We start from the raw sequence: 72,089 nt of genomic DNA on the forward strand, positions 1-72,089 counted from the left end.
TTGGTAGACGAGAGCCTGTACCTCTACGCCACCGGGCACCTTTTTAAAATTCCCCATTAAAATTAAATACACGACTCAAAATAAATATCGCATATTGGACAAAAATCATTATTACATACTTCAAAATTAAGTATGTTTATTCATATTTTTTAGAGTAAAGATGTCTTCTTCGGCATACCCGAAAGTAAAGCTATTTAGAAAAAATGCAGTATGCCGTTTTGCTTATGTTTGCAACTGTTTCTAATTGTTGTTTGCAATACCTTCCTTCATTGAAAGTTACAGATTATTTTGTGCATATCGACTTTCTGTTTATTGCACAATTTTGTAAATAAAACGATAATTAGATCTTTTCAGAAGATGAATTATGAAAACATTTTTTACGTTTTACGAGACATTTGACGTGTGATGATGGAGGACGTGTATACGGCATTCTGCCAGGTACCTTGAAAGCTGCCTTGCAAGAGCGGTAAAAATGTTAAATGCCGAACGCTTGTTTTGCTACTTTTTCAGACTAGTGAAATGGACTCTTAAATACAAGAGACAATCGGTATAAAAAAATGAAGCAAAAAAGAAACTGCGGACAATCTAATAAGAGACATGAAAATGATGAGTATTTTAATAGAGAAAATTGCCATCCATTATTTGATGATGCGACTGCATGCATCTCCGCTCCTTACGTCCGTCAAACAAAGCCCGAAATCTCTTAAACGTCGCCGAGCACGTAACAGCTGTGCGACCGAATCGGGGGGCTCCACGAAACGGCGGCACCACCCAGCAGCCGACGACTCTATTTAGGGGCCCTCGAATCGGTCGCGTTATGATTAATGTAGGGCCGGCGCGCACTGTGTATGTTTAAGGTGGCGAACCCTTCGCAGCGGCACGCATCGCTGCCTCCGTATCAAAACTTCCTCGGCGGGAGAGCGGAGTCGCGCAAGCGAGAGAACGCCAACGGAAAGTTCGCCTCGTCGGTTTTGGTCGCTGCGCGGTTTGACGCGATGGTCGGCATTTGGTCTCTGGATCTGCCTAGTTGAGGGTTGTTGCTATTAACAACCCTCAGTCTGTCTCCAACAATCTTATCAGACACACATTAACAGATGAAAACATGACGAAAAAACCGTTTTTTCTTCTTCTACAACAGTATGTCCTCGGATTGTCTTTACAAGAGGAAAAACTTTTATCTACGTCAGTGAGTTAAGAAGCTATTAACTCACGCATTTTGAGTGAGTTAAGAGTTTCTCAACTCACGCATTTTCATTACCGCACTCCTTGTTTAGATGACTACCAAAGAGAAAAAAATATTTTGTATATAAAACATTTATTTTGCACTAAATACCTACTAAATACAAATAAACTGTTCTATTTATAATAATTATAAAAACATGAAAACTTATTTATTATAAATGTTAATGATACAGTTGACTGTTTTGAATCTTTCAAGTAAATGCCTGATGAAGCATATATGTATATTCATTTTAATAGATATCATAGTACGTATCATTGAATAGAAAGCCCAAAGAGACGAAGGCTTATAAATCGCGGATAAATTTGAAAAATATGTTATGAGTACCTTTCCATTTCCATAATTGTGTACTTTTTTTTGGTCCACCATTTTTCATACTTAGAGTATGTATATTCATACTTCTGTTTCGATCTTGCTGGAAGCAATCCAGAAATGGCTCTGAATGCCTCTTCTTCAATGTCAGAGGGAATACTTTCCGAATCGCTCATTTTTTAAACTAGTGACATCAATATTATTTACTGTCATATTGACATTGCCATGGATGGTGTTATTTGAACAAAGGTATTAAGGTAATAATTGATTTTTAGGATAAGTATACAGGGTTGTTCACCACATACGACACGGAGTATTGTAGCTAAACGATTAGATTTTTACAAATTGTAAGTTTTGGGTTCGTTGAAGGACCATTAGAGCTACAATTTAAAAATATTTTTACAAGATACTGAGTGTCCCAAATAAATAAAAAATATCAAAGTTGCGTTTTTTTAAATAGAACACCCTGTATATTATTGCATTTTTAGTTTCTACGATTAAAATAAAGGTAAATTTGATTAAGGTTTATTATACTTAAACCTTACCGTTTTTGAAATATTTTCAATTTTGCTAAATTGCAGTATACATTTTAAGGCTTCGTTTCTCCGAGGATATCAAAGTTTTTAATACTAAATATTTACTGAAGTTTATTTATTGATGAGTTATTGTGTTGCAATAATAAAAATTATGCTACCTTATACAGAGTGTCTAAAAATTTATTTTAAATAATTACTAGCTTTAAACGGCAATAACCTATTTAATTTAAATAGAACACCCTGTATATTTTATGAGAATCAGATGCACAATTTAATTGTCTATCAAATTGTACTATACCATTTCTTACCTATTCCTTCAAGTTTTCGTAGAAAATGCATTTTCTTATAATTTAGACCTCATTTATCAATATACCTATGGAATATTGACATTTTAGATTGTTTTTAAACAACAAATGTACAAAATGTACAGGCTAGTAATATTATCGTTTTTAGTAAAACGATAATATTACTAGCACATTTGTATGCGAAAAGAAAACTATTTAAATCTTTATAAAAGAGTATACCGTTAATTAAATATAACACTAGTATTTCCGCCCAAATACTAATTTACTACATACTTAATTGTGTTCGTTAATAAATTATTTTAAATAAATGTGGATTTGAATCAGAAATCAATATAATAATAAGTTATGAAAATGAACGTGTCTGTTGTTATAAATAAGCATTTGTCAACAAATTAAATATCATTGTTAAGGTGTTACTTTTTACCACACTGTCTAATACACATACATAATTCAGTTTTTTAGTATTTGTAGCAATTATTACTAATCAACGCAAACAGTCAATTAATATATTTTGAATACTGGAATCATATTAATTGGTCCTCTTTAACAAATATTTAAACAGTTTTTTTTTATTTTTTAATGAAATAAACGAACTATATCGACAATATTAGTATCTGTACTCTTTAAAAATTTAGTACATCTTTAAAAATAATCTAAAATGTCAGTATTCCATGGGTATATTGATAAATGAGTTCTAAATTACAAGAAAATGCATTTTCTACGGAAACTTGAAGAGATAGGTAAAAAATTGTATAATACAATTTAATACACAATTAAATTGTGCATCTGATTCTTATAAAATATACAGGGTGTTATATTTAAATTCAACAAGTTATTGCCGTTTAAAGCTAGTAATTATTTAAAATAAATTTTTAGACACTCTGTATAAGGTAGTAAAGTTTTTATTATTGCAACAAAATAACTGATCAATAAATAAGCTTCAGTAAATATTTAGTATTAAAAACATTGATACCCTCGGAAAAATGAAGCTTTAAAATTCATACTGCAATTTCACAAAATTGAAAATATTTCAAAAACAGTAAGGTTTAAGTGTAATAAACCTTAATAAAATTTACCTTTATTTTAATAGCAGAAACTAAAAATGTAATAATATATAGGGTGTTTCATTTAAAGAAATACAACTTTGATATTTTTTATTTATTTGAGACACTCTGTATCTTGTAAAAATATTTTTAAATTGTAGCTCTAATAGTCCTTCAACGAACCCAAAACTTACAATTTGTAAAAATCTAATCGTTTAGCTACAATACTCCGTGTCGTATGTGGTGAACAACCCTGTATAGTTAAGTACAATAATTTTTAAAATTCATTTTGTGTTTTTATAGTTAGACGTAGATAAAATATTGTACAATACATGCGAGTTAACTTCATTAAGATACTTCTGTAGTTACACAACTCGTGCTACGCACTCGTTGTGCAACTTTCGCACACATATCTTAATGACTGTTAACTCACTTGTATGGTAAATATCTATTTTATTACTGACATTTTGAGAGAATGCATTCTTCATAAAACCCATTTTGCTTGTTCTAGAATGATTAATCCCTTTTATACTTTTTCAAATTTCCATACCGTTTTAGAGAAAATAGAAAAAAACATGAAAATATAGTTAAATTTTCTCGTTATAGAAAAAGTGTTAAAAATCAAAATGAGGGGGTTTCTATGGTAATAAGTATAATTTCGTTTTCACCCTTTGATACATCGTTATTGATAGAATTTTAATTAATGTCATATTTTTTGCAATTTTAAAATGTTAAAGAAGCACAGAATTTATTTAGTTCAATGCTACGGAAAGGGTGATAATAGTTATCGGAAAAGTTGATACTTTAAGCTTCAGTCAGAACCTAGCAACTAGTGGAATAAATTAGTTGGTTCAATTGCACTTTATACTTTTTGGTTTACGATCATTCACAATGTTTAAAAAACACAATTAAAATTCATAGAATATTCTAGCAGCTTGCGTTAGTCAATTGTATCCATAGAGAAAACCTAATATTCAGCTTATAAAACAATCAACTTTTGATTTCTAACCACAATTTCTCTTAACGAAAGATAATCAAAGACCAAAATGACATTTCTCGCAAATTTTGAAATATAATTAGTGGACAAGTTAAAAGTTTGACAACTTTTTCTACTAATTGAAAATGTATAGGTACCACTAACTTTAACGTTCTGCATGCTTACATTGAAATTAAAGGAACAAACTTCTATGCTAATTGAAACCACTAATTTATTCCACTGAAGCTTTAACATAACGAATGAAGCTTTAAAATAAGTAAAAAATATGCAATGACGTTAATCAAAATTAATAATAACCACGAAAAGAACGAAATCTAAATTATATTACCATAGAAACGACTTTTAATTCTCAGTACTTCAAACAATAGAAATTCAACCATATTTTCATGTTTTTTTTTTTATTTTTCCCTAAAACGGTATGGAAATTTGGAAAAGTATAAACGGGATTAACCAATTTAGAACAAGCAAAAAATTTTATGAAGAATGCATTTTTCTCAACCCCGTTTTTTTCGATCATATTGTATAATTCATTATTGATTTGTATACTATAAAAGAAGGTAAAGGTGGGGTCGTGTTGCCACTGGATACCCTCCACTGCAACACCAAGGGGCTATTGTCATTATATTGTAGGTGTCCGCTGTTCTCTCAGGTCTTCTAATAATCCAGAGAAAAGAGACATTCCAGTTTGCACTAATTCCCAACAAGCTGGATTTTTGTATAGGTCTTAAATACGTCATTACAAATGTTATGTGAGAAGTCTCGATTAATCCTGCTTGTGCGTTGGTTTTTTATCCGAAGTCGGTCACAAATTTTCGTTGTTTGCGTATACAGGGCCCGGCAATAGTGCGTCGGGTATCTGTAGCTCCTACTCGTATAATAAAAAAGTTAGAAATTTTGTTTAAGTGCAAACCTAAAGTATGCAGTAGGATATATTTCAGGAAGTATAATAACCGCTACAGGATGGCAAAGTGTGAGTGAATCGAGATGATTTTCTTTTACTGTAGAAGCACCGTGCCGTTTTTTTTCCTACCTACTAAAAGTACCTACTCTAAAAATTAAGCAAACAGCCAGTCTAAGCAAATAGACGTATTACCATCACTATTCAAAATGCTGATTATGGATTTACAAGGATTTTAATTCAATCATCAACATGGTCCATCTCAGTATGAATCAAAGTTTTTTTTTAGAATTTGTTTTTAATATTAACCCGCCACAAAGGTTTAGACATATAATTGACTAGATACTTCGTTGCACCTAAATTTGTAAAATTTTGTACAATTAAAAATATTTGCAGGAAATTCTTGTGAATATTTAAGTGGAGCTCATACAAATGTTAAGAACTGCAAACCCCTCACCACGCTCCGCTGTCGCTACCTACCTTTTCCTTTCACAATATATAAAAGCTGTTCTTATATAATTACCGAGACCATTGCAGGAGCAGCACCGGACATGTTGGCTTTTTGATTTATATATGAGTTTGCCTTTGTGTTTAAACACTAGGATTATGCGGTCGAGCTAGCAGCGGTTTGCTTTTTTATACATTATAGTTATGGTTTGCATCTGTTTATTTTATATTATTTTTGATTGATATGATAATAAATATTATAAATATACCGTGGTGTTCGAAAAAAACGGGGCCCAATTGGCTGGGAAATGACGATCGATGACATTTCCCATATAAAATGACAGCAATCTCCATTTCATAGCCGTCACTGACGCCTTTTTTTTCGATCAAATCACTCGGGAATAAACGGTTTATCACATGCGGAAATGTGTTGTGCACGGACGGATCCAAGAACAAAAAAGGAATTTACTGCAGCAGTCCAAAAGACTGATATCTACCACAGTCCTGGAAAACACACCACAATTTTCCAAAGCTATATGCTATTGAAACATGTGTGGTAGTATGCAACTGCTGGTCGAACACAGCAATACACAATACACCGGGACAACAATAAGCATATTTTCGGATAGTCAAGCCGCGTTGAAAGCGCTTGAGGCAACGAAAAGCATACAAGCAATTAATCGTCTGTATACAGGGTGGTATGTTTTGTCACCATTATTATTCAACTTGTATTTGGAGAACATTTTTAACGAGGCTTTATCCGGCAAAATAGAAGGCGTTAAAGTTGTAGGAGAGATCATAAATAACGTAAGATACGCAGACGACACCGCCATTGTCGCAGAAAGCATGGGAGACTTGCAAACGTTGCTAGATAGGGTACATGAAGTTAGTTGCAAATGGGGTATTAATATAAATATCAAGAAGACGAAATGGATGTTTGTGGGTAAAATACAAATTAATCCAATCCCGATAAAAATCAGCGGACACAATATTGAACAACTACCGCATTTTAGATATTTAGGAAGCTGGTTAAATAGTGAAAATACATGTGACGAAGAAGTAAAAGCAATAATTGAAATGGCTTGTAGAACATTCAAAAAATGGAATAACACGCTCACTAATAGAAACCTGTCACTGAAAACCCGATTGCGAACACTACGTTGTTTTATATGGTCCACTCTTCTTTACGGATGCGAGACATGGACGCTAAAAGTCGAGAATATAAATAAAATAGAAGCCTTTGAAATGTGGTGCTACCGGAGAATCGTTAAGATTACTTGGACCGAACATACAAGCAACGAGGAAGTTCTTAGACAGCTGAACAAAGATCGGAAACTGTTAACAACCATCAAGGCCAGAAAGGTTAGCTACTTCGGACACTTAATGCGTGGCACGAAATATTATATTCCTCGTTTGATTATTCAAAAAAATTCGAAGGAAAAGTCGAAGGTTTCGAAAGAAACTGTCATGGCTCAGAAATATACGGAACTGGACCGGTCTGGGGGTGGAGAGGCTGTTTCATGCAGTAGAATATAGAGAACTCTTCCACGAAATAGTCACGGAGATCGTCAACGCCTGAAGACAGGCACGGCAAGAAGAAGATACAGGGTGGCCCATTAGTGCGAGGAAGTCCAATATTTTTGTGGTTAAAAAAGGTATGAAAAACAGTTTTATATAAGCGTTCTATAGTTTATAAAGATAAATATCCTAAAAATATTCAGTTAAGTTTTATTGAAAATGGTTTGTTTTATTTTAACAAGTTTTGAGTATAAATATTTTTAAGAAAGACAATCAATCTCATACTGTTGGAATAAATTTTTCATAAACTGGACATTTGAGCCAGGTTTCAAAAAATGTTTTGCCTGTGCCTCTTTTTTACCCTCTCGTCCTCTATTTTTTGTTTTGAAAGTTGGCAACCCTAACTTTAAGACCAAGACTGGACCCTGCAAGATCAAGGGAGTATTGCCCTTCCATTTGCTCACCGTTTCTCGTCAGTATACTATCACACTTTTGAGATGTTTACTGTGCTGTTAATGAGGTTTGATTCCCTTGTTGATATTACTTAAACAATTTGTACATAACTTTTACTTGGTGATCGAAAAAAAAACAGCTTCAGCGATGGAATGAAAATTGCTGTATTTTATATGTAAAATTATATCGGCAATGTCATCGATGGTTCCAAGCCAACTAGACGCCGTCTTTTTTTGATCATACGATAGAATCACCATCCGGCTGTAGATAATGAACCTATGTATCTGTTATGGACTCAAAGATTAAGTAGTTTTTGGAAATTGTTTGTTTTTACCTCGTTGAATGTCTATTGGAGCAACTATTGCTAGTGTAATTGATATTGTACAGGGTGGACCATTTTCGTTGTTTCTATAGGGTATCTAGGAAACCGTGAGAAATATTCAAATTTTGATACTGCAGTCTCGGGTTCTTGTTTTGAAAAAAATACAATAGCGCAAACGGATCGTCGCTATCTTGATCGGTTTCGAAGCTACAGGGAGATTCTCAGATTTTGTACTTTTTGAAGATGTTCGATAGTTTGTTTATTTCAGCAGCCACGGAAAAATAAATTATACATTCTAAAGGCGCTTTTCTGTGTAGAATGCAGTGGCGTAGTCAGACTTTTTTCAAAAAAATATTTTTTGAGATATTAACTATACTTATGTTTTTTTTAAATAATACCTCCTGTATATTTTTAAAATTTCTTATTCAGCTAGGCATGGGCTTCTCGAACATATATAACACTCTAAATTTATTTTCACTACTAACCTCAACATTTCAAATTTTTCTTAAAATATCCACTTAGTAGATAGTAGGCCGCGCCGAGTAACAAAGTAAACGGTTGTTATGGTGACCGAAACATACTTTTGATGAATGCGGGACATTTCATTTCAACACATTGAAGTGGTATTGTAGTATTGATTATACACACGTGTGTATTTTAAATAATAAAAAAATTAGTAAATTTGAAAATTTTGAGAAATATAATATGTTAGAATGTTATATACTCAATATAACAAACATAAGCAAATGGCAGCTGATTTATATTTTGAGAAGGTATCCAGAGCGCGAGCAACCAAACCCAGCCATTTTTAAAAGGTTAGAAGATAGTTTAATCAATTTTGGATCTTTTCAAAAACCGCCTCCGAAAAATTATCAGAAAGAAGATTAAGAAAATCAATATATTAATGTCCTCGGAGCCGAATACATGAATTAGCAATTAAATAAAATCAAACAATACGAAGCAAATAAAAAATAAGTGTGACAGAAACAAAAGAACATATTTTAATATAAACTGAAGAGGTTACTTCAATCGGCTTCTCAGTTAATATAAAAAAAATAAAAACACAAAGACTACATCAAATTTTCAAACTGCTTCGCTGCCCATTTCTAGACAGAGTTGGTACCGTCTCCGCACGCCGCCGCTAACAGCATTTCAATAGCTTTACTTGTTGTTGGATCTAGTGTTACGGCTCCGAGGACATTAATATATTGATTTTACTCATCTTCTTTCTGATAATTTTTTGGACGCGGTTTTTGAAAAGATCCAAAATTGATTAAACTATCTTCTAACCTTTTAAAATGGCTGGGTTTGGTTGCTCGCGCTCTGGATACCGTTCAAAATATAAATCAACTGTTTGTTAAACTTAATATAACATTCTAACATATTATATTTCTCAAAATTTTCAAATTTGGTCATTTTTTTATTATTTAAAGTACACACACCTCAATCTGTTGAAATGAAATGTCCCGCATCCATCAAAGGTATGTTCCGATCACCATGACAACCGTTTACTTTGTTACTCGGCGCGGCCTACTATTTACTAAGTGGATATTTTAAGAAAAAATTGAAATGTTGAGGTTAATAGTGAAAATAAATATAGAGTGTTATATATTTTCGAGAAGCCCATGCCAAGCCGAATAAGAAAATTTAAAAATATACAGGGGGTTCTATTTAAAAAAAAAAACATAAGTATAGTTGTTAATATCTCAAAAAATATTTTTTTGAAAAAAGTCTGACTACGCCACTGCATTCTACACAGAAAAGTGCCTTTAGAATATATAATTTATTTTTCCGTGGCTGCTGAAATAAACAAATTATCGAACATCTTCAAAAAGTACAAAATCTGAGAATCCCCCTGAAGCTTCGAAACCGATCAAAATAGCCACGATCCGTTTGCGCTATTGTATTTTTTTCAAAAAAAGAACACAGTGCAGTATCAAAATTTGAATATTTCTCACGGTTTCCTAGATACCCTATAAAAACAACCAAAATGGTCCACCCTGTACAATTTAAATGTACTTCCAATATCCAAGTACTGAGTGTCCTAAATGATTGAAAAAAAATATTTAATTTGTGAGATTTTTAAAATGTACCGAGGTGCATCGTCGTTGGAAACATAAGGAATCCCATGCAATTTTTGAAGTGTTCAAATATTGGTTCCCCTATTGATTTTATAGCAAACTGTAAATAGATTTTTTAAAGGTCTACGTTTGGTAAACAAACATGCCAAATTTGAACAATTTTGGACCAGCCGATTTGAGTAATTTAAGAAAAATTGCATCTATCTTTATATTAAAACCAAACAGGTAACAATCAAACACCAGTCAAAAACCGGCATACCTTAGGTTTACAAACTATGATTTTGTCATTGCCAAAAGTAATTTTATTTTAATAAAATTTTAATATTCAGGGGAAATTAACCGAAACCCTAGATCATATATACTTACGTGGATAAGTAAATCACTATGGAAACTCTCCCAAACATATCAACGACCATTTATCTTCTTTTTTTACTGCACACGCGGTGCTTCTACCTTATCTATCCTTGTCGAAGACCTATCGCCCACGCGCCAAATTTGAACATTAATTTTAAGAATTTAATTCATAAAATGCATATTGCATATTGAACAATAAATTGAATGTTTAGTCACAAAAATTAAATTATATAAAAAATACATCTAGCCACTCTATACGAATATCAATATTCTTAGGAAATCTAACCAGAAAGTATGCATGTGGTTTAATATACATAAAAGAACAACTGAATACTTTACTTGCCTGTGAAAAGATAATTCGGGGACATTTATATTATAATTTCCACACACCAAACACTTACTTGTCATTTTTACGAGTATTTACCCAAAAATTAAAACCCAACGAATAAAAAATAGAAATATAATTGCACAAACTTAAAATTAACTTCTCACTGAACACACTTGCCTCCTTGGCTATATAAAAGCGGTCGATAAAAGAGTAATTAATACAATGTTTAAAATAAAAAACGCAAAAAACAAGCGTCGGTTACACAATGGAAACATAGATAAATGAAACAAGTTTAGATTGGAAAGTGCCCATAAGGACAATGTAAACACTATTTGGCGCTATTCTTGCAACGGTCGCGACCCAAAGCTTTTGAAAATTTTGGAGCGGTTCGGCTTTTTCCGGAATTATATCGCAAAATATTGTTTATTCACATTTATTATTATTTTCGTTTAATTTTATAAATAAAAGACATTGTATTGCATGCAAGAAACTTTATTTTATATAAGGACGCATGTATGAAATACCTATGAAACATTGGAAACCGACGTTATGCCACGATCCACGATGGTTTTTGCAGTTCACAGTTCACAGCACAGCTTTTTAAGTTTTTAATGCCACTTTTTCACAATTATCACCGGTTGGAGTAAATAAAACTTGAATTAAACTCACAAGATAGCAATTATTACTTTGAAAATAGACGCTATAAACTCTTTTCCGAATTTCTTTAATGAGAGCGGTTTAGATTTTGAAAGATTATTATGATTTTTGAAGATTCTGACTTTGACAAGAGAAAATTATTTCTGTTTTTGTTTGCCGTTGTTCTTAGCGACCGCTATAGCAGCGCCAGATCGCGTATAACGGTCGCGACACAAAATAATTTCGCGACCCAAAATTTTTACTGGCTTTCCAATCTAAACTTGTTACATTTATCTATGAATGGAAATAACATTATGACATATGATTATGACAATATGATAACAATGAAAAGTTGGTTTCCATAACAATGTATAATTTGTACTTTCTAAACCGGATAAAATTGTAATTATTTTGGAAATACGTGCCACTTTTAATGCGCATGCGTAAAGTCAGGTTCTCGAGAAAGATAAACCTATTGAACGTTTCATAAGTGCAATAAAGAAGGTTTGAAAATGGCATGTCGTAATGTTGGGGACATATTTTTTAATGCTAAACTTATGGCGTTGATTTATCCACGTAAGTATATATGATCTAGCACCGAAACCTGTCAGATACACTGTCTAAGCTATTTTCCGCGTAGTACCATTTTATGATGCTCACTTTTTCACACATTGTGTATAACAGTAAATTTCTACTAGTACTGAATATTCAATTTTTTTTTAAAATTAAGGTACGTTTAAAAATGACGTTGGCAACTTAAAGTATATCGGTTTTTGATACTGCGTGTACTGGTGTTTGATTGTTGCCTGTTCAGTTTTAATTTAAAAATAGATGCAGTTTTTCTCAAATTACTCAAAATCGGCTTGTCTAGAATTATTCAAATTTGGCATGTTTCTTTACCAAACATAGACCTTTAAAAAAAATATTTACAGTTTGCTATAAAATCAGTAGGGGAACCAATATTTGAACACTTCAAAATTTGCATGGGATTCCCTATGTTTCCAACGACGATGCCACCACCCGGTATATTATTTCAGTTTTAGTTTCTAGGAGTAATATAATATACAAAAGATTGTACAGAAAATATTTCTCTGTATCAACGGAAAAGGGTACTCGACATAAATATTAATTATTTAAAATGGCGTCACCCAATTTTGCAAATAATTATTGATGGTATTTTATATGCAAAAATATGGTACGCCAGTTTGTGCGATCTTACGGAATGTTATGGTTAATATTTCAGTTTTAACTATTAATCAAAATACAATAATAATATTCCTTAGTAAGTAGAATTAAAAGAAATAAAGATATATTTGAATAAAATATAACATATACTAAAAAAATTAAGCAATTCCTATCAAAAATTATATCATTACCTGACCCAATAAAATGCTGTCTGGAATTAAAACAAATCAATTTTGTAACATGATAGGATTCCAGAAAATGGAAATATAATTGGCACGCTATAGCAGCAGCCAATTTAATTTGACATCTCTCATCGTATTGCAGTCGAAAATAGCATTAACTCTACAGCAGTAACAAAAATTTATATAAAGCGAAAAAGGTTTATTTACTCGAATGCTGTTATTCAATCAATTTTTACGTAACACGTTTAAAAAAATATAAAATGTGTTAAAAGTTTGTACCTAATAGTAAAATAGGTATACAGGGTTTTTCAAAAAACATGGGCCATCTCCCGTGGGGAGATTCCTCAAGTACAAATAAGATTTATTTTTCATATCAACATAGGCCCGATTCTGCTTCGTTTCGTAGCTACAGGGTGTTAAAGTCTTAATAATCTTTCGGTTTATTATGTTTTTCTTCCAAGTACTTTTAGTGATTGGAACGAAATTTTGATAGTAAGAGTTACTATAAGTGCTACATATTTTAGTGCTAAAAAAGTGTCGATAAATTCATCAGGGACTTGCATATGGGTTATCACTGGAATATTTAAAAAAAAAACATGTGACCCAAAACCAAACCTAATACCCTGTACAGTAATACAGGGGGTTAAAATCTTAATTTTTTTTTTCGATTTATTATAATTTCTTTCCAAGTGTTTTTAGCGATCCCAATGAAATTTTGAGGGTAAAAGTTACTATAAGTACGACATATTCTAATGCTAAAAAAGCGAATATTTCTATAGTTTCTGTATTATTCACATATTGAATAATACTGACATATTCACCAAGAACGTGCATACCGGATGCGTCTCAAAAGTGGCTCACCCCTAAAACATTTTATTTTTTCAGTTAGAAAAACGAGATTTGGTGAGTTAATATATGATATAAACTAGCGTGTACCAGCGACTTCGTTCGCGTCGAATTAATCATTTGTAATGGTGATGATAAAGCAAAGCAAGAATTTCCATTAACATAAAAACTGGATAAAATTTTCTCACATTTATGTCAGCATGACAAAAAACAATATGGCGATATTATATAACTTGGTAATATTTGAGGGGTATTTTCATCTCGTTGGAATTTGACTTTCGAAAAATCCGTTTGCAAAAATAAGCTTTTTACGTCAAGCAGTTTAATCAGAATCGTGGTTAAAAAATTACCCAACTTTTTGGAACACCCTGTACGATTTTTTAAAAAAATTCAAAATATGTAAAAAAAACAAATAAATTATGTTCGTCCAAGCGTTTTCCAGAAAGACTAACCGTTTTTTAAATAACAAATATTGTAATATTTGAGGGGCGTTTTCACCCACTTGGAATTTGAGATTCGAGAAACCCCTCCTTATGGAACCTCTACACCCCACAGTCAATCCGTTTGCCAAAAATCAGCTTTAAACGTCAAGCAGTTTAAGCAGAATCGTGATTACTCACTGGTCATATTTTATGAAACACCCTGTATAAATTTGTAAAAAATCTTAAAATATGTAAAACAACAAAATAAAATATACGTGTTTAAGAGTTTTTCCGAAAAACTCACCGGTTTTTAAATAAAAAATATTTTAATATTTGAGGGATAGTTTCACCCCCTTAGAATTCGAGTTTCAAAAAATCCCTTCTTATCGAACCTCTACACCCTAAACTCAATCTGTTTACCAAAAATCAGCTTTTTACGTCAAGCGCTTTAAGCAGGATCGTGATTAATCAATGACCAGATTTTTCGAAAGACCCTGTATACATTTTTAAAAAATCTTAAAATATGTAAAAAAACAAAATAAAATATACGTGTTTAAGCGATTTTTCGGAAACTTGACCGTTTTTTAAATAAAAAATATTGTAATATTTGAGTGGTGGTTTCACCCTCTTGAAACTGGAATTTCGAAAAATCCCTTCTTATCGAACCTCTACACCCTAGAATCAACCTGTATGCCAAAATTGAGCTTCTTACGTTGAGTGGTTTGAGCAGGATCGTGATTAATCAGTATGTCAGTCACTTAAGGATTTTATTTATTATAGATTACAAGTTTGGTATCCTAAAAATTGGCATTTTGTTTTAATATTATTATTTTTGCTTTTCATTTCATGAGGAAAGTAAACATAAAATATTGTATAAGGTATTATTCTTGTTGGACTTATATTATGTAATTAGTAGTCAAAAAAATATGACCTTTTGCTAATTGTTCTAAAATTCTCTTCAAACTTTTTGTTCTCTAACCCCAATGTTTTAAAAGGCAGTTTTCTAAATTACAGTAATGACAGTTGTCACTTGAAATGAATCATTTGTTAACATTCTAATTCAAGCAAAAGTGATTCCACTTAAACTTTATTTTTATTACCTAACTCTAATAATAAATGTAATATATTTTGGTATTTTCTGATATATGGTTATAATATAAAGAATGAATATAGGGATTTTTTTTTGGAATTGTAAGCTGACCAACGCAACCATAATTCTTCTATTTCTTTTTTATATCCACCAGCGTAAGCTTGTCTATAGAGATATCAAAAATGGGAAAAGGCAGTAAAAAGCCTTTTGTATACAGAAACTTACGTTTTCATTCAACACGGATACCAGAAAGCCAGAAATCAATTTGACCGCAGCAGTAATAAGATTTATTATCGAGAAATCCTAAATATTTATTTCAGAGGTGACATGGTCACAATTCAGGTGGGATCTCCGGCCTCCTTTCCAATAAAGACGTAAAATTTTTGTTTGGCGATCTGGTGTGAAAGGCGGTACCGGCTCTTTTACGCGTATCGCCTCAGATGAATGAAAATCAAGTAGAATGAAAGAAATTTATGCGTTTCTTGACAGGTATTGACGACAGATACATCAGTGATTAAGTTGTTAGGGCGAATATTACTATTCTTGCACCTTTTTCTGGCAATGTCATTTATAACAAACTTATAATAAATATAAAACAAAGAAAACAGCAATAATTATGCCCTTAATAAAAGAATTAATAAATAAACAAAAACTAACGCATTTTTAAAGTATAATAATATAATAAATGAATTAATTTTTTTAAGGAGCAATAATTTCTTTTACCAAGCGTGATATCAATTAAACTTCTAGTTACGTAATCGATGGCGCGATTTTTAAATCATTGTTGCCAACCATGGAGATATTTTTTACTACCCAAGTAACATTTTTAGACACTAAATCGAATCAAAATCAGAAACATTGCGAAACAGTTTTGTCACTTTTTTGATACATATATTTCGTAACATAAATCGCTTTTTGTTTCTAAACATTTTACCAAAATATGGTTTCGCTACTTAAGCTATAACAACAAAGATCTTATAGTCTAAGAGCTGGCTACATAAAAAACCTTATCATCGTTGCATGGCTAATTTTTTGTGTGAAGTATCCTTTTGTGTAGCCATTATGAAATAGTCATGTCTGCCAGCGCGATCCCGGTGCTTAAAGCGGGGGCGGTCAATCAAAAGGGTAAAATTTTAGCATTAAAAATATTATAAGGTACAGGGTGGGTCAAATTCGACGCTTTTAAATGGAAACACCCTTTTCTATAGGAGATAGACAAAAACTAATATCGGTGTCTGAGCTCAATTTTTGTCAAAAACATGATGGTGAAAACCGCATATCGATATCTGTTACCGTTTCGGAGTTACGGGGTGTTTTTCAAAAATATACATTTTTAACAAATCGCTGTAACTTTTTTGTTATGGAAAATTTTGTATTTTTATGAAAACATTTCCAAAGCACCTTTTTAGGTAGAATTTAATGGTTTTAGTATAATTTTTTTAAAATTAATAATTTAAGAATTATCAACAGAAAATTTGATTTTTTATATGGGACACCCTGTATATTTTTAATTTATTGAAAAGAACTTAAAATTACCTTTCCAAAAATATAACACACTTGATATTTTGCTCGATTCCTCTTCGAGATATAGAGTATATAAAAATTCGGCCACTTTAAATAAGTAGGCTTTGAACGGCACCGGCTGTAATGCAAAAAAATTCTAGCTGTGAGCATCAATTAAAACGAAAATAATATTTGCTATGAGAGATGCAGAATTTTATAACAATTTAAAATATATTTAACCAACATCAACACATTTAAACTATATCTAATAACAATAAAATAAATAGCAAACCAAGACATGAGATTTTGCTACAGGTGTTCAATATATCGACCGTCTTCTGTTATGGACAGACGGGGCAGTTTTTGAACATTTCTCGCGGAATTCATTAACTCGTGGGGGTGAAAGATACCCTCTTATAACTGCTAAGTATTTCTAATTCTTGTCCAGATTATACGGAAGAATAAGGATCCTTTATTCTTCAGCAAATATATCCATGAGATTAGATCCATGGGCACTAAGTCAGGCGGCCTTGACGGCCAACGGCTGGGATCTTGGTTGGCTATTCAATTATTCTTTAAATTGGCTGCAAAAATTTGCTGATAACTTCAGCGTTCAGAGGCGGTGCGTCGTCTTGCTGGAAAAATATGTTTTCGAGTTCCATTAAGGGCATATCAGTAATAAGGGGTCCAAAGCCTACTAGTTAAAAGTGGCGAACTTTTAAAAATTCTATATTTCGAAGGGGATTATAACAAAATATTAAGTGTGCTATATTTTTGGAAAGGTAATTTTAAATTCTTTTCAGTTAATTAAAAATATAGAGGGTGGCCCAAATAAAAAATTAATTTGTCTGTTGATAACTCTTAAATTATTAATTTAAAAAAATATATACTTAAACCATTAAATTCTATGTAAAAAGGTGCTTTGGAAATGTTTTCATAGAAATACAAAATTTTTCATAGTAAAAAAGTTACAGCGATTTGTTAAAAATGCACATTTTTTAAAAACACCCCGTAACTCCGAAACGGTAACAGATATTGATGTGCGTTTTTCACCATCGTGTTTTCGATGAAAATTGAGCTCCAGACACCGATATTAGTTTTCGTCTATCTCCTACAGAAAAGGGTGTTTCCATTTAAAAGCATCGAATTTGACCCACCCTGTACACGATTTATAATTGCGAAAATAGCTTTTATTTATTATTAAGAAACGTGGAAAATTGTTGGCAGACATTTTTCTAGTCGCTGAAATGCCGACACACAATGCGAAAGAGGCATGAAATTTTAAAAATTATTAAAAAATGAAATTTGAATGAAAAAAATTATGGCATACATGCATGCCTATTGGTGGAATTGTCAATTTATTGTTAAAGCCGTATGCAAAAGGGCAGACAAAAAGATCGTGGCTAAATCAGCTGCAGAGCGTTATCAAAAGCGCGATATTACTCTAGCGCTTTCAGGGAACGCTCGCTGCCTCATCCATTTAAGTATAGATAAATCATGTATACGATTATATTATAAATATATTTTTTTTAATATTTTAATAACAGATATCATGTATTTACTATTCTGTCTCACTATTTGTATCTGACTCATTGTACTGCAGATCCTCGCTCTCGAAAACGAGTCTTCTTCTGAGTCGATATCTGCGCCGTAAAATTTTTGTAGGCTTACATGTATTAGGTTTCAATTTATAACGCGGCGAGCGTTTCATGAAAACTCTTATACAGTGTGAGTCTTAAATAAAATCGGTTATTTTGGAGTTATTTGGAAAACGGTAAAAAGAAAATATATTTCTTTTATTGAGATCTACCAGCTCTGAAAATATTTGCTCTTATTCAAGGTTCACCCTGTAGAGTAATAACGCGCTTTTGATAACTGTCTATCGCTGGTTGAGCCACGATTTTTTTGTCTGTCCTTTTGCATACGGCTTTTTAAATAAATAAACAATAAACATCACATTCCACCAATCGACATGCATGTATGCGATGCTTTTTTTTTGTTAAAATTCCATCCCTCTTTCGCATTTTCTGCCGGCATTTTAGCCACGAGAAAAATGTCTGTCAACAATTTTACACGTTTCTTAATAATAAATAAAAGCTATTTGGCAATTATAACTCGTGTTCCTTATAGTATTTTTAGTCACAAAATATCACCCTTTCGAATGGCCGCCCCCGCTTTAAGCCCCGGGATCGCGCTGGCAGACATGACTATTTCACAATGGCTACACAAAAGGATACTTCACAAGAAAAATTAGCCATGTAACGATGATAATGTTTTTTATGTAGCCAGCTCTCCGTCTATTAGTGTCACAAATTTTTCGAAACTTTTAAGAAACAGATGTGACTCGCATTTACAAAGATTTCGTATCCGTTTTATGAAAAGTTTCCATAATTGATTTGATGTCAAATATGAGAACAAAACCATCTCTTTATTGTTTGGATTTTGCAGTTTGGATCTGCAGTTTTGCAATTAAACATTCTTCAAGTTTTTATAGTACTACTCGTAGTACTATAATTAAAAAAGCAGAAGGAATGACATTATGGTGAGTACAAATACAGATATTTTTCTTATGCGATTTTATAATAATTTATTATACATTACAGAGATTATTTATTTTATAAAATGTAATAACAGCCACTACCCATACCCAACAGGAGACCGAAGAAAAATGTTATCAGCAAACATTTTTTTCTGTTTTTTTTTCTTAATGGGATACATGTTTTTATGTTTTAATTTTGTTATAATAAATAAATAAAAATGTTTTGATAACTATTTTTTTTCCCTGTATGATTTTTTAATACATATTATATCTGTTTTATGATATATTACTAATTAAAAATTAATTAACATCTATTAATTAGAAAATATTATAAATAATTATTCTAACATTGTTTTATTAAAATTAGGTATTTTCTAAATAAATTTAACTTTTGGAATGATTTTAATACATATTATATTAGTTAATTTGTATTTGAGACGATAATATGCATTCTTTCATACGCCAAACGTGTAATGCTTTATGATAAAACAGTTTCCCACCTACGTCACAAGTTCCAATTTGCAAATGGCGTCGGCCGGAATAGAGGCAAACTCTGAGCAAAACGAATAAAAATCGATTCATTACACAGGAGCAAGCCGCCAATATTTGCCGGGGTTTGATTGACCAGGTAGCCTAACTTGATTAGCGATTAGGGCGATTGTGACGCTCACTCAAAGGTCTAATTAGCAGAGTTGTTGGTAGTGGAACGAAGCCTACAATAGACACTTCTCGGCCGTAAATTTTTATGAATAAATAAATGAGAATCTTAAATACTTAAATTGTGACAAGTCTAAATTATTGAAAATTATATAGCATATTATTTATGTTTAGCAATTTAAAATTTAGAGATTTGTACTACTTGCATTAATATTTTATGATTACCATTAATATATGATGGATAAAAAGTTTGGTATAGAGATAGCTAAACTAAAGTAACTATATATGAACTATGGCATTAAAATATACCGTAAAATTGAAAAAAAAGCAGCGTCAAAGACGGTTGGGGGATAATTATGGCGTGGTCAATGTCGAGGAATTACATGTAAAATTCTATTTTAGAATTACATGTACATTTTCTTGTCAGTCGTTAGATGGGATAACTTGAGCGAATTTTCGCTCGAGTTATGGAAATAACCGAACTCGGTTACGAAAATAACCGACATCACTCGATTATGAACGAGCGATGCAAGTGACGATTTACGAGCGACGAATGCAAGCGATCCTAGAATGAAATAAATTGAAATCCGATTTTAATGTGACATACTCGATAAAGAACCGAGCGAATTTTCTACATACATTGCAGGTAGCAAATTTATACGGCGTTATCCGTTGCGTATCTGTACGTATCTGAGTAACAAAATTTTACGACCTACATCGACAATACTGCGAAATAAATTAAATCAAGCGAACTACTCGTCGCTCGTCGCTTGCTACTTGCCATTCATCACCGAAAGAATATATGCTCTGCGTACGCGACTTACTGCTTGGCGTTACAAGTGCAAGTACAACAAGCGACAGGCGAAAAACCATACTTTTAAATACGCTTGAAATCGCTTGAAACTCGAGTACTCGATTATTAAAATTAATCGCTTTTTCCCATGACTAGTTAGCATCAAACTTACGGCATGCGGCAGTCGACTACAATTATATGATAGACTTTGGCAGTATTCTTCGTAGTAATTGACAGTTGCTTGGCAGTAAAATGATAGTTTGGCAGTACATGTACATTTTTTACACAAGTTAGACATCCCTCGGTCAATATCTGGATGTCATTTACTAAAAATTGATGTAAAACTTGTCAAAAAATATCACTAACTATATAAAGAAAGAACAAAAAGGATAGAACGTTTCCAGACACACATTTTCCAGACACGCCAAAATTATTATCGACTGTCATTCCCCAGCCGTCTTTGACGCCATTTTTTTTTGTTTGTATGGTATATCGCTACGCTACCTATAGACTTTATATTATTTTAAAGTTATAATAGTATATACTATAATAGTATACCGTTATTGACTTCAACTTAATTTGATATTCTTTATTAAGAAAATGTTCAATTTTCTTAATAAAGTATCTACCGGCATTGGCTCCATTTTTAGAAGCTGGAAATGTAAAAGTTAGAGCTTATAAATTTATACTCCTATTTTTATGTCTTTTATTTTTTGGTTGCTATTTATTGAAATAATAAATAACAACCAAAAGACACTTTCCAAACTACACCAAACCAATACTGATGATTTATAATCCCTGGACCAAATATTGAGAATATTTTCCTCTTCTAAACATTTATTAAGCATCCCTTTTAAGGCAGGACTCCAATCTTCTGTAGCTGCTCTAATAGCCTTTATGAAGGTTTTGTCTTCCCCGATCGAAGCCCTGTTGTTTTTCGTTTCTGTTATAGTAGATCTAATTTCATCAACAGTAATTTCTGGAATGTTCTCTGATCCTGTATTCAAAACTTTCGGTATAAGTTTTGTTTGGACTCTACTAAAATAATTTTTGCATAATTGAGCACAAAAGTATCGGAACCTTTACTCTTTTTATGGTGTGTATTAAATTTACCAATAACGTTTAAATACATTCATACTTATAACCTAAAAATTAATTATGTAGGTATACTTTGTATAAATCTATCAAATTATACAGTACGTAGTACCTATTTTAAAAAATTCAGGTCTGTTAAAATGTTTCCTTCCCTTTTCCGAACTGACGCGACGTGATGTGCCGTCAAAACCATCTGCAAAATCCAAAAAAAAAAATATACAGGGCGTCCAATTTTTGTGGGGTTTCTCCTTTGTGAGTAGAGATAGTGTGCTACATATTTGTTTATGAAACTAAAGATCCAGATTTACCCTAGCCGTCTAAGTTCCTCAAATAGAAGACGAATTTTAAAATGTTGTATTCTTGGCTCTCTTTGAATATTGGTTTCCTTATAACTTATCAAAAAGGTAAAAAATGTGTCGCATAGAGTTTTTTACGTAGAATCCTGTGTTGTAACTAGTTTTTCGCTGGACACTGTCATTTTCTAAATAAAAACTCAAAGTTATGTTTCTTAAATAGGACATAAATAATGTCATATAAAAAACGAGATTTGGCGTATTAGTATATGACATAAATTAGGACTGATTGACGTATTCAATTGTTTTCGGTCACTTCCTGTTCCACCGGAAATGACTACATTATTGCTTCATTCTATAGGAAATGACACTCTGAATTGAATGACATATCATATGTCAACCTTTGACATTCTCGCTTTAAAAATAATTGTATTTTAAAATTCAATCTAGAGTGCCATGGTTGTGTTAAAAACACTAATTTTTAATCAAAGGGCCTTGGAAAAAATAGATTTGATCATCTAATATTTTTAATGTAATGATCAAATCGTATTTTTAATCATATCTCAATTTTTTGAACTGGAACGAGGGTGGTTCATTAGCATATTTGGAAAAAAAAAATTACGAATAATTTGGTACCACACACTTGGTATTTTGAGTCGAATGGTTGTTATGAACCGAATGTTACAATTTGAAATAAACTATATGCGAAAATGTCAAAAATTGACATGTGGTATGTTATTCTATTCAGACTTATATATTTATTATTCCTTTTTCTGTACTTCTTTCTCTGCCTGGTTCCATCCAGTGTTGGATATAGGCCGTCTTCTAGGTTTTTCCATGCTTCGCGATCTCTAGCCAATCTTATCCATTGTCTTTCTGCTACTGTTCTGATGTTATTGATCCATCTCGTTTTTGGTCGGCCCACACTTCTTGTTGTTCCCCTAGATCTCCATAGAATGACTTTTTGGGGCCATCGGTCTGAATCCTGTCTTGCCACATGTCCATTGCCACTCTTATTATTACTATTATTGATATTTTCTATCGAATATAGTAAAAAAATACCGAGAGTGCCATTTAAAAATCAAAAGTTTTAGTCATTTCCGGTAAAACAGGAAGTGACCGAAAACAATTGAATGCGACAATTGTAATTGTCATAATTTATGTCATATAGTAACATACCATATAGCGTCTTTTTATTAGAAAAAATAAAACAGTTATAAGGGTGAGCCACCTGTGAGACGCACTCGGTATTATATGTATTATTTTATTTGCCTTATAAAAGCTCTCTAAAAATATAATATACTCTATAAACTACTCTATACTTTACCTCATAAATAAGGTAAAAAAGTTAAATAATAACTTTTTAACATAAATCAATCCTGATTAAAATAGTAAATATTATTTTATTTAATTTAATTTAAAGTGGTTGCAAAGACGTGTAGTAAAATCTTCCTCTTTCTTTAAAGTTTTTGTTGCTACCACACTTAAGAAGTTAAACGACGTTAGACGATGCGAGTGGATCGACCGGTGACCGTTTAGAAACTCCGTTTCGGTGTGCTGTTCTGTGGGAAGAGTATAAAATCTATTGATACCCACTTCATATTCCCGCCCATATATCCCAAAACTTAATTTTAGAGTGAAACTAAATACATAAAAAAACTACTACTGAAAAACATACAAAAATGATGTTGTGTTTTGTGGAATGACAAATAAATTGTTAGTCAACCATTTATTGTATAAACGTTTTTTAATGTAAATTAATTTAATGGACATAAAAACATAACTACATTAGACTAATACGTTTATACTAAATTATAGATAGTATTGAAAAAATAATCAGTATCCAAAAGTACAACATGAAATGCAAAATTGAATCAGTATTCATCTTCCATAAAATTAAACGCTACAAAAGATCAAATAATTACTTAGTCTAGTAAGTTGATATAGTGACTTGACTTAAACACTTATGTATTTTGGTACAAGTTGATATAGTGACTTGACTTAAACACTTATGTATTTTGGGCGGTATAATAAAGAATTTAAATAATTATTATAATCAGAATATGCTGTAACGTATGCATTCCCCTATCATCCGTTTGCCACGTAAGTAGTTTTTTTAATATTAAGTCTCCAATTTTCTCTGTAATCTTCATATACCATATCTTTCATTTACTGTTTGCCGTAATATTAAGAAATCAACAGTAAAAAGGTTATAATTTTATTATATATTTTTTTTATTAACGCTAGAAATTTCAGTTACAGATATTCTCTGTCATATCCAGAAATATTAGAAACGAGGATTATTAAAATTAAAATAATATTATATAAACTATAATAAAATGCGTATCAAATGCAGATGGATTATGTGTGATTCTTGGCTATACACTAACTTTTTACGGACTAACTATTTTAGCGGTTATATCTTTATGTGACTTCATATTTTCTGCATATAAACTGATAAACTAATTTGTTTACTAATATTAACACACTACTTAACAATAGCTCATCTTGATCGCTATATGCAAATTTTATTTAAATATCAGAGATTAAATTGACACAACGTTTCCATAGTAGGCTTGGACAGCGCCCAGTATTATCGGGTAACTGACTTCTGGCAAATCTCGTTATCTGGAAAGAGAGAGCACTATTTCACGCGAGGCCAGCATTTTTCGATTGCAATATATAATCACGTGTCAAGGTTCAGCGGGTAAATTTTACTATTGACTGGGATTTTAACAGGCAACGAGTTAAACGGATATTTTTTTGTATTAAAGGTCATTACCATATATCGTGAAAATACTCCATTTCAGTTCAGATATAATACTTATATCATACTTCTGTATCTTTTCCCGTTAAACACTAAATTTTATATCCGAGATTACTAGATATACATATATGGATTTGTATTACCAAATATGTACATTACTATTGAAGTAAATAATATGACAAACAATATATAGAGTGATTCTCGGCGACACAATGGTAGGTTTGTCATTTACTGAAAACTGGTGAAAGGTTTTTTTTTAATTTGGATTTTTACATAAAAGCACCTAAATGAAATTATATCTATATCAATCTAAAATATTTTCAGCGTTACAATATTGCCACAATATTTGAAAAGTGGTAGCATCTTTGTTATTTTAAATGGAACACCCGGAATACTATTACATTTTTGGAAACTAATTTCATATCTCATAACTTTTCTATAGAAAATTTGTCTACACTGCAGCACGTATACAATTGACAATTTTTTTTGTACTTTTGATCGGTTTCCAATAAAATTATCATCAATGAGCAAATAAAACATAACTTATTTGGCAAAACTCGTGGTTGTTTGATGTTTAATGACATGTTGTATTATATATACGGCGACGCAAGGCTGCAGCGACAATTTGCCCTTGTATAATTTCGCCAGCATGTTATATAATAGGTCGACACTGATTCTATTTTCTAAATCTCTTTGTAGCCTCTATCACTGCTTTAGTTACACACATTGATAATATTTTACTTATACACATTTCTTGGCCACCAAATTAAGGCCACTATTTATCTATATTATACGTATAAAGTATATAATTCCGTAAATATAGCAAAATAAGTTGTTTATGCTTCTCATTTAGTTGGAAATAACTTTATCTTTTTAATGACGTAGACGTATATAGTCTATAAAATGAATAACTTTGAATTTTGACAAGTTATTTTTTACCAACATGGCAAATATAAAATCCCTGTCAATAAAGTTACTGATATTCTTTAAATTGAGTGACTGAACCAATCAGATAGGTAACTCTTTTTACTTTCATGAAATAGAAAAGGAAAATTATAAAACAAGTCACAGTTCTGCCTCTTCTTGCAAAAATCTAAACGAAATGGCATAATTGTCAAAAGTCAAATGTCATCAGCTTTTGACATTTCTAAATATCAGACCAATGCCGTCTCTAATAGAACAGCCTCGGAGCTAGATTTATGACGTCACGCTAGTTAGATACTACGGATTAATAAATATGTTGTAGAATACATGGAAAACATAATTATTCCTCGTGTTTTTGGTTTGTATTTTAAAAATGATATAGTTTACATGAAATATACATAATATACAGTTAATAAATGCAATATATTATATACCTATTTATAGTAATAAATACCTTGGCAAATAAACTATGAACCATACAAATGCAGCAAATGTTTTACAATATAAAAATAATGAATAGGTACATAAGATAATGGGTAAAATGTAAAATATATTTTCAATTTTGGTTTAAAAATAGATTTAATTTAACAAAAAAACATTCCATATCTTCTAATAGTGAGGTATTATTATTTGCATTCAAAAAATTTATTTGTATATTTTGCAAGTATCAATGTTTGAAAAATTATATTTGCAAATAATACAATATCATAGAAAAAAAGGCGTCAGCGATGGCTATGAAATAAAGATCGCTGTCATTTTATATGTAAAATTATTCTAAAATTTTTGATTATCTGAGGATATAGGTTCGGGAAAAACGCTGGTTAAGTTTTATTTGGTTTTTCATTATTTTTGTTGGTTTAAAATGAAAAAAAAAATATATGACACAGCACTGATTAAGGCTATAATCTTAGCCGAAACGTTTTTTTAAAGCAAAAAATATAATAAAAAACCAAATGAAAACTTAATCAGCGTTTTTATTTATTAACTGTATACAGGGTTGTTCACCACATACGACACGGAGTATTGTAGCTAAACGATGAGATTTTTACAAATTGTAAGTTTTGGGTTCGATGAAGGACTATTAGAGGTACAATTTAAAAATAATTTTGCAAGATACAGAGTGTCCCAAATAAGTAAAAAATATCAAAGTTGTATTTTTTTTAAATGGAACACCCTGTATATTATTACATTTTTAGTTTCTGCGATTAAAATAAAGGTAAATTTGATTAAGGTTTATTATACTTAAACCTTACCGTTTTTGAAATATTTTCAATTTTGTGAAATTGCAGTAAAAATTTTAAGGCTTCATTTCTCCAAGGGTATCAAAGTTTTAATACTAAATATTTACTGAAGTTTATTTACTGATCAGTTATTGTGTTGCAATAATAAAAATAATACTACCTTATACAGAGTGTCTAAAAATTTATTTTAAATAATTATTAGATTCAAACGGCAATAACTTGTTTAATTTAAATGGAACACCCTGTATATTTTACGAGAATCAGATGCACAATTTAATTGTCTATCAAATTATATTATACCATTTTTCCTATCTCTTTAAGTTTCCGTAGAAAATGCATTTTCTTGTAATTTAGAACTTATTTATCAATATACCCATGGACTATTGACATTTTAGATTCTTTTTAAAGATGTACCAAATTTTTAAAGAGTGCAGATACTAATATTGTCGATATAATTCGTTTATTTCATTAAAAAATAAAAAAACTGTTTAAATATTTGTTAAAGAGGACCAATTAATATGATTTCAGTATTCAAACTACATTAACTGACTGTTTGCGTTGATTAATAATAATTGCTCCAAATACTAAAAAACTGAATTTTGTATGGGCATTAGACAGTGTGATAAAAAGTAACACCTTAAAAATGATATTTCATTTTTTAATAAATGCTTATTTATAACAACAAAGACTTTAATTTGATAATTTATTATTATATTGATTTCTGACTCAAAAATCCACATTTATTTATAATAATTTATTAACGAACACAATTAAGTATGTAATTAATTAGTATATGGGCGGAAATAATGGTGTTATATTTAATTAATGATGGTATACTCTTTTTATAAAGATTTAAATAGTGTTCTTTTTGCATACAAATGGACTAGTAATATTATCGTTTTGCTAAAAACGATAATATTACTAGTCTGTGCATTTTGTACATTTGTTGCTTTAAAAACAATCTAGAATGTCAATATTCCATGGATATATTGATAAATGAGGTCTAAATTATAAGAAAATGCATTTTCTATGAAAACTTGAAGGGATAGGTAAAGAATGGTATAATATAATTTGATAGACAATTTAATTGTGCATCTGATTCTCCTAAAATATACAGGGCATTCCATTTAAATTAAAGTTTGAAGCTAATAATTATTTAAAATAAATTTTTAGACACTCTGTATAAGGTAGTATTATTTTTATTATTGCAACACAGTAACTGATCAATAAATAAACTTCATTAAATATTTAGTATTAAAAACATTGATACCCTTGGAGAAATGAAGCTTTAAAATTTTTACTGCAATTTCACAAAATTGAAAATATTTCAAAAACGGTAAGATTTAAGTATAATAAACCTTAATCAAATTTACCTTTATTTTAATCGTAGAAACTAAAAATGTAATAATATAAAGGGTGTTCCATTTAAAAAAATACAACTTTGATATTTTTTATTTATTTGGGACACTCTGTATCTTATAAAAATATTCCATCCATGTATTCTACAACATATTAATCTGTAGTATGTAACTATCGTGACGTCATAAATCTCGGTCCGAGGCTGTTCTATTAGAGACGGCATTGCGTCAGCATGGCCGCAAGTTGCTAACCTAATAAAATTAACACTAGAAAACCCCGCGGGAACTGTCAAATTCAAAGTTATTCGTTTCATAGACTATACCATATGTATGTGTCGTTAAAAAATACTCACATACTCTCAATTGACGTTTTACCTTAACACATTAGTTAATATAGTTCAAACTCAACCTCCTGTGTTCAGAAAACTGGATATTTAAAAAGCAAAACTGGTTAACAGGTGATTCTATCATAAATATTCTCATAAATAAGACTATCATAAAAATTATATGATAAAGTTAATAGCTAACATATATTTCTTCTGTATAATCACCTTTCAGGATTTTTAAAACTACTTTTTTCAAGAAATTAATGGAAAAAAAGCAAATTTTCCTAACCGCAGAACCTTACAAAAATTCTCGGTGCCCACTCGGTGCCCACTGGGCGAGTATATAAACGCTCAACTTGTAGATTGTACTTTAGTTTATAATCATCTGCTGATGATGCTAACATGGTTAGCGAAACGCGCGTCCAGTGTAAAAGTAAAAGTGTTTTGGTGTATTGTGGTGATTTAGTGTTTTTATTTTGCTGTTTAACACCAAAGGTTCCAACCCTCAACTGTAATCTTCGATGGCTTCACGGTCAACGGAACTGAATCTTTATCGTAAGTTTAGTACTAAGATTAGGTTATTAGGTGCAGATATTTGGTTTCTTAAATCATGCAAAGCCAATTCAGTTTATCCTAGTTTTATTAAAGTTGATATTCCGAAAAGTAACGTTAGTGATAAGGTAGAGAAAATTGCAAAACAAAAATGGCTTGATTTAGAAATCAAATTTCTGTATAGTAAACGAAGTAGGCTTGAAATTGAAGCCTATGGACTTTACAAAAAACTTACTTATAAGCTAACTAATGTAGAGTATGAATGTTGGTGTCTCTTTCAGAGAAATATGTTTGTGGTTATCAATTCAAAATTTGTTAAAAAAATGTCCATTTTGAATAGTAAGTTTAAAAAATTAAAAAGCTCTAAAAACAAACATGTTTTCCAAAGAGACATAAACATAGTAGAGAATCTTTCTTCGCAGACTTTTGATAAACAAGAGCTCAGTTTATTAAACAAAGGTTTAAAGTTTGCATTGCCCAACTCTGGTAGCGCTTTGGAGGAAATCGTCGTTGGTGTTGAAACTGCTATTCAGCACTTGCCCGAGGCTTCTAAAGTATTTGCAAGAGAGGCTTGTAGAAATCAGTTATCAAAAAATATCGTTTCAAGTAAATCATTAAAATCTAACAAGGAGCACAATATTGTCAAGAGTTTGCGTAACAAAGATTGTTTCTACCTAAAAGCTGATAAGGGAAATAAGGTTGTTATATTAGATAAAAAAGACTATTACGATAAGGTTAACAACTTAATCGATAATGGCCCCTACATAAATTTGAAAAAGAATCCTTTGTCTAAGATGGTAGCAGACGTTAAAAAAACTCTAAAAGAATGTAACACCCTTATTGATCTTTCTTTAAAGAGGAAATTGCAAGTATCCAATCCCTCATTACCAAAATTGTATGCTTTGCCAAAAATTCATAAACCGGACAAGTCTATGCGCCCAATTGTATCGGCTGTAGGTTCTCCGACTTATAATTTGGCAAAATGGTTATCAAGGGAGTTCGAAAATTTACCTGATCATGAACCTTCTTTCGCAGTTAAAAATAATATTGAATTCATTAACAAAATTAAAGATATAACATTGCATGAAGGTGAAATTTTGGTCTCCTTTGATGTATCTTCGTTGTTCCCAAGTGTTCAATTCCACATACTTTAGGCTACTTGAAGGAATTACTGAACGCAAATGGTCTCGACAACAAGACTGTGACTGAATATATTGAGCTTACATCGTTATGTATGAAACAAAATTGTTTTCAATTTAATAACAACTTTTTGAACAGCAGGGCAATGGGTAATCCATTGTCTCCATTTTTTGGCTAATTTATTCATGAGCAGGTTTGAAGTGGAGGCTAAGAATCAGTTTGAGTATTTTCCAAGAGTTTGGTTTAGGTATGGGGATGATATTTTGCTGTTTTTGACACACATCAGACACCATAGATAATTTTATTTCTAAGTTAAATAATCGTTTTTCTTCCATTAAATTTACGCATGAAATTGAGAACAACGACAGATTACCATTTCTAGATGTATTAGTTATTAGAAATACTAATAATTGCCTGGAATTTGATATCTATAGGAAAAATACCACCACACGTAGATATATTCCTAATGAATCACATCATAGTGTTGAACATAAAATGGCTAGTTTCTATTTCTTAGTTCATAGATTACTTAGTTTCCCACTTTCCAACGAAAGATATGAAATAGAAAGAGATTACATTAGGAATGTAGCTGAGTGTAATGGATATTCTCCTTCCCTAGTTGATAAGTTAATTAGAAAACGTAGGTATAGGTTAATGATTTCTGAAAATTCGACTTTTCAAGTGGAGAAAGATACGTCTAAATATTTTTCGATACCGTTTGATAGAGAGTTATCCCGTGGTCTAAAAGGAATTTTTAGGAATGTCAATTATATACTTGTGTATAGTGCTAATAATAAATTACAACAATTATTAGGTAATCCAAAAGATAAAACACCTCCACTGGAAAGGTCGGGTATTTATGATATTTCTTGTAAAGATTGTAATCAGAAATATGTTGGGCAAATTAGAAGATCAATATTAACTAGATTTAAAGAACATTTAGCTCAGATAGGATATGGTAGACCGGATAAATCTTGCGTTGCCGAACATATTGTTGATAAAGAACATTGTATAGATCTTAATAACTTAAAATTACTTAAACAAGTCTCAAATTACAGGCAATTAGATGCATATGAATGCATCAGAATTAATAAATGTAAAGACAGTATGAACAGAGACAACGGTCCAATTCCTTCAAGTTCTTTGTTCCTACTACTCTAGTGGCAGAAATCTAACTGTTACGCTCAGTGGGCTCTGACTCGGTTGGCTAGATTTTGCCACGCTCACTCGGTGCCCACTGGGCGAGTATATAAACGCTCAACTTGTAGATAGTACTTTAGTTTATAATCATCTGCTGATGATGCTAACATGGTTAGCGAAACGCGCGTCCAGTGTAAAAAGTAGAAGTGTTTTGGTGTATTGTGGTGATTTAATGTTTTTATTTTGCTGTTTAACACCAAAGGTTCCAACCCTCAACTGTAATCTTCGATGGCTTCACGGTCAACGGAACTGAATCTTTATCGTAAGTTTAGTACTAAGATTAGGTTATTAGGAGCAGATATTTGGTTTCTTAAATCATGCAAAAGCCAATTCAGTTTATCCTAGTTTTATTAAAGTTGATATTCCGAAAAGTAACGTTAGTGATAAGGTAGAAAAATTGCAAAACAAAAATGGCTTGATTTAGAAATCAAATTTCTGTATAGTAAACGAAGTAGGCTTGAAATTGAAGCTTATGGACTTTACAAAAAACTTACTTATAAGCTAACTAATGTAGAGTATGAATGTTGGTGTCTCTTTCAGAGAAATATGTTTGTGGTTATCAATTCAAAATTTGTTAAAAAAATGTCCATTTTGAATAGTAAGTTTAAAAAATTAAAAAGCTCTAAAAACAAACATGTTTTCCAGAGAGACATAAACATAGTAGAGAATCTTTCTTCGCAGACTTTTGATAAACAAGAGCTCAGTTTATTAAACAAAGGTTTAAAGTTTGCATTGCCCAACTCTGGTAGCGCTTTGGAGGAAATCGTCGTTTGTGTTGAAACTGCTATTCAGCACTTGCCCGAGGCTTCTAAAGTATTTGCAAGAGAGGCTTGTAGAAATCAGTTATCAAAAAATATCGTTTCAAGTAAATCATTAAAATCTAACAAGGAGCACAATATTGTCAAGAGTTTGCGTAACAAAGATTGTTTCTACCTAAAAGCTGATAGGGAAATAAGGTTGTTATATTAGATAAAAAAGACTATTACGATAAGGTTAACAACTTAATAGATAATAGCCCCTACATAAATTTGAAGAAGAATCCCTTGTCTAAGATGGTAGCAGACGTTAAAAAAACTCTAAAAGAATGTAACACCCTTATTGATCTTTCTTTAAAGAGGAAATTGCAAGTATCCAATCTGTCATTACCAAAATTGTATGCTTTGCCAAAAATTCATAAACCGGACAAGTCTAAGCGCCCAATTGTTTCGGCTGTAGGTTCTCCGACTTATAATTTGGCAAAATGGTTATCAAGTGAGTTTGAAAATTTACCTGATCATGAACCTTCTTTCTCAGTTAGAAATAATATTGAATTCATTAACAAAATTAAAGATATAACATTGCATGAAGGTGAAATTTTGGTCTCCTTTGATGTATCTTCGTTGTTCCCAAGTGCTCCAATTCCACATACTTTAGGCTATTTGAAGGAATTACTGAACGCAAATGGTCTCGACAACAAAACTGTGATTGAATATATTGAGCTTACATCGTTATGTATGAAACAAAACTGTTTTCAATTTAATAACAACTTTTTTGAACAGCGGGAAGGTACAGCAATGGGTAATCCATTGTCTCCATTTTTGGCTAATTTATTCATGAGCAGGTTTGAAGTGGAAGCTAAGAATCAGTTTAAGTATTTTCCAAGAGTATGGGTTAGGTATGTGGATGATATTTTTGTTGTTTTTGACACACATTGAGACACCATAGATAATTTTATTTCTAAGTTAAATAATCGTTTTCCTTCCATTAAATTTACGCATGAAATTGAGAACAACGACAGATTACCATTTCTAGATGTATTAGTTATTAGAAATACTAATAATTGCGTGGAATTTGATATCTATAGGAAAAATACCACACGCTGATATATTCCTAATGAATCACATCATAGTGTTGAACATAAAATGGCTAGTTTAAATTTCTTAGTTCATAGATTACTTAGTTTCCCACTTTCCAACGAAAGATATGAAATAGAAAGAGATTACATTAGGAATGTAGCTGAGTGTAATGGATATTCTCCTTCACTAGTTGATAAATTAATTAGAAAACGGAGGTATAGGTTAATGATTTCTGAAAATTCGACTTTTCAAGTAGAGAAAGATACGTCTAAATATTTTTCGATACCGTTTGATAGAGAGTTAACCCGTGGTCTAAAAGGAATTTTTAAGAATGTCAATTATAAACTTGTGTATAGTGCTAATAATAAATTACAACAATTATTAGGTAATCCAAAGGATAAAACATCTCCACTGGAAAGGTCGGGTATTTATGAAATTAATTGTAAAGATTGTAATCAGAAATATGTTGCGCAAACTAGAAGATCAATATTAACTAGATTTAAAGAACATTTAGCTCAGATAAGATATGGTAGACCGGATAAATCTTGCGTTGCCGAACATATTGTTGATAAAGAACATTGTATAGATCTTAATAATTTAAAATTAATTAAACAAGTCTCAAATTACAGGCAATTAGATGCATATGAAAGCTTCAGAATTAATAAATGTAAAGATAGTATGAACAGAGACAACGGTCCAATTCCTTCAAGTTCTTTGTTCCTACTACTCTAGTGGCGGAAATCTAACTGTTACGCTCAGTTGGCTCTGACTCGGTTGGCTAGTTTTGCCACGCCCACTCGGTGCCCACTGGGCGAGTATATAAACGCTCAACTTGTAGATTGTACTTTAGTTTATAATCATCTGCTGATGATGCTAACATGGTTAGCGAAACGCGCGTCCAGTGTAAAAGTAAAAGTGTTTTGGTGTATTGTGGTGATTTAGTGTTTTTATTTTGCTGTTTAACACCAAAGGTTCCAACCCTCAACTGTAATATTCTGCAGATTAAAATAAGTAAAAAAGTCCGTATAAATGTATGTCCTAAAATGCTTAGTTTCGGAGATACAGGGTGTAGAAGTTTCATTTTTATTGCGATTTTTTTCAAATAATTTATGAAGTAACAAAAAAAATTGGATGAAAGTTGGTGTCTGAGAGTTTTTTGACATAATAAATTTGATTTTGATGTCAATATGACTCCTACTTGTAGAGGGCGCCACCTACATATGTTTTAACTGGTTTGAAGAGTAATAACTTTTCGTCCATATCTGTATGAAATTATTGAGTAAAAAAATATACATTTACAACTTTTTTACATAAAAAAGGTCTCTTGGTAAAAATCGCTACGAGTAATGATTCTCAAGATATTTGGAATTGAAATTAGTAATTCCTGTAATCATTGACATAAATTAAACATGTTCACTAAATAGTTATTTGACTGAAACCATAAATATGATTTTTTTTGTCAAAAGTCCAACAGAAACTGTCTAATCATCATTTTTTCGCAGAAAAACTTATGATTAATTAAAAAAAATAAAAATGTATTATTTCAGTCAAATAAGTATACTTAACGTGTGCTTATTTTTTGTCAATAATGACATGTATTGACTATTTCCATTCTAAATATCTTGAGAACGGTTGCTCGCAGCGATTTTTACCAAGAGATATTTTTTACGTAAAAAGTCATGGAAATGTATATTTTTTTAGTCAGTAGTTTTATACAGGTACAGACGAAAAGTTATTACTCTTTAAAACAGTTAAAAGGCATATGGTGGCGCCCCTTACAAATAAGAGTCATTTTGACATCAAAATCAAATTTCTCGTGTCACAAAACTCCCAAACACCAATTTTTATCCAAATATTGACGTTACTTCAGAAATTATTTGGAAAAAATCGAAATAAAAATGAAACTTCTACACCGTGTATCTCCGAAACAAAGTATTTTAGGACATACATTTATACGAACTTTTTTACTTGTTTTTTATCTGCAAAAGATGCTTCCAAAATTTCCGGAATACAGTTCGGACCACCCTGTATATGCCATATACAGGGTCCGGCAATAGTGCGTCGGGCATCTGTAGCTCCTAGAATAAAAAACTTGGGAATTTTGATTAAGTGCAAACCTAAAGTATGTACTAGGATCTATTTCAGGAAAATATTTTAACTTCTATAGGGTGGCTCAAAAAAGTGTGAGTGGATCGGGATGATTTTTTTAAATGGAACACCCTGTGTATTATTGCATTTTTTGCTTCCTTTCAGATCACTTTACATAATCCTAAGACATGAGTAAATATATTTTGATAATTTCAGAGATATTAATAAATAAATAAAAATTATATATTTTTAAGTCTTTCTAAAAAAATTATTAATAATACAACAACTGTCCTGAAATCAATACTATATTAAATATTTACTTTAAATAGTCTGTACTTACTTTGCTATAAATATGGAAATCGTAAATCATACAGGATGTTCAAAATTCTACGCCAAACTTTCTAAAATACAAAATTATGTTTCTTCGTTTTTTTAAATGGAACAAAAATGGAAAAATAATATACAGGGTATATTATTTTTTCAATAGATGGAGAATTAACAAATGAACATTTTTTGTATTTAGAGTATTTCAAAAATTTTAACGGTTTTGCATATATTCCCGGTTTTATATTTCATATGACATTTTGCACAGTAAATTTTATCAAAGCCACCCAATGATTTTTCTCTCGTATTTTACCATTGAAAGCGCCATAAGAAATAATACTGCGTGTATCCGCAAAACTATTAAAAATTTTGAAATACTTTAAATTCAAGAAATGTTATTTTTTTAATTCTCAATCTAATAGAAGAATAATATACAGGGTGTTCCATTTAAAAAAACCAAGAAAAATTATTTTATATTTTAGAAAGTTTGGCGTAGAATATTGAACATCCTGTATGATTTACGATTACCATATTTTATAGCAAAGTAAGAACAAACCATCTGAAGTAAATACCTAATATGGTTTTGAGTTCGGAACAGTTCTTGTATTTTTAATAATTTTTTAAGAAGGGCTGAAAAATATATATTTTTGATTTATTTTTTAATATCTCTGAAACTATCCAAATAGATTTACTCATATCTTAGGATCATGTAAAGTGATCTGAAAGGAAGCCAAAAATGCAATAATATACAGGGTGCTCCATTTAAAAAAAAATAATCCAGATCCACTCACACTTTTTTGAGCCACCCTATAGAAGTTAAAATATTTTCCGGAAATACGTCCTGAAACTTTAGGTTTGCACTTAAACAAAATTCTAAAGTTTTTTATTCTAGGAGCTACAGATGCCCGACGCACTATTGCCGGACCCTGTATATTATGACATAATATATTTAAAAGATATACTTTTTTAATTGGACTGTGAAAGCTGCTGAAGAATTTCCACATATACTTTATTTTCAAAAACTAAATAATATACAGGGTGAGTTTTCTACGATGTTTTTGTGGGTATCTCGGAAACAACTGGAGTTAGAAAGTCGGTTAAATTAGGAAAAAATTGCAGTTTTGTGGGAACATAAAGATGCGCCTTTCAGATTTTTGAAAAAGTTCATGGCTTACTAGATATTTCGAAAAAAACAAATTTTGGCTATTTTAAAAATGGTCCCTAATTCCATTATAATACATTTAAAAAAAAAAGTTTTCAGATAAAAGTTGTAGATAATCACAATCTTAATGAGATTGTGTTCTTCGCTTTTTTCTTTAATTTTTGACATATGACACAAACTTATGTTTTTTTTTAAATGGAAACCATAGTTGGCTATGACTTCATAAAAATCGCCATTTTTTAAGCTTTTCAGCGGTATAAGCTATAATATGGTTTTTTCCAAAAATTGCTGAGTTATGGCCAATTCTTATGGTTTTTAAACAATTTTACTTAATTAGCCATGGAAACAAGTTCAATCGTCTTTGCTCTCAGAAATGTCAAACTGTCACATCGAAACTTTGTAAATTAAAATAACCAAAAATTGAAAATAAGAATTTTTCAAATGAAGAAAAGCGTGTAGGATTATTCGTTCGACTTTTCTTGGCTATACATTTTCGAGGATGCGTTACATACGCTTTTTAGAGAACGATTTTCAAGAAAAGTTAAATTTAGAGATTCGCGCATCAATAGATTGGTTCCAACATGACTTTCATTATGACACCCCCCCCCCCTCTCCATGATGAAATAAATGTTAAAAAAAGTTATTTATATCATAATTATTCAAACTCAGGGATAGGAAGAGTTGGACTAATTATTGCAAGGGCCTCCTCTATCACCTGACCTATCCATTTTAGATTTTATGCGGTATATTTTTTTAACATTTTCTAAAATAACTTAAAGTGTATGCAGTGATATTTTTTTTTTTCAAGTTTTATTTTGTGTAATACCACTTTATAGTCTTATACCACTTTACAATTGACCGAAAAGCCATCTATTGTTTTATGTATGGACCTGAGAAGAACATATTATTCGTACTTAATTTATAGAATACGAGTAGGAATTTGCATTAACACTGCAGTGATTAGCACATCACTGTACAGGGTGGTCGAAATTGGCCTGTTTTAACAGAGAAAACCTATTTCCTGACTAGATACCCATACAGCCACGGTACGTACCTGGTACGTAATGTTGGGACGAACGTCAGGTCCCTGGTACGTTCAAGTACGTACCGGGGACGTACATTTTCCAACGCTCTGTACGTCCCCGGTACGTCCCTGGGACGTGGCAATGTACGTACATTCCAGGTACGTACATTTTATGTTTTGTTCCGGACCAAAACCGGACGTAAAATGATCGAAAGTACGTACAATGTACGTACTATGGACGTACATTTTTCAACGACGTTTACGACCTAGGAATTTAATTAGAAATAATTCAATGGAAGTCAGCTTAAAATATTTATTAATATAAAAACTCAGGTACAGGATCATCCCTTATGTCTTGATATACCCGTGAGTCTGGCTTCGGTCCGGCAGCTACACCCTTAGCGCACTCTGTCTTTTATTGGATGTTGATAGATATTTTATTTTTTTATTCTCGAACTGCTTCTAACTAAAAAATACAAAAAGAAAACTAAGTATTCAAATATCTAATTCTTGCCTCTGTTTTGAAAAAATTGAATGAGCCGATTCTCAATCATTCGAGGTTATGACTGTGCTAGGTGAAATAGTCACATTATATTATTACACTTTAACTTACCTTGAAACAACGAGAAACGAAGGCAACGACAAAAGAAAACCAGGCGGAAGCCTACGGCCACCACGACACACACAAAACACATACACAATCGAAAACTGGATCGGAGTAGGTGCGCACTCAGTGTATTGTTGTTTTTATTTTTTACGTTGATTAATAACAGATGGAACTACACTGAGTGCGCACGTGCGCTCTAGCTCTGCCAATCGAAAACGCCATTAGAAACCGCCCGACTTCCGATTCCGACAAGACTCGAATGTGAACGAATAACTTAGCGGGAAATTTAAACATAGGACTGCATAATTTTCCTGTAAGGCTTGATTGCATAATATATTGCATTTTTCGTATTTTGCATCAGATTCCTTCAAAGGCTGTCATGCATTATGGTCATTGGATAATTTAGGAAATCATTTTTTATAGCGGTCGGGTTAGATTTATTAATAAGAGAAGTAGAGGTAGGTTAGAGTGACTTGAATTAACGTTACCCTAGAAAAGATCCACTGATCCAGTCCATTCATTATTATAGGGTATATCTGACCAAAATAATCCAGTCATGATATTAAAATTAAATAACATTTTGTAATGCCTTTTCAAAAATTGTCAAGATACGTACGTAGTACGTACTCACATGTACGTCCGTAGTACGTACTCGCATGTACGTCCGTAGTACGTACTCGCATGTACGTCCGTAGTACGTACTCGCATGTACGTCCGTAGTACGTACTCGCATATACGTCCGTAGTGAAGTCCTACAATGTACGTAAATAGTACGTACATGGGGCACGTACTATGTACGTATACTTTTGTACGTACATAGTACGTCCCTAATTGGTCCCGGGACGTACCGACGTAAAATGGACATAAAATGTACGTCCTTGGGACGAAGTGTGCTGTATGGGTAGAGCAAAACCGACATAGATGTCATAAGCTCGATTTCTGAGAAACGCTTAATGGCCTAAACCGCCTGTTCATATTTTCACTGCCAACCGAGATACGGAGTCTTTTTGAATTTTTTACCAATTGGAAAATTGCCAATAACTTTTGTATTTCCCGGAATAAAAAAATTCTGTAAAACCGTTCTTAAGGCACTTTTTTAAGCGCAATCCAGTGCCGTAGTCACTTTTTTTCTATACTTGCTTTTTTAGTCAGAAATAATAAAAAATATTTTTTTTTAAATAGAAATCATAGTTGGCTATGAACTTAAAAAAATGCTGGCGTTTAACCCCTCCAACGATATAAAGTTATGTGTATTTATTTTTAAAAATGACGGAAATATTACGTTTTTTATCTTTGTATCGAAGCGGGCCTTGATTTTGTGTTGACCTATAGTTGCCTAATTATTTTTATGACAATTTAATATTCTATGTCATTATTTATTTGCATAATTAAAGACTTTTGAGAAGGTAAATCAACATTCGATTTCGACCGAGATTTCAACCACCCTGTACAGTACAGATAGATACAAATTTATTCAGAACTACAAAATACACTAAAATATGGAAAAATAAAAGAAGTATTTTGAAATGAAAATTACTCAACCAGTATGTATATTTATTTTGCAATTTGAATTTTACTGCATTTAGTTCCTAGATATCTCATATCTGTAAATCTGTAGAAAGCTTAATAAAAAAAATATTGTATTTATATGCGTTTTTCTTATTTTTTATTATTTAAAAATATCGAAATCATTATGAAAAATACAGGAATATATCCATGTCAAGTTGACATTTTTGTTTTAATATTTCATGCACGTCAACTCGACAGAAAAAAATGTCTCATATTCCAAAATTCATTTGTGCTTTTGAAATTAATAATTAATACGCTTTAAGTTAACAATTATGGATGTATTAAATTCGGAGTGTCCGAAATTACCGTGGATGATAGATTTTTATTCTTCAGAAGATGGAAAAGTGCTGAACAGCCAATGCTCGGCGGCATTTGCTGAAAACGGCTTGAGACATTTAAGCAATTTGAATATTAAATCAAAAGCACCAATATTCCGATCCACACAGCTGGTATGTACAGTTCCTTTAAAGGCTACATGCAATACAATAGAAGAGCTTATGATAAATGGTATGTCAGTAGCGAGGATATCAGCGCCCGGAAATGACACAAATAAACTACTTGAGTTGGTTACAAAAATTCGAACAATTTTAGAAGCATACAGTAGAAAAATAGGAAGAATATATCCATTAGCCTTTGCATTAGACGTTAAAGGTCCGGAAATCCGAACAGGACAGCTAGAGAAAAACAAAGAAGAAATTTTCCTTCCCAAAGGTAAAGTGACCACACTAACAACTGACGAAGCCTATGAAGAATTTGTTAGTGAAGATATGATTTTTGTTGACTACTCAAAACTTCCCGAAATAGTGCAACCCGGTGACAAAGTTTTACTTGAGTATGGCGAATTACATTTATCAGCTATTGAAGTTGCTGAAAGTATAATACGATGTATTGTTGAAAAAGCAGGGAGATTTTTTAATCGTTCTTCAGTTATAGTTCCTAATGCTCCTATAGATCTTCCTGTAGTATCAGATGAAGATAAAAGTATAATTCAAATGGCTTTAAAATTAAACATTGACTTTTTGATGGTTTCTGGAATTCATAATAGCCAGAATATTGCTGATATAAGGAAACTAGTAAGTGAAGATGGAGATAAAATTAGCATAATATCTAAAATAGAGAACTCGTTGGCCGTAGAAAACATTGACGAAATTATCGCCTGCTCAGATGCCATATTTGTAGATTGCGAACGCCTACTAGTAGAAATTCCTAAGGAAAAGGTATTTTTAGTCCAAAAATCAATACTGGCTAAATGCAATTTAAGCGGGGTTCCAGTAATATGTTCAACGAATATTAATAACGTGGCATCATTATCGAAATCGGAAGTTTGTGATATTGCAAACAGTATTATTGATGGAGCTGACGCCTTACTTATACACCAAAACGTTTGCGCAAAGGAAATTGTTAAAGAAGTGGCCGTTGTGTGTAAAGAAGCTGAACCTGCTGTATATCAGCGACAAATCTTCAATGAACTTATTTACAATATACCAACACCAAATGAAGCTATTTATTCATTATGCATTTCCGCAGTTGAAGCCTCGTTAAAATCTAGCGCAGCAGCGATTATTTGCTTAACTACTTCTGGTAGAACTGCAAAGGTACTTTCCAGATTCAAACCTAGATGTCCAATAATTACGATAACAAGATATCCGCGAATAGCAAGATCTCTAAGATTAAATAAAGGAGTAGAACCGTTAATATACTTGAAGACCTTTGATGGAAATTGGAATAAAGATGTAGATGAAAGGATCCAACTCGGAATAACGTATGGAAAACACCTTGGATATATTAGAATGGGAGATGCGGTAGTGACAGTATCGGGAAGTAAACCAGAAGTAGGATTGCCAAACAACATCAAAGTCGTATTTGCTTCCGATTATGATACGCTAGTAAAAAGAATGCGATCTAATTGAAAAATTTTCTGTATATATTTAAAAAATTTTAGTATAAAAAATGAAAAATTTCTGTATAAAAAATGAAATATACTTTATATCATCATATTAATAAATATCTAGAATAAAAACTTTTTTGGCAAACCTAAAATATGCACTAGGACGTATTTCAGGAAATTATTTTAACTTCTATAGGGTGGCTCAAAAAAGTATGTGTGGAACAGGATAAGTTTTTTTTAAATACAACACCCTGTATATTATTACACTTTTGGTTTCCTTTTAGATCACTTTACATAATGGTAAGATATCTACATATATATAAAATGCTAATGTTTATCTGTGTCGTCTCTACTGAAGTAACGACTAGCTCTAGAAAGTTGCTTTTTTAATTAAAAGACAGCTAACTGTCGTCGCCGGATTTTTTGTTTTTCATTTAATTAAAAAAAAAGCATCTTTTTCCTGATGTCGTGGCGGATGCGCCAGGCTTCAACTAGTGAGTAAATATATTTCGATAATTTTAGAGACATTAATAAATTAATAAAAAATATATATTTTTCATCTTTTCTTAAAACAAATTATTAAAAATACAAGAACTATCTCTCACTGAAATCAGAATTATATTAGGTATTTACTTTAAATGGTCTGTACTTACTTTGCTTTAATTATGGTAATCGTAAATCATAGAGGATGTTCAAAATTCTACGCCAAAAGTAGATAGAGAATTTTTGTATTTAGAGTATTTCAAAAATTTTAACGGTTTTGCAGATATTCGCGGTTTTATATTTCATATGGCATTTTCCACACCAAATTTTTATCAAAGCCCCCCAATGATTTTTCTCTCGTATTTTGCCGTCGAAAGAGCCGTATGAAATAATTCTGCGTGTATCTGCGAAACCATTAAAATTTTTGATATGCTTTAAATACAAAAATGTGCATTTTTTAACTATCCATTTAATAAAAAAATAATATAGGGGGTGCTCCATTTAAGAAAAAGGAAGAAAAATTATTTTATATTTTAGAGAGTTTGGCGTACAATTTTAAACACTCTGTATGATTTTTGATGATTGTACGATTACCATATTTATAGCAAAGTAAGTACAGACCGTCTAAAGTAAATACCTAATATAGTTATGATTTCAGAATAGGTATTCTATTTTTAATAATTTTTATAACACGAAAACGGAAAGATGTAGAAACAAAATATTTTATAGGTACATATATGTGGGGAGGCAATGTGCACAATTTAAAATTATTTTGAAATATACAGGGTGTTTCAGATTTTTTGGATTCGTGGGCACAAAAAAGGCATTTCTTATAAGGGTTAAATATGTTTAAAATCTTTGGTTTTTGAGATATTTAAAGATATTTAAATTTGCATTCTATACTATAGAATAGATTATTAACACCATGTACATTACTTTTCAGAATTAATTCTTGTGCTGAGTTTAAAGGTAAAGAAATTAACTTTACTGGAAAATGTTATTACTTCCTTAAATTTATACACGGGTATCAAAAATTGCTGGTATAATTTAAGGATGTATTTTACATAAAAACTTCGTTATTTCAAATACAACACCCTGTATTTTTTATAATAAATCGAAGCAGATTTAAATGCTCCTTCAAACTATATTAGGGATTTCTATACCTATCTAGCTCAGATTTTGAATAAAGAGCAATTTTTCAATAAAATGGCAACTAAGAGGGCTAGTGTCGGCATGGCAGTTTTTTTATTGACAGTTAGTAGCTCTTTTCAGAATCGAAATTAGTTTATGGACTTATTTAAATTTATACCAGTTTACTTTTATTTAATTTACCTACAATAATTTAATAAATAATATTAATTAAATACGTATTTATTATTCAATCAAGAAAAAAAAGTAGTTCTTTGATTTATTTTACGATGACAACTTGTAGATGTATGGATTTTCTATAAAAGAGAAAATTACGGAAAATACATTCTCTTCGCTTCCAACGACAGGTTTCTGCCTCTAACAGGTTTTTTTATAAACCACATGTGTATATTATTCACAACCAGCTCTGCGAAATAGGACAAGTAGTTTTTCAAAGGAACACTTATCAGGAAGATTCCTATATTTGGATACCTTTGAGCATAAGTTCTTGTGGCCAAGAGGCCATTTTCCTCACAAAATAAAATCACTAGAAACATACTTATCCATTCATTCCGCAAGCAGATACTGCTTTATTTTTCTTGATAAAATAATAAATACTTATTTATTAAACTATTGTAGGTAAATCTAAGTAAACTGTTATAAATTATAAATAATAATGTCCAAAACTAATGTCGAAATAGTTATTAACTGTCACTAGAAAATTGCCATGGCGACAGCAGCCATCATGATTACAATTTTATTTAAAAATCGCTTTTTATTCAAAATCTGATCTAGATAGGTATAGGAAACCCTAATACAGTTTGAAAGAGCATTTGAATCTGCTTCGGTTTATTTAAAAAAATACAGGGTGTTGCATTTGAAATAACGAAGTTTTTATATAAAATATAGCCTTAAAATAGAACAGCAATTTTTGATACCCCTGTATAAATTTAAGGAAGCAATGGCATTTTTCAGTAAGGTTTATTTCTTTACCTTTAAACTCAGCACAATAATTAATTCTGAAAAGTAATGTACAGGGTGTTAATAATCTATTGTAGCATGCATATTTAAATATCTTTAAATATCTCAAAAACCAAAGATTTTAAACATATTTAACCCTTATAATAAATACCTTTTTTAGACCCAAGAATCCAAAATCTAAATAAAATACCGGGTGTTCCATAAAATATAAAAATATAACTTTGGTATGGATCTTAGTTCTGAAACACCCTGTATATTTCAAAATAATTCTAAATTGTGCACATTGCCTCCCCACATATACCCATAAAATATGTTGTTTATACATCTTTCCGTTTTCGTATAATCAAGTGAAGCGAATGAGGTGCGCCACCCTGTATATTTTTATTCATTTATTAATATATCTGAAACTATCGAAATATTTATTCGTATCTTAGGATTATGTAAAGTGATCTGGAAGGAAGCCAAAAATGCAATAATATGTTTATTATTGTACACCGTGTACGTTGGATCATCCCGATCCATTTACACTTTATGGAGCCACCCTATACAAGTTAAAATATTTTCATGAAATACATCCTAGTACATATTTGAGGTTTGCACTCAAAGAAAATTCTCAAGTTTTTTAATCTAAGAGCTACAGATGCCCCACGCACTATTGCCGAACCTTTTATATTTAAATCTACACCGCGAAGTAGATTTTATAAAAACTACTTAACAAAATTCTGTTATTACTATTATGGGGGAATATTATTCTTACTATTATGGGTGAAATCTGATATTATATCATTTAGTAACACGCTGGATGAAATTCTAAAGGGAATATTTTGTGCGGGAATGTCGCATTTATTCTCTCAATTCCTAAATTAAATAAATTTTAGAAGCGATATGATATGATTATGTATTTTTATTATATAATGTGTCAACAAAATCATGCTTAACTTAAATTTTTATTTGCAACCAAAATGTTTGAGTTATTGAGTAAAAAATAAATATAAATTACTTCTACCGACAGATATTGACATGTCCATCTATAATATTCTACATAATATTAATGAACTGATCGATTGCTGCTCCTCCTGCTAGACATTGCCACTTCGTAATATTCTTGCTGCTCGGCACATGTGTGTGTGACAGGGACACCCCCGGGCTAGCTGAGCAGGACAGGACAAAAGAGTCGACGATCCGTGAAATTCGATGAAATGTGACGGGCCCGTACACATGTGACCGCGTCCATGTGACAGCCAATCAACTATTCCGATTTTTGGTATCGATGATTAAAGCGAGGCCTCGTCGTTTTTGGCGAAAATTGCGGTCTTTTTGGGTTTGTATTTGTATTTTTTGTATTTGACTAAGAGTGGGTCCCAAGGGGGACCCTCCACTGAGGCCGCGAGGGCCTATTGTGGCTCAGTTTCTACAAGCTCTAATTTACAAGAGCGTCAAAGTTCATCCTCAAGACCCAGCCTCTTAATATAGGCCGTTATGTCTGAGGGCGATATGTCTCCTAGGTCTGATAGGTCTAGCATGGGTTTGCCAAACATCTCAAACCTGGTCCTGCTCCCAGCAGGGCAGGTACACATAACGTGCTTCATTGTTTCATCATCTTCCATACAGAGTCGGCATTCGGCGTCTTCCACCATTCCCGTCCTCTGCAGGTGAGATCTCAGCCGGCAGTGGCCCGTGTACACTGCAGTGAGCACACGCGTTCCATTCCTACCGGCCTTTAGGAGTTCTCCTGTTCTATGTTTGGATGGCCCTGCTAGGATCTTCTTGGCATGTTCCATTCCGGGACTGTCATTCCAGTCCCGGAACGTCGCACCCGTAACCCATTCACAGAGCCTGTGACTTGCGAGATTTTTAGGAACGCTAAGTGTCGGTTCTGGGCCCACGAATGGCGAGCCTGCACCAATTTTGGCGAGGGAATCAGCACGTTCATTTCCCTCTAGGCCGACATGTCCCGGTATCCATATTAGCGACACTTTATTCCTATCTCCCAGTATATTGAGTAGTTTCTTACAATGAAGAATCGTCATAGACGTGCTTTTCGTTGCCTCAAGTGCTTTCAGCGCGGCTTGACTATCGGAAAATATGCATATTGTTTTCCCGGTGTATTGCTGTTCTACCAGCAGTTGCACACAGGTTTCAATAGCATATAGCTCAGCTTGGAAAATCGTGGTGTGTTTTCCAAGACTGTGGTAGATCTCAGTCTTTGGACTGCTGCAGTAAATTTCTGCGCCAGATCCTTTTTCGTTTTTGGATCCGTCCGTGTACCAACACATTTCCGCATGTAATAAACCGTTTCCCGGCTTATCCCACTCGTTCCTATTCGGAAACAGGACGTTGTAGGTGCGCGTCAAGAGTTGGACTGGTGGTGTGAGATCCGAGACCATTCCCAGAATCCCATCCGACTGTAGTTCTTCTACTAGCCGGTTTTGTATGAACATGATTGTTCCTTGGCTTCCTCGTGCTATACTTAGAAACCTATATGTAGCCCATCTCGCCTCTCTTTCCAAAAGAATTTGAAGAGGAGGTAGGTCGAGTAGGGTTTCCATAGCTTTTGACGGCGTGGAATGGAAGCACCAGTCACCGCTAAGCATGCTTGTCGTTGTAGTTTCGACAATTTATTCTTTGCCGTTATTTGGTTGGCTTTCTGCCACCAGGCAACTGCACCATACGTGATAATAGGTCTGATGGCCGTCACGTATAGCCAGTACATATTTTTGGGGTTTAATCCCCAGTTTCTACCACAAATTCGGCGGCATGCCCATAGAGCATAGCAAGCCTTTTTTGATGTTTTTTCCAGATGAGAGGTCCAGCTAAGTTTTTTGTCCAGGTTTAATCCCAGATACTTAACTTCCTCCGCAAACGGAATTGTCTCACCAAGAAGAATGGGCGGTTTCAGTTTGTCTGTTTTCCTTCTTCTGGTGAATGGTATGATCACGGTTTTCTGTGGGTTTACACTTAATTGTTCCAGTGTGCACCAGCCGTGAATTGCATCTAGGATTTCCTGTATTTTTGAGGAGATGTCCTCCTCTTTGTGTCCTTTTACTAGGATCACCAGGTCGTCCGCATATGCCTGTGCTTCAACCTCGTATGCATCGATGATTGCCATCAGGTCGTCCGCTAACAGGGTCCACAGAAGAGGAGAGAGAACTCCTCCTTGCGGGCATCCCCTGCCCGGAACAAACCTAACGGACTCACCACTGAGCGAGGTCGTTGCTACTCGATTTTTGAGCATTTGCTCAATCCATTCAGTTATGGTAGCTTCGACTCCTCGTGCTTTCACAGCGCCTAGGAGCGATTGAGGGGTGACATTGTTGAATGCTCCCTCAATATCTAGGAATATCCCTACCGCAATTTCTTTGCGATCAAAGGTACTCTTAATTTCCCCTACCAAATTGTTGAGGGCCAGTTCTGTTGATTTTCCCTGTTGATAAGCATATTGTCGGACATTCAGGGGATTAGACGTAAGAATCCTCCCCCTAATGTGTCCATCCAATATCTTCTCCAGAGTCTTCAGCAGAAATGATGTAAGGCTTATTGGTCGATATGAGCCAGGTTGTAGGTTTTGTTTCCCCACTTTCGGTATGTATACCACCTTTGCTCTCGTCCAGTCAGCTGGCAGGTGTGACCATGCCAGACTTGCCCTAAAAATTCTTAATAAGCGAGGGACGATAATGTTCTCAGCCTTCTGCAATAAGGCCGGAAACACTCCGTCCTCTCCTGGGGATTTGAATGGGTCGAAACTTTCGATCGCCCCTTTAGTCTCCCTATAGGTGATTACTTTCTTCGCTATCTCCCAATCCTCTTTTTTGGGCCGGTTTTTACGACGCATGAGTATCGGGGGGGGTAGCTCTTCATCACCTAGTATCAAGCAGCCTGGGAAGTGTTTTTGGGCCAAAATCTGTAGCGTTTCTTTCCTGGACTCTGTGAAATTACCGTCGGGGCGCTGTATCGTCCCTAGCTCATTCACTGGTTCTTTTGAGAGATCTTGTGAATTCTGGTGCTTTTTGAGGTAGATCGACCAGACTCCCCACAGAACCTTCTCCAGGACTCTCTCTTCGCCGTCTTATTTCCTTATTGTACTCCGCCAACGTCGCACGATAAGTTTCCCAGTTACCTGACACTTTAGCGCGGTTAAAAAGCTGCCGCACTTCTCTTTCTTCTTTTGTCCAGTTTGTTGTTCCACCAAGAGGACTTCCTATTATCCTTCTTTGTTTTAAGTGGACAGTTTTCACTATAAGCCGTTATAATTGCACATTGCAGTTGCTCCGCTGCAATCTCGATCTCGTCGCGATCTCTCACTTTTGCAATTGTGGGTTCCAGCAGATGCACGAGTGAGCGGTTGTATCCTCCAAATCCGTGCACTTAGGATCCCTATATTGCAGGAGAGTTCTTTCACCTACGCTTATTTCAAACTTTATGTGTCTGTGATCCGAGCACGATGGCTCAGATGATACCCTCCAATTGGATATCCTGTTGATCAAATAATTAGAGCTGACCGTAATGTCTAAAACCTCTTTCCTGTTACAAGTAACAAAGGTTGGTTCGGAGCCTATGTTATTAACTACTAACCCTTCACCTATTAAGTAATTAAGAATTAACTCACCTCTGAAGTTGGTGTCCGTGCTTCCCCATGCCTCGTTGTCGCCGTTGGCGTCGCATCCTATCACCAGCTGTAGGTTTTTCCTCTTGCAGAAGGAGATTAGTTCTCTCACTTACTTTGGAGGAGGTAAATCCGCTGTCTTGTCTCCCGGGAAATATGCTGAGCAGGCAATGAACTCCACTCCTCCACCGCTCCTCCCCGCTCGGATCTTGATATGTACCGCCACCACATCCTGACAGCAGAACCTATAAAGGTTAAAAGAGTGCACGCTCTTTTTACTAAAATGCATGCCCTAGGTCTGGTTACTCCAGGGGCGGTAATTAGCCTACCCTCTGCGTCCCCAAGGCCACATACGCGGCCTGAGTTAACCCAGGGTTCTTGAATGAAGGCGAGATGCACGTCCTCCTTCTTGAACCTTCTGCCAAGGACGTTAGAGGCGGCCTTGGCATGTTGCAGGTTAATTTGTATACATTTGACTGCTGCAGCCATCCCTGCAGTAGTCAAATTTAGGTTTTGCTCCCACCGTCAGGGGGTCTACGTCCCCTTTTGGTGGGAAACCTACATTCGTTCCGCCTGCCTTTCCGGGTGGGTTTGTTCCCACTCGAGTTGCCAGGCTTCCCCGAGGCTCCAGAGGGTTTAGCTTTAGACCCTTTCATGGCCGGGTTTTTCCGTGCCACTACTTTGCCTCCAGCTCTCTCCCTCTGGGTGTTGCCAGACCTCGTGGCGTCAGTCGTCACCCGAGAGGCTGTAGGATGGTCCCCACCATCTCCCGAGACTGACGCCCTGGTCTGCTCCGTATTGGTTTCATTTTCCTTATCTCTGGGTCGGAAGGTAATCTGCCCAAACCCAAAGTAGGCCCTGAATCCGTTGCGGCGAAGGAGATCCATGGATCTCTCATCAACCGCAAAGGTCCAGGTTTGTCCCGGCCCTGCATCACTCTGGTGGAGGATTCTCCACTCCTGAGTTAGCAGGCTAAGATTCATTCTTCTAAGTCTGTTCAGCACAACATCCCCTCTGAGCCGTTCTCCAGGCTCATCATCGGGAATGTAGGCCGTACAGACATGAGGCTTGGGTATATCCCGCCCCCTTACTGCCCTGAGTTCCATGCCCTGCCATGGCGAAAGGTCGTTGACCATCCTTTCTAACCACGCAGCGCTGGTCTCGTCGGCACAGATTACAAGCAGCCATCCAGGCCGAATCGAGCAGCCTTGGAAGCGTACCTGTAGTCCTTCCTCTGTGCTTGCGTCCACGGCCTTCATAATGGCACGTTTCAACAACAAGAGTTGCTCGGTGGATAGGCTGTTCTCTGGGTGGTTAGGTCGGATTACTCCAACCCTTATTTCCCCAGCGGCTTCCACGTAGCTTCTTGCGCCCTCCCTACAAGGCTTCTTAGCGCTCTGTTCAGGCGTGCTTGCATCCGAGCGGATGCGCTTGCTAGCATTAGGAGCACCAGTGTGAGGTTTATTCTCCTCCGGGTTGATTTGTCTCTTCCCGGAAGAGGTACCCCCACTTATCTGTGCCCTTTGTTTCTCCGCTTGTCGCTGCAGAATCGTCTGCAGAGCGGTCTCATAGGGCATTCCGCCCTTGAGAAGTCTTGAGAGGAGCTTTCTTGTCGCCCCTGCAAACCTTTTCTTTTCCAGGGATAATTTCTCCAATTGCTTGGAGACCCCGAAAGGAGGTTCACCTTCTGCCTTCTCAGGCGAGGGGGATCTGGGCCCCTCTGTTTCCTGATCCGGCTGAGGTGAGTTGTTTGGGGTAGGAATAGTCCCACGCTCCTTAGTTTCCTCCTCCTTAGGAGAAGGATCGGGACGGTTTGATCCATCCTCGTCATTGGGTTTTTTGCTTTCTTGGTCCATATAATGATCCCACGAGTAGCAGGGGAAAGAAACGACCATCACGGCAGAGCCCCGCAATACCGTGACTAGGCATTTATGAGCTGGGAGGTCGCCCGGTATCCCAGGTTAGTCGCTAGTGGTCGGGTTTCCCCCCGACCATCCATCCCTTTGGCGCGCACTATACCGTAGGATTTGGGGAGGTTTTTATAGTGGTACCTCATCCACGCGGCTCAGACAGTAAAGCCAAAGCCCCCATGTCTCTCCTAAGAGAGACTTACGGTATGACGGACGTTAAGTCCCGTAGGAGGTCCCGTCCGGCATCGTTTTTATGTCTTGATGCAGTTCCCTGGCCACGACACTACAGCCAGGGACAAGACATTGAGATGCTCCTTAGACCTAGCCAGAGCGCAAGAGGGGTCCCCTCCGGTGCCCTGGCCGGGAGCTTCCCCACCAACGTCAAGGTCTCGCATCTCGTAGGGGAAGCTTTTTGGGTTAGTCGGAATGGGAGAGAGCGTCAGAGACAATCACGAAATATGATAAAATCTGATATCGATTTTTTAATAATCCAGTTTTATTAGAACAGCTCGAAGGTACATGTTTTATACAGGGTGGTCCGAACTGTATTCCGGAAACTTCAGCAGCATATTCTGTAAATGAAGATAAGTAAAAAAGTTCGTATAAATGTATATTCAAAAATGCTTAGTTTCGGAGATGCAGGGTGTAGAAGTTTCATTTATGTTTCGGTTTTTTCCAAATAATTTCAAAAGTAACGTCAATATTTGGTTGAAAATTGGTGTCTGAGAGTCTTGATAAACTTTATTTTGATGTCAATATGTAGGAGTCAATTGGAATATGTAGGACTCACATGGTAGGAGTCATATGAGGGTGCAACCTAACTATTTCTTAACTGGTTTTAGGAGTAATAACTTTTAGTCCGTACCTGTATAAAACTACCGAGTAAAAAAATCTACATTTACCACATATTTTACGTAAAAAAGGTCTCTTGGGAAAAATCGCTACGAGTAATGGTTCCTGAGATATTTGGAATCGAAATTATCAATACCTGTCATCATCGACATAAATTAAACATGTTGACTAAATAGTTATTAGACCGAAATCATAAATTCGAAATGTTTTTGAGCCAAAAACTTCAACAAAAATTGTTTTATCATCATTTCTTTATAGAAAAATTTATGATTAATTTAAAAAATCAAAATTTCCCGAACTTACTATTTCAGTCAAATAATTTATTTTTGTCAATAATGACGTATTGACTTCCATTCTAAATATCTTGAGAACGGTTGCTCGTAGCAATTTTTACCAAGAGACATTTTTTACGTAAAAAGTGTATTTGTATATGCGGAAATGTATATTTTTTTACTCAGTAGTTTTATATATGTATAGGTACGTACGAAAAGTTATTACTCTTTAAAAAAGTTAAAGCACATATAGGTGGCGCCCTCTACAAATAGGAGTCATATTGACATCAAAATCAAATTTCTCATGTCTAAAAAATTACAGACCCCAATTTTGATCCAAATATTGAGATTCCTTCAGAAATTATTTGGAAAAAATCGAGATAAAAATAAGACTTCTACACCCTGTATCTCCGAAACTAATGCCCACTTGCACCGTTAGTATAAACTTTGTTTAAAGGCTAAATAGTGATTAACTATAATAAAATATGTATAGTTAATCACTGTTTAGCCTTTATAACTTGTTTACTTAGTTTTATCTGCAGAATATGCTGTCAAAGTTCCCGGAATACAGTTTGGACCACCCTGTATTAAAATGAGACAAGTCAAAATCTTGATATATTTTAGGCATATGCTTCTTTATTTTTTTCTAGAATCTGAAAATCAATTAATATATAGGTATAATAATAATACAAAAAAAACAAATTTTATACATAACATTTTTTGAGGACACCTCAAATAACTTACATATGTTCCCTCAATTTAATTTTGGTATAATTTTATTATTCGGTATATATTTCATTTTTCGGTATAATTAATTAATAATAGCTTATATTTATTCCCTTTCTCCGAAGCAGAATTATTTAACTAAATATATACAAAATTAAAAAATAAAAAATCGGCAGGTCCTGATGAAATACCACCTTTTATTTTACGTTATGTATCAGCAGTAATCTCAGCACCATTAACTTTTCTCATAAATATGTCTTTCAACTCTGGAATATTTCCTGAAGTACTAAAGACTGGTAAAGTATTACCAGTTTTTAAAAAAGATGACCCATTATCTGTTGATAACTATAGAGCTGTGACGATTTCCTCTAGTATATCCAAGATTTCTGAATACAGTTTTTTAGATAGGCTACAGCCATTTTTGACCAAGTTTAACGTAATTCCTGAAAGTCAGCATGGATTTGTTAGAAATAAATCTACCATAACAGCATTAACATGTTTTTACGAGAAAATTGTGAAATTTGTGGAGGCAGGCGAATATCCTATTCAATAGGACCTATTGGAATCTTTTGCGATCTCAGTAGGGCATTTGACTGTATCGATCATGAAAAAATGATGCATAGGCTTGAGAACTCTGGAGTGCGTGGCTGTGCGCTAAATTGGCTTAAGACTTTTCTGATAAATAGACGTCAGTACGTCCAGTTATCACACTTTGAAAATGGTAATTCTAACCAATACAACTGTAATACTGAATACGTAAATATGGAAGTTCCACAAGGTTCAGTCTTAGAACCTGTAATGTTTTTAATTTATGTTGCCGAAATAGAATTATTGTCAAAATTGGCACATATAACTGTTTATGCGGATGATACGTCAGTTATACTATCCGATTCTGAGGATACTGTTTTGGGAAAAAAATGTATAAAATTTTTGCAAAATTTGCATTCGTGGTTTAGTGACAACTCATTATTTTTGAACACTGAAAAAACAACATACCTGAGATTTTATAATCGTCAAAAAAACTGTGAAAAAAATTTAATATCACTTAATAACGCTGTCTTACAGCAGGATTGTAGTAGTGTGAAATTTCTTGGTTTAATTCTGGACGAATGTCTTACATGGAATCTTCATTTTGAAAGCTTATTACCAAAATTAAATTCTACATTATATCCTGTTAGAAATCTCAGAGATATTATATCTAAACAACAATTAACAAATATATATTACGCATACGTCGAATCAAGATTACGCTATGGCATAATACTGTGGGGAACATCCATTAGGATTCGGGAGGTTTTCACTCTCCAAAAAAAAATACTTAGGTGTATTGCTCGTGTTTCGCCAAGGCAAATTTGTCGAGATTTATTTAGAGAATATAAGTTACTAACTTTGACGAGTATCTTTATTCAAGAGCTGTGTATATTTGTTTATAAACACCAGTATAAATATAAACTAATTTCTGAAGTCCATAATTTCAATACAGGAACTAATCATAAATTTTATCAAATACCATGTCGTACTAATGTAATGTTAAATTCACCGCAGTGTGATTAAGAATGTTTAATTTCTTACCAACTGAATTTAAATTAAGTAAGAATATAAATGTTTTTAGAAATAAGTTAGAAAAAATTTTTATTAGAAAAAGTATATTACAATATAAATGAATTTTTTATGGAAAATGTATAATAAATCGTTAAAATCATTCGAAGAAAAAAAAATTGTTTGTATCAGTATTTGTTCGTTCTCCCATAGATGCGTACGTAAAAGGTTTATTATTGTATTTGTTTTGACTATTCTATCACAATTTTATGTTGTAATTTAGAAATAAAGTCTATTATTATAAACTACTGTTCTCTTTGGAGTCTCCGCGTCGTATGAGACGCGCCACCCTGTATGTAAAAGAACACAAGTTAGAGTCTTTATTCAAGACCCGTCTCTCAAAGCGACAAATAGACCCACGGTTTGCCCCAATAAAATTTCTAAACCGTATCAAATCGTGTTACGCACCCTTTAGATCTCATTTTAATTTCTAATGCGTTCTGACGTGCGTGTGACGTGAGAATTTGTCATGATTCTGGGAGAAATTGATGTAAAACTCGTAAACACATTTTACCTGCCTACCTGATAAGTAGTTTTCCATGAATATTCGTGAGATGAACACAAGAAAAATGTAATATGTTTTCTGATATATCTATATAAAAACAGAAAATGTAACATTTTAAAAAATGGATGAATTTTATTTATATTCAGCATAAAAATATTTTAATAATAACAGACATATAACAATTTTTAAGTATCTACCTACAAAGCATTGTAATTTTTCCAAGGTTTCCAAGGTTTCCAAGGTTTCCAAGATATCCAAGTACTTTTCAAGTACTATCCAAGTATCATTTTTAATTTTAATATAATTAAATACTGGTTAGACGAAAAATTAGTACTAAAAAGTCTTTATTTCGATTTTTATTACGATTGCCGAGATTTATTACAATAGTCATTCCATAATGCTGCTAAAATATGCATAAGTTGGCATTTCGACTAATAAAATTTCCTATAAAATAACTACAGCTATCTAGTTGCTACATTTCAAAGGGTTTTTATAACAGATTTTGCTTAAAATGTATGAATGCTGAGGTAACAAATCAAAGCACAACTTTGTGTATCGAGTGTCATTGTTCTTCAATACTTACTACTCCTGTTTGTAAACAATCCGATTCGAAAATTTACGGATATACTAAATAGATCTAAATCCACTATAACAGAGATAAATGTATAGTATTTCCAAAGACATTTGGAAATACTGGGACTTTTGATTCATATGTTATTTTATCCTATTCCAATTGACTTCGGATAAACTATAACTACATAAAAAATATCTATAACTATGTGGCGGATTCATTTCGCCACTGCAATGCAATTTAAAATATTTAAATTCAACTATTCGAGAACACTTTACTTTTTTTTAACAGATACGTCTACAAGAAACCGTTGACGTTCTGTTAAAATGACATTATATCAAGTTAAACTTCAAAATTAACAATTACTACCTGATAAAAATAATTATTTAATAAAGTAAAAGCCCAAAACTTTCCGTATGATTATTTTTAAATTTTACGTATGTTATGTTTATTTATGTTATGTTCTTTAAAATGAAAGAAGCGATTGCCATACATTACTAACATCTACAGATGCATGAGCAATACATGTATTTTTATTAGATTGAATTAAAAAAACTCTTTTATTTTTCTTTTAGAGGCTATCGCTTCTTTCATTATAATTTTGGCGTTATTAAAATTTAACAATTTTTTTTTTATTTTTTTATATTTTTTTTATAACTATATAATTCAGCGCCAGAGCTGCAAGCCCACAGAAAACTTAAGTCTTTTTTTATTTAAATTATTTTAATGACTTACGTCATTTGATTTTAAGTCATTCGAAAGCTGACTTCAGACTTAAATTCTAGTCTTTTTCAAAATGACTTGTGATTTAAATCTTAATTCCGAAATTGAAAAAGATTAAAGTCTGTTTAGAAAAGACCTAAATCAGATTTTTCTATATTTTTATGATAAATTTAAATTTTTAACTGCAGCATTACCGCAGCATTCCTTTTTCAACTGCTAGGCGACAGCCAAACAGTAGAATAAAACACAATGCTCAACACCAGTAGCAAGTAAAACGTTAGTTTTTTTATTATTTGTCGTGTTACTTGTGCGTAGTGAGTCTGTTGTCTTTCAAGTGATCTCCGACTCCGTTATGTAGCCCGAAAAACGAACGAAAGGTATTTATCTCGAATATATTGAAGTGTATCTTAAAATCCTCCAGCCGTTAGCTTTTGCCATCGATATTGTTAAGGTCAAGGTGTATTACTGGTTGCATAACCGCAACGTGCCTTGAGGAACCTGGCGCATTCGCCAGAAAGTAAAGAAAATTATAGAATTCTTTAGAAAAATCTAGAAACAACCGCCAGGGGGTATATAAGGCCCGCGCTTTGACAGTTGGACAAGTTTAAAGTTTGAAGTCAAGTCTGAAGATAGTCTGAAGTTTGAAAATACCGCGAAATACCGTTAGAGTAATAGTAGTTGCATAAGTTGTGTTGTAAATAGTATAAGTTGTGTGTACAGAGTGAAACAAATAAATTCGTTAAGTATTTTATCGTGAGTTTAAATAGTGGACCCACGGAATCCGTAACAATTGGTGTCAGAAGTGCGATTCAAGAAGATTTTAAGAAGAAGTTAAGTGGATTGGAAGATTTTTAGACCGGATTAGAGTATTTTTATGGTTGGTACAAGGGAACAAGCGAAGAAAATGGAGGAAGTAAGCAAACTATTAGGCGATTTTATGGAGAATATGCGAAGAGAGAAAGCAGAAGAACAAGAAAAACTGCAGAAAATGCTTATGGAAAATCAAGAAATTAGACAAGAACGGTTGGAGAAAATTGTAGAAAACCTAGAAGTGCGTCGCCAGAAAGAAAAAAAAGAAGAACAGGACCGGCTTGAGAAAATTTTCGGAGATTTGAAAGTTCAACGACAACAAGAAAAACAAGAAGAACAGGATCGGCTTGAAAAAATTTTCGAAGATTTAAAAATTCAACGACAACAAGACAAACAAGAAGAACAGGACCGGCTTAAGAAAATTTTCGAAGATTTAAAAATACAACGACAACAAGACAAACAAGAAGAACAGGACCGGCTTGAGAAAATATTAGGAAATTTGGAACTCCGTGTGGAGGAGCGACGTCACCGAGAAAGACAAGAAGATCAGGACCGTCTTAAGAAAACTTTGGAAAATCAGGAATTTCGACTACAGAAGAATTTTGAAGACCTGGAAAAACGACAGGAGAACCATTTCCAAGAAGTCGTAGAAGTTCTGGAGGAACGCCTTCAGCAGAAAATGGAAAAATTGGAGATGGACCTACAGAAGACCAAGGTACAAGTAAGGACACCTGGCGTTCATGGAACTGCGAACCTCAAGGCCCCGAACTACGATGGACAAATCACCTGGACGATGTACCACCGCCAGTTTGAAGCAGCGGCTGCTGCCAATGGATGGACTGACCAAGAGAAAGCAGCAGCACTTGTCATCGCGCTGCGAGGCCCTGCCCTGGAACTGTTGCAAACTATTCCTGCAGCCCAACAGCAGGAATACCAAACTTTGATTGCTGCACTGGACAGAAGATATGGCGACCAACATCGACGTCAACTTTACCAGGCCCAGATCAAGACACGCCTGCAGAGGTCCGGAGAGAGTCTGCAGGAATTTGAAGCAGACTTACGTCGGCTGGTACACCTGGCATATCCAGAAGCACCGGAAGGATTTAGGGAGGAACTCGCTGCTCAGTGCTTTATCAGCGGACTGAGGGACAACGAATTGCAGAGGGCGCTGCAAATATCCCGATTTTCTACCAGCAGCGAAGTACTCGTCAGGGCGCTGGAAATAGAAGCTGCATTTAGCGCCATTCCTAAACCGAAGATAGGCTCGGTATCGGTTGAGGAACAGCCAAAGAGTTCTCACATACGTATGGAGGAGATGTTTAATAAACTATGTGAATTACTAGTGAACAAGAGAGTCAACAACACCCAGACAGAGAACCAGAGAAGATCCCAGGATATTAGGTGCTATAGATGTGGAAGGAATGGCCATATCCAACGGGATTGTCGCATCCAAATGCCATTCCGTTCATCATTAAGAGAACATCGGCACATCGGAAGATCCCAGGACATAAGTTGCTATAGATGTGGCAGGAATGGCCACATCAAACGGGATTGCCGCGTCTAAATGAGATTCCGTTTACCATCGAGAGAACATAGGCACCAGGAAATCAACACTAATGAGCGAGTATTGGCTGAAGAAAACAGAGCCCCTAGGATGTTTTCCGTTAGGAGTCTAGGAAAAACCGCTGACAGTTTGGTGATCAACGGGAAGGTCAATGGTAGAAGAATTCGAATGACTGTGGACACAGGCGCTATGGTATCGTTGGTGCGGACTAACTCAGTGCAAGGATTGAAGATGATGCCTCTTAGAAGAAGAGTGTATTTACGTACAGTTACGGGGAAATGGCCGTTGTACGGGGAGGCTTTCATGGAATTGGAGTTAGGGAATTTGAAGTTTCGGCATAGCGTTTTAGTGGCAGACATTGAAGATGATTTTATCATGGGTATGGATGTGATCAGTCAACATGGTTTTTCGTTTGATCACCATAGAAACATCCTGAAAATCGGAAATGAGGAATTTTCTGTATCTAAAGAGAAGAGACCAGGAAATATGGAAGAAAGATCATCGAAAATTGTGATGATACCTGGTGATACCAAGAAGACTGTGTTCGGGAAACTAGAGAAACCGTTGGTGCCGTGTAGGACGGGTACAAATTATCGACAACGACCTAGATCGACGACGAGCTACCTTGGACAAGAAAATGCAACATCGCGAAAGCACTATCAGAGTAAAGAATTTTAAACTGAGAACTGACGAACAATGGACGACGTTACAATTGAGGAAAGATCAAATGGAAGATCCAGACATCGGAGCAATACTACGGCTCAAGGAAGGTAACGGCGAGAGACCACCGTCGCAGGATATTGCGGACAGAGGGCTGGTTTTCAAAGCTCTCTGGGCTCAGTGGAATTCACTGGTGATTGAGAATGGATTGTTAAAGCGCACGTGGGAAAGTGCGGATGGCAGGACCGTAACAACTCAGTTACTGGTACCAAGGAAGAAAGTCACCCAGGTATTGGAAGAAATTCATGGTGGTAAAACTGGAGCCCATCTTGGGGTAAACAAGACCCTGAGCAAGCTGAGAGACCGTTTTTACTGGGTGGATTATTGTGAAGATGTTAAGAAATGGTGTCAACGTTGTAAGATTTGCGCAGCTAGACAAGGACCAAGTACTCGATCTGGAGGAAAAATGGAACAAGATAACGTTGGACTGTCGTTCGAAAGAATCGTTAGGAAGGAAAGATTATTGGGAATTCATAAGGCCGTGAGAAGTAAGATTACGCTAGCCAGTGACCGGATGAAAACTCGTTACGACCTCAGAGCTAATTCTATGGGATTTCAACAGGACGATAGGGTATGGTTGTATAACCCACAGCGCAAGAAAGGAAGGTCCCCAAAGTTAACTCCAGCATGGGAAGGTCCTTATACAGTCATCAAGAGGATAAATGATGTTGTGTACCGGATTCAACGCAGCCCTAGAAGTAAGATGAAAGTAGTTCATCTGGATCGATTGAAGAGATACCAGACAGGAAACTTTGATCGGGACGATCAAATGTGAGAAGGGGGCAATGTTAAGGTCAAGGTGTATTACTGGTTGCATAACCGCAACGTGCCTTGAGGAACCTGGCGCATTCGCCAGAAAGTAAAGAAAATTATAGAATTCTTTAGAAAAATCTAGAAACAACCGCCAGGGGGTATATAAGGCCCGCGCTTTGACAGTTGGACAAGTTTAAAGTTTGAAGTCAAGTCTGAAGATAGTCTGAAGTTTGAAAATACCGCGAAATACCGTTAGAGTAATAGTAGTTGCATAAGTTGTGTTGTAAATAGTATAAGTTGTGTGTACAGAGTGAAACAAATAAATTCGTTAAGTATTTTATCGTGAGTTTAAATAGTGGACCCACGGAATCCGTAACAATATATTACATAGTGGTCAAAACACATCACCCCTTTTGAATAGACATGTATTCGATGACACCTAAACTGTAATGGTAATAAGTACTACAAAATTGGTTAAATTTTATAAAAAAAAACATATTTTTGCGTTTTTAGTTGTTCTGAAAATTAACCACATAAAAAAGTTTTATTTTATGTGATTTTAGTCTCATCTGTACCAACAATAAATTAATAATATGATATTAGAAAAAAATTGCAAAGTGGTAAATACAAGAAAATTAATATTAACATTTAAAAAAGGTACAGCTGGTTCCAATAAAATTGAATACGATTTAAAACATATTTTTATTATTTCGGGCAATATATTCTATGACACTAGTCCCCCATTTCTCTACTCATGTCATGCTGACGTTCTGAAAAATTTATTTGCCACTTTGTCAAAAGCAAAGTTGTTTTATACAATGTTACAATAACCTTAACATGACTAAAAATACTTGACACATAAATATACACTGCTCAAATATTCGAAAAAAATGTGTAAAGAGCTGTATATGCTGTCCAGGTTGAGTCAACGATAGAGTAAAGTCCATTATCTCATTTGTTTCGAGGTTTACAAAAAAATGTTTAACATAAAAGTTATAGGGAAGGTTAAGATACACATTTTAAAATTATTATAGAGTATACAGGGTGCTTCCAAAAAGTGTGGCGGATATAACATATGTTTTTTTAAATGCAACACCCAATTTTTTATTTTATTTTTAGATTCTGCGTAAAATTTTATAACTTTTTTATATATAATGTTATATACCTAAAATTAACAGTTTTTGAAATATTTAAATTTGTTTAAACAAATGTTAAATTGCAGTGTGGTAAAAAATTGCTAGTAGTACCATTGTTTCTGAAGTTGGAATACCAAAACTTGGTATGATAGTTCTATAGAGATTAAAAAGAAGATATATGTTAAGATATTTTAGTTAAATGCTACAGGGTGTTCAAAATATATTTATGAATTTCAACTACTTAAAATTAAGAAATTTCAATTTTTTTAAATGGTACACCCTATATATTATCATTTTTTCTGATAGATTTTACAAAACTACTCAACTTTTATTAAGTATGTCATATACCTATTTTTATTACTTCGCGATTTATTCCAATTTTTTCTATTTTTACCCATATTTTTAATACAATTGCGCTATAGCATCATAGTTGCCATGAAAAAAAGTAATAATTATCACAATTTCATGTCCGTTAAGCAAGTTAAGAACAAAATTTGAATTTTAGTTTAATTTGTTGTAATAAGTATAAATGGTAGAGATAATAGTTACAGATTTTCTTCAAATGAATTAGTCAATGTGACTGATATACACGGACAAGCCTAGAAAACCACATTTTTTGTTCATTACTATATATTATATAGTACTTTGCTAACTACTATAAGAATAGATGTATATTATCTAGAAAACATCTTCAGTGTGTAATGGGTCGGTTTCGCGGCAGTAGTAAATTGGCTTTACCAAATTTATAAATCAGAATTACTACGAGAAAAAACTTTACTGTATGTCGAAGAAAATTCCTATATCAGTAGTCTTTAGCAATTAGGTAATCTAGTATTACGCTAATCTGTGGCTATTCGCCTCGACGAAAAATTCCAAGTGTCATTTATCATAATATAGAAATACACAAGAAATTCACTACTGCGATTTAGTGTATTTGAGTACAGTTAATTAATTTTAACTAATACCAGCAATTGTAACTAATTATGAAGCTACTTGTTAAAGGTAAGTAATAAAGAGTTTTGTTTTGTCATGGCAACTATGATTCTATAGGATAATTGTATTAAAAATAGGTAAAAATAGAAAAAATGGGAATAAATCCCAAACAATTAAAATTAGGTATGACATACTTAATAAAAGTTGAAGAGTTTTGTAAAATCTATCAGAAAAAATGATAATATATAGGGTGACCCATTTAAAAGAAATTGAGATTTTTTAATTTTAAGTAGTTGAAATTCAGAAATATATTTTGAACACCCTGTATCATTTAACTAAAATATCTTTACATATATCTTTTTTTTTCATCTCTATAGTTTTATAGAGTGCTCTCCTACCAAATTTTGGTACTCCAACATCAGAAACAATAGCACCACTGACAATTTTTTACCACACTGCAATTTAACATCTGTTTAAATAAATTGAAATATTACAAAAACTATTAATTTTAGGTATATAACATTATATATAAAAAAGTTATGGAATTTTACGCGAAATATAAAAATAAAATAAAAAATAGGGTGTTGCGTTTAAAAAAACATATGTTATAGCCGCCACACTTTTTTGAAGCACCTTGTATACTCTATAATAATTATAAAATGTGTATCCTAACCATCCCTATAACTTATATATTAAACATTTTTTTGTAAACCTTTAAACAAATGAGATAATGGACTTTACTCTATCGTTGACTCACCCTGTACATAAATTGAATTTTGGTTGTCTTGACTGGAGGGTAATTATATTAATTTAAGTCATTTTACTTTGCAAGTCAAGAATATAGACTTAAGTCATAAAAACGACTTAAATAACGTTATATTGATTTAAGTCTTTATAAAAATGACTTGACTTGAAATAAAATGATTTAAGTCAAAGACAAAAAGGCAAAAGACTTAAATCATTTGAACTTTATGCTGAATTTGACTTAAGACTTAAATCATTTTGAATTTAAAAATGACTTAAGATTTAAGACTTAAGTTGCAGCTCTGTCAGCGCATCTGAAAGTTCAAAATAAAAAAAATTGAACACGGACACTATTGATATTGATAAATTCCTTAATTCTAATACAGTCTCTAATACGGTCAAAGTTGAATTGCACTAGTTAATATTCCGGTTCCTTTAACATTGATAGAAACTCTGTTGTCGATTAAGGAAAAATATGTCACTTTCAATTAAAAAAAAATCAAAAGCCAACGAAGCTTAACCAGCTGTAAAATATACAGGGTTGTTCACGACATAGGACACGGAGTATTGTAGCTAAACGATTAGATTTTTTACCAATTGTAAGTTTTGGGTTTAGGGTTTTGGGTTTAGGGTTTTGGGTTTAGGGTTTTGGGTTTAGGGTTTTGGGTTTAGGGTTTTGGGTTTAGGTTAGGCTACAAATTAAAAATATGTTTACAAAATACGGAGTGTCCAAATAAGTAAAAAATATTATAGTTGTGAATTATTGTCAGTTACTTTATTTTTAGATTCTACGATTGAAATAAAGGTAAATTTGATTAAGGTTTATCACACTTAAACCTTACCGTTTTTGAAATATTTTCAATTTTATGAAATTGCAGTAAAAATTTTAAGGCTTCAGTAATCCAAGGGTGTCAAAACTTTTAATACTAAATATTTACTGAAGACTATATATTGATCAGATATTGTGTTGCAATAATAAAAATTATACTACTATATGCAGAGTGTCCAAAAATTTATATTAAATAATTACTAGTTTTAAACGGAAATAAATTGTTTAATTTAAATAGAACACCCTGTATATTTCCATGGGTATAGTGATAAATGAGGTCTAAATTATAAGGAAATGGATTTTCTACGAAAGCTTGAAGAGATAGGTAAAAAATGGTATAATGCATTTTGATAAACAATTAAATTGTGCATCTGATTCACGTAAAATATACAGGGTGTTCAACATAAATTAAACAAGGTATTGCCGTTTAAAGTTAGTAATTATTTTATATATATTTTTGGACACTCTGTATAAGGTAGTATAATTTTTATTATTGCAACACAATATCTGATCAATAAATAATCTTCAGTAAATATTTAGTATTAAAAACTTTGATACCCTTGGAGAAATAAAGCCTTAATATTTTTACTGCAATTTCATAAAAATGAAAATATTTGAAAAACGGTAAGGTTTAAGTGTGATAAACCTTAATCAAATTTACCTTTATTTCAATCGCAGAATCTAAAAATAGAATAATATACAGGGTGTTCCATTTAAAAAAATACAACTATAATATTTTTTAGTTATTTGGGATACTCTGTATCTTGTAAAATTATTTTTAAATTGTAGCTTTAATAGTCCTTCAACAAACCCAAAACTTACAATTTGTAAAAATCTAATCGTTTAGCTACAATATTCCGTGTCTTATGTGGTGAACAACCCTATATAATGTCAAGGTGGTTACTGCCCAAATCTTGAAAACAGAAATGCAATATTTTGAGCCAGATGTAATTAGAGGGAATATTTGAAAATGCTGAGTTAATTTGATAAAGGTTGCTTTTATACTTATTTTAAATTTTCCGCTAGTTCTGATAAGGAAAAAAAAACGGTAAATCCATGTAAACCGGTAGTTCCATGTTTTATAATACTAATTACCGGTAAATTGAAATGCACACGCGACAGACGCCAGGAAAACATTTCTTACATCTTGAGCACTGATGCTCTTAACCCAAGCTAGTAAATTTTTAATAAAATTAACAATTATCCTAATTAATTTAAATACGTTTCACATTACGTAAATTATGATCAAAATAATATAATAAAAAAACACAAGTTGACTTTTTAAACTTTACTCCAGAGTCAATTTGCAACGGCTCGAGAACAAGAAGAAAGTTAACTTCTCGGAAAATATAGAATTTTTTACAACATTTCACTTTTATTGAGTTCACAGAAGCCACGAGGATGGGCAGACTTACGATTGTCAAACCTTTATTGCCACCATTAAACTATAAAATCGGTTGTCGTCTTCTATTACACTCTGTTATTGAAAAGAATTGGTGCATGGCTAAACTGTTGTTAAATACGGCATTTGTTCAATACAGAAATGTTTACAAACACGTTTGCCAAAGACATCTAACAGGCGTGTCTAGTTAGACACATAAAAAGCCCGTGAAATCACTTGATTTATGTACGAATCATTTATTATTATAAATGATACAATTTTTAGTTAGAGATTTGAAAAAGCATTCTTGGAAAATAAATGATGTATAAAATTAAGTTAGTAATCTGTCCCCAAATACACTTTATATTTATCATTTGCTCTCTGATTCTAAATCTATTCTAAGTTATTAGAAGATTAGATCAGATTATTTAGAAGTGTGACATACTGTGTTTAGGGCTTTCAGATAATACCAACAATATTGGATTTGGATATTTTTTTATTTTAATTTTAATTTGTTATGATAATTAAACGTTCTCTAACCCTGTGTGAGTACATATTATCAAAGTAAAACCTCTGAAGGCGGGTAAGGGGACAAATAACTAACAATCTTAAAGATGTTTATTTAAATTTAAATGCTTCAAAAAAAGCTGGGGGCGACATGTTTCGGGACTTTTCTTTCGGGAATTCCTATCATCAGGCCCAGAAAGCTAAAACAATTACAATCAGAGTAATAGAAAATTCCAATAGTCAAACAGAGGTCAAAATTATAAAATACGATCACAAAACAAATTAAAATGTTAATTTTTTTTTAAGTTAAAAGGTTATATCTATCACAATAGTTGTTCAATCACAGATAACAATATGGTAAGCTTAGTTTGAAAATTAAAACAACTAGACTAAATTCATAAGGTGAGGGGAGCCGTATAATCCACTATAATTAGATAAATTGACAGAAAAAAACAAACAAGGCAATAATCAAATCATACCTCCATGCACAATTCAAAGAAATTTACTTAAACATTAGTCAAATGTATTTTGAGGGATAATTTTTTTTATTTATTGTATTAGTCATGTAAGTTAAGAATTGTGATTATTTCAATTTGTATATGTAGATATTTAATTTTGTAGGATAAATTTTTTAGTTATGTTAGTTAGGAATTTACCACTAGTAATTATAAAAAGCATTTTTGGTAAACTCCGTCCCTAATAGTTTCTGAAAAATAAAATTAATTTTCTTAAAAATGTCCGATTAAATGTATATCTCCGAAACTAAAGTTCCAAAAAAATTCGTAATATATCTAGAAATTCATTTACCCACTAGTAGTTATAAAAGCATTTTTGGTAAACTCTGTCTCTAATAGTTTCTGAAAAATAAAATTAATTTTTTTAAAAAGGTCCGATTAAATTTATATCTCCGAAACTAAAGTTCCAAAAAAATTCGTGATATATCTAGAAATTCATTTACCCACTAGTAGTTATAAAAGCATTTTTGGTAAACTCTGTCTCTAATAGTTTCTGAAAAATAAAATTATTTTTTTTAAAAATGTCCGATTAAATGTATATCTCCGAAACTAAAGTTCCAAGAAAATTCGTAATATATCTAGAAATTCATTTACCCACTAGTAGTTATAAAAAGCATTTTTGGTAAACTCTGTCTCTAATAGTTTCTGAAAAATAAAATTAATTTTTTTAAAAATGTCCGATTAAATGTATATCTCCGAAACTAAAGTTCCAAAAAAATTCGTTATATATCTAGAAATTCATTTACCCACTAGTAGTTATGAAAAGCATTTTTGGTAAACTCTGCCTCAAATAGTTTCTGAAAAATAAAATTTATTTTTTTATAAAGGTCCGATTAAATTAATGTCTCCGAAACTAAAGTTCCAAGATTATTCGTAATATATCTACAAATTCATTTACCCACTAGTAGATATAAAAAGCATTTTTGGTAAACTCTGTCTCAAATAGTTTCTGAAAAATAAAATTATTTTTTTTAAAAAGGTCCGATTAAATTTATATCTCCGAAACTAAAGTTCCAAAAAAATTCGTAATATATCTAGAAATTCATTTACCCACTAGTAGTTATAAAAAGCATTTTTGGTAAACTCTGTCTCTAATAGTTTCTGAAAAATAAAATTAATTTTTAGTTAAGAATTATGTTTATTTTTATTAATTTGTATATGTAGAATTTTAATTTATATTTCAATTTATATATTGTAGAAAATTAATTTTTATTTTAGTTTAATTTTTAGAAATTTAATTTTTATTTTAATTTATATATGCAGAAAATTATTTTTTATTTTAATTTAATTAAACTTGTGTTCTTTAAAATAAATTATAATCTTTATTTTTAAATAAATTATAATCTTTATTTTTAAATAAATTAATTCTTTATTTTGACCTCTGTTTGACTATTGGAATTTTCTATTATTCTGATTGTAATTGTTTTAGCTTTCTGGACCTGATGATGGGAATTGTTTAAGTCCCGAAACATGTCGCCCCCCTGCTTTTTTTGAAACATTTAAATTTAAATAAACATCTTAAAGATTGTGAGTTATTTGTCCCCTCACCCGCCGTCAGAGGTTTTACTTTGGTTATAATAATTATTGTTAAAAAATCCGACAAGCTCTTACACCTGTCTTTAACATGCTATTGTTTTTATTTTTATTAAAAATACTAGTCAAACTACTTTATGCCAATATGAGTTTATTCTTGTTATTGGATATGCTGAACAAATACCGCATAATATTTTATTCGACTCAATAAAAATAATTTTCCATTTGTTTAAAACTTTTTGATACACCCTGTACAAACAGCGCAATATAGAGTTTTAATTGCAATATTTTTCATTTCGATTATGACTGAGATTATGAAGGGATTTTTCCATGGCCTTTCGCAATGGTCAGGTCAGCACAATAGGTATTGACTTGAAATCCAAGGAGACAATAGAGAAAGAGGCAGTTGCGGATACAGAGGGGGGCCCATGGGGCCCGGGACCCTCCTAAAATCTGTAAATTGGGTTAAATCTGAGGCTTTTGGGTTAAAAATGGCGCCCTAAAAGGCATATTCTACATTACTTTTTATTTTGGGCCCCCCCTTAAATAAATTCCTGTATCCGCCCCTGGAAAGAGGGATATATCCTCTATCATAGTTTCGGGACAACACCGGTCTAAGGAGAGACCAAGTTAAAGTGGTGGTGAAAACTAATCATACAGATCCTCCAGTGTCCACCTCAGCCGGATACAAACTCCTAGACGGTAAAGGTCACGGGAGCTAAACCCCAACCGTGGAAGGGTGTATACCCTCGTAGGGGGTAGATGTCCACTCCTCGAATGATGAACATCTGTTGTCAGAGAAAGATGGGAAATACCTGTCCTCCCTACAACAGAAAAATCCCTATGTATGATGAGTTACAACTCAAGAAAGATGGACAAAATAGAGTATACGATTCGGTTATTCGTCGATTTTTTTCGTAATATTTCTTTTAATGTTTTGTCCAAAAACCAACATTCCGCCTAACCACCACACATCCCATCTCTACTACTAGTAGTAGAGTAGAGTAGTAGTAGTAGTTTACTACTACTACTACTACTGCCATTACTCGCTGACGAATATTTGACACGCTTCAGATGGTTATGCAAGGCGTTTTCTTTCATGGGCTTTTCTATGACTAAAAACCCCGATACGTGATATTATCTCTCTTCCATACTCCGGACATTGAAAAATTCCATTGCTTTGTTGTCTCTTTACTTGTTGGTTGTCGCTGTTAACTGAGCTTACAATTCTTCTCTATTGCGTTCTATTTTGCGCTGCTTTTTCCCACTGATTCTGTATGCTTATCTCCTTTAAGTTTTCGTGTAAAATGTCCTTGTACCTTTTGAATTATCCAGCCGGTTTCTTCTTAACATCTACAAGCTCATCGTAAAGGAGAGATTTTGGTAGGCGGTTTTCTTGCATTCTGCATATATGACCGGCCTATCTTAAGCGAATTTAGTAATCATGACTTAAACGGTCTCGCAGTTAGTTTTTTCAAAAACCGATACGTTTAAGACATGGTGGAACCATTTGATTTTTAATCTCATCCCATCTCATCTAGGCACTGACGTATCAAATCGACGGATTGACGAATCGCATCGACAATTAGCATCAGCGCGTAGTAAATATGGCGTTTCAGAACTATTCATTTATCTCCTAGCTACTTATATAATTTTATAGCTTAAACTTAATCAGTATAAATAAGTTCATAGAAACGGAGAGAAATAAATAAAAAGTATAAAGTATGTCTACAAATTATACCTGGTTATGTTATTTTTTTGTCGTCTATCTTTTTAAAGAACAATTACTACTGTTTGACATGATATGCCAAAATCTAATCTAATGTAATGGTCTTTCTAATTATTACTTAAAAGAAATTGTAGAAGGTTATATTATTATATTATAATATAATTAATATATTTATATTAGGAATTTTTCATTGTCTTAATAAACAATGAAAAATTCATTTAATATGCAATAAATAAATAATACAAAAATAGCATTTTTATAATTAAAAATGCTATTTTTTGCACAAAATATTATTTTTTTCAATATTCAAAAACCTCCAACGGATATTATATATCCGACGGACATAAATAACTTTATATGGTGATAACTTTTGTGTCCATTCAGGTTTGAGTGCGGGGCGGGTCAAATGATTTCTGACCGAATAATTTTCACGCAACTGTGCCCTTGAAAACTACAAACAATTGATTACAAAATATATCGATCTGCAGGACGATTTTAGCATATTTTGGGGCTGCAACATCTGTCCGTTCACGCTTATTGAAATATTTTTTTATTTAATCGGTGGCCTCTTTCGGGAAAAAAGCTCGTACACGCCAGCGTGGCCAACGACATGGCACAATGCCAACGAAGAATAATGTAGCGAACTTAGGTTGAAGGTTCCACGTCAAAAGAACCATGGCAAGGCACAATTGTAGTGTTGGGCGAGACGAGGGGCTTTTCGGCAAATATTTAGAATGTGTGGATAGATATTTTTATTCTTTATAACGGTTGAAGATTAATGGCTTTTCTTCTGAAGAACTTTTGATTGTTAGAATTCGCCTACACGTTGGCTAAATAGGGAGTTTCTTGAGAAAGAAATGCGCTACTGTATATTTTTTCAACTTGCTATTAATGGATTGGTAAATAAATAGATACGAAAATAAAAGTAAAATATTATATTAATAATTAAATCCCTTCAAAGTAACAAATAAAATCTAGATTATATAAGAGTTTCTTGCCTTGAACTGCTAATATAGAAATTAATTAGGCAAGAAACTCTTATATAATTTTATTATATACCTAAAAACTGCAAGAAATTTATTTTCCATTATATAACAGCTAAAGGCCGTTAAACTGAAGGAAAAAAAAAATTTCCATTATATAAAATCTAGATATAGCTATGAGTAGTATATACCGGGTGGTGCCTTCCATACGACACGGACACTCAAAGAAGAACGACAATTTGTATCGCAGTGAAATTCTTAGAGCAAGAAAAATGCTATCGAAAAAAAGGTAGCTTTGAAATGATGGTAATTATTTTATATGTATAAGTTATCCATTATACTACCCATTCCTAGCCAAGTGGATGCCGTTTTTATGATAGGGATTCATTGGGAACTCATTGGCGTAACTACAGGGGGGCCCGGGGGTGCCGGGCTCCCTCTAGGTACTGCTGGGCACCCCCCAGAGGAATCTTGAATTATGACTCTTGGCTACGTATTAATTTTTATTTGCTTGTGATGTAGTAAAAATGACGTTTCTAGTTTTGTTTAGTTAATATTATTTTGTTGTGTTCAAAAAATGTTTTAATTTTTATTTATTTCGAAAATTTGTAGTTATTTAAGTAATCTACGGGAACACGGTTTGATAACCAAGTCTATGAAATTTATTAATAGATAAATGCACGTAAACGTTTTATTCAAAAAATGTGCTTTTTAAATTATTCTTCATTTTTTAAAAAACAAAAGATCTAGGCCCCCCCTGGTCCCAGCCCCAGGTCCCCCCCAGAATCAATTGCTAGTTACGCTAATGGATAAACTGATATTGTACCGTATGATCGAAAAAAACGGCGTCCAGTTGGCTTGGAAATGACGATCGATGACATTTCCCATATAATTTTACATATAAAATGACACCGATCTTCATCTCTCTCATCTTCTTTTATAGCCATCGTTGACGCCGTTTTTATTCGATCATACGGTATTATAGATACAGAGTGTCTCATTTTCGTGTGTTTTCTCGATTATGAGATAATAAATAATAAATTCAAGATGCTATACACAGATTTGTTCTGCCAATGCTATACACAGATTTGTTCTGATTGATGTACAGGGTGAAATTGAAAAATTTGCCTTTGTGACTCTCCTCCTATCTTAATAATCCCATAAGTTATCGAAAAGGTGAGTTCCGTAGAGTTTTTCACTCAACTTAACTACTCTTTGCTGAGTGCTGTCATCTTTGAAATATGACTCAAACTTAAATGGGATGCCCTGTATATTTTCTTTTATTTGTTATTATAAGATTTCTAAAAATAGACTATACTTATTTTTATAAATCATGTAAAAAATGCATTATTTAATTTTTTATCATAAATTCACATAGTTTAAATGAGTACTTATTATTAATTTATTTTATTTAATTTATTAGTTATTAGTTATTAGCTTTCCTACTTTCCGTGTTCTTAATAAACTGCACCGAAAACGAACTTGTGCAGCTTTTAGCTAACACCCCTATCAAGTAGAG

At 33.0% G+C, this 72,089-nt stretch overlaps 2 protein-coding genes across 2 annotated transcripts; one reads left to right on the forward strand and one right to left on the reverse strand.

Annotated features, from left to right (window-relative positions):
• The first annotated feature begins 40,369 nt into the window (after positions 1-40,369).
• On the forward strand, positions 40,370-42,208 carry LOC115887647 (pyruvate kinase-like). The gene has a single exon (XM_030907111.1). The coding sequence runs from the start codon at positions 40,465-40,467 to the stop codon at positions 42,100-42,102; it is 1,638 nt and encodes a 545-aa protein (XP_030762971.1). The 5' UTR covers positions 40,370-40,464; the 3' UTR covers positions 42,103-42,208.
• Positions 42,209-49,781: 7,573 nt separating this feature from the next.
• LOC115887596 lies at positions 49,782-51,170 on the reverse strand. The gene has a single exon (XM_030907065.1). The coding sequence runs from the start codon at positions 51,168-51,170 to the stop codon at positions 49,782-49,784; it is 1,389 nt and encodes a 462-aa protein (XP_030762925.1).
• Between the last annotated feature and the right edge of the window lie 20,919 nt (positions 51,171-72,089).

The sequence above is a fragment of the Sitophilus oryzae genome, unplaced genomic scaffold, assembly GCF_002938485.1.
Source record: "Sitophilus oryzae breed Bouriz unplaced genomic scaffold, Soryzae_2.0 scaffold_578_pilon_pilon, whole genome shotgun sequence".
Taxonomy (NCBI): Eukaryota; Metazoa; Arthropoda; class Insecta; order Coleoptera; family Curculionidae; genus Sitophilus; species Sitophilus oryzae.

What these genes read in the sequence shown, in the direction of transcription:
- LOC115887596 (XM_030907065.1), bottom strand. Translation starts at nt 51,170, where the DNA reads ATGGTCGTTTCTTTCCCCTGCTACTCGTGGGATCATTATATGGACCAA.
- LOC115887647 (XM_030907111.1), top strand. Translation starts at nt 40,465, where the DNA reads ATGGATGTATTAAATTCGGAGTGTCCGAAATTACCGTGGATGATAGAT.